General features: G+C 43.0%; 2 protein-coding genes and 1 long non-coding RNA gene across 5 annotated transcripts; 1 reads left to right on the plus strand and 2 right to left on the minus strand.

Annotated features, from left to right (window-relative positions):
* Positions 1–804: 804 nt before the first annotated feature.
* LOC129853302 (uncharacterized) lies at positions 805–3,946 on the minus strand. The gene is made up of 3 exons (XR_008759110.1): positions 3,383–3,946; positions 1,778–1,949; positions 805–1,486 (listed from the first exon to the last, which is right to left on the minus strand). It is a non-coding gene; the product is annotated as an uncharacterized LOC129853302 (long non-coding RNA).
* Positions 3,947–16,672: 12,726 nt separating this feature from the next.
* LOC129853305 (mitochondrial-processing peptidase subunit alpha-like) lies at positions 16,673–31,435 on the plus strand. 2 transcript variants are annotated; one of them, XM_055919197.1, is made up of 13 exons: positions 16,673–16,853; positions 19,402–19,604; positions 19,726–19,805; positions 19,970–20,052; positions 28,005–28,099; positions 28,261–28,361; positions 28,660–28,827; positions 28,922–29,014; positions 29,120–29,238; positions 29,330–29,420; positions 29,635–29,697; positions 29,802–29,946; positions 30,098–31,435. In XM_055919197.1, the coding sequence occupies exons 1-13, from the start codon at positions 16,807–16,809 to the stop codon at positions 30,265–30,267; spliced, it is 1,458 nt and encodes a 485-aa protein (XP_055775172.1). In that variant the 5' UTR covers positions 16,673–16,806; the 3' UTR covers positions 30,268–31,435. The 2 variants fall into 2 exon arrangements, with proteins under 2 accessions (XP_055775172.1, XP_055775171.1); XM_055919196.1 differs by having other exon boundaries at positions 16,677–16,853; positions 28,564–28,827.
* A 4,943-nt stretch (positions 31,436–36,378) lies between these two features.
* On the minus strand, positions 36,379–42,801 carry LOC129853304 (phosphatidylinositol polyphosphate 5-phosphatase type IV-like). Of its 2 annotated transcripts, none has more exons than XM_055919194.1 (11): positions 42,591–42,801; positions 41,072–41,977; positions 40,001–40,124; positions 39,765–39,862; positions 39,555–39,679; positions 39,226–39,345; positions 38,778–38,885; positions 38,457–38,618; positions 38,177–38,292; positions 37,916–38,052; positions 36,379–37,730 (listed from the first exon to the last, which is right to left on the minus strand). In XM_055919194.1, the coding sequence occupies exons 2-11, from the start codon at positions 41,920–41,922 to the stop codon at positions 37,598–37,600; spliced, it is 1,974 nt and encodes a 657-aa protein (XP_055775169.1). In that variant the 5' UTR covers positions 41,923–41,977; positions 42,591–42,801; the 3' UTR covers positions 36,379–37,597. The 2 variants fall into 2 exon arrangements, with proteins under 2 accessions (XP_055775169.1, XP_055775170.1); XM_055919195.1 differs by having other exon boundaries at positions 41,072–41,991.
* Between the last annotated feature and the right edge of the window lie 10,384 nt (positions 42,802–53,185).

Raw genomic sequence — 53,185 nt, forward strand, 5'->3', positions numbered from 1 at the left:
CCATCTTGTACACAACAATCTACTGAAAACACAAACTAAACAAGTCATCCAAACTCACAACCTACCATCACACCTCAATCACTAACCAAAGAGAGCTCAGTGCAGCAGGGTCCGGTGGGTTTAATGGAATCCCGGATGAGCCCCCATTATGTTACGCACGCCTCTGAGAAGAGGGAACGCAACTCCCTGCTACAACTCAACTCTCTGAAGTGCAAGAGGTATGGACTGTAGGTGCGAGTAAGGATGACACAAAAGCAGAATTACCGTTTACTAGGATTTATTTTCTTACATGGTAATATGGGGAAAAGGGGCTGGACGGAACCAAAGCAAAGAAAGTAAATATCAAAGTTCCCCCTCTCCTATCTAACCTGCCTACCCACTTAATTTACCTAACTTAGCACCGTCTGGTGCCCTAACCAAAATACAGGGGGTGGTCCGCCCAGGTCTTACCTAGTGTGCCTAGACAGTAAATATACTACGGGTATATGTATGCCCGCAGGCCTCTTGCCTAAGCACTCCCAAAGTGCCTTCTCCTTCCCCCCTGGGAACAAATGAAACAGAGTAATTATTAATGATTTCACAAACACTCACAAACACAGGACATAGAAAAACTGCTACCAAGAACAACAGTACATACCACACTTTCTGATACACAACCCACACTATATCACAATCTAATTTTTCTCTCAATCTCCAAATCTCTACTCCTTATCTCAAATCTCTACTCCTTATCTCAAATCTCTACTCCTTATCTCAAATCTCTACTCCTTATCTCAAATCTCTACTCCTTATCTCAAATCTCTACTCCTTATCTCAAATCTCTACTCCTTATCTCAAATCTCTACTCCTTATCTCAAATCTCTACTCCTTATCTCAAATCTCTACTCCTTATCTCAAATCTCTCTCCTCTACCGATCTCTAGGGGCAGAACACTGGCTTTTATCTTCGGGTGGCAATGGTGATTAGAGTCAGCTGCTTCTTGACGAGGGGGCGGGGTCAGCTCCAATCACCAATTAGCCTGGGGTTGACCAATCAGCTGGTTGGGGAGTACTTCAGGAAGCCATCTCCTGAAACACACACACTAAAATACAAAACAGAACACAGAAACTGGGGAACGTAACAAACACCAATAATCACAAAACATTGATGGCTTGATCACAGGATAACACTGTTGAAGGTATTATATTTCTTAAACATTGTTTAATATGCCGATAATACGGGATCCTACACTAACTCATGCGTGACACACTGACCATAGGAGTTGGCGGATTTGGCAAGAAAACACAAACAGATCTGGGACCAAGCTAACAATAGTGATTTCTGTATTCTCAAGTTCACAGAAGTCAGAAAAGTAGATGGCTCAACCAGACAATGATTGGAGTAAGGAGGAAGAAGGCAGGTACGATGAAAATAGGACTGGCAGCTCCTTGGAGATCAGGCCAGCAGAAAGCCTGTTCCAGCAGGTGAAGTTTCTCAGGACCGATACCTGGAAAACCAGGAAGATTGAGGAGATTGGTACAGATGTAGTATTGCCAGCGGTTAATTGCATCATAGAAACGTGATACTTTTTGTATCCTGTAAATATAATACTACCATGTTGTGTCCATTCATTCAAGGCATGCAGTGAGTTGTCATGCTGTCCTCCAGTGTCTGTGTGGAATGGAATTGGAATTTAGGCTTATATTATGACAGATATGTAAGCACTAAATGTGGGCACACACCTACTGTACAATTATATGAATATAAACTAAACAAACTTGAATCCATAAGTGCTCACCTCTTGAGTGATCCAAGAGCAGATGCTTCAGTTTGCGGAGAGCGCGGGTGAGATTCTCCAGACGGAGGTGAAGGTGGACATTCTCGTCTTTCAAAGCATGAATGGTATCCTGGAGCTCATAACTAGAGCCAATGCGTGGCAACATAGAGATAGTCCAGAACATCACAGCCACCTGCACAGTGAGCAGCAATGTTACCCTCAAGACCATAATAGCAAAAGATAATAGCAATTATGTCTGGCAAAATCAGCTTAATGTTTCATTGCTTTGTCAACAATGTCTGAATACCCCTACTGCAGCAACTGTTCTGAAAAACTGCTCAGCTGTTCCAAAACAAGCTAAAAGCATGTGGAAATAGCAGCATTCAGGTCCTTGCCTATTTCTAGGGCAAACCATTATTTGGGGTCCAATAGTGGTGGGCAGCCATGGGCAACTCTCAGAGATCAATTGTACTATTCTGCATCACTAATCTAGGCTAGGGAGACTGCCTGACAAAAAGGTGCTTCTGTGTTCCCTAATGACACTGGCTTGTGTCCAAATATCATACTCACGTGCTACATACTTAAACTGCATACTATGTACACATCGTTGCATACTATTTTATCACATACGTTTAGTAAAAAGAAGTATTGGCTCCTGACTGGCTGAATAGGTGGGGGGGGGGGGGGGTCTAGTGCGGGTGGATTTTTCCCACACTCGAGAACCAGCCTGATAATAGCTAATTTCCAATTTGATTAAAGTCTGAATAGAATAGGATTTAAGTTAAAGGCCAACTCAGGCTGGTTATAGGCAGACTATCACATTCGACCTATACCATAGCCCATATCGCCCATCTATCCTATTTAAAAAGGACTGAAGACAAAAATAGACCATTTGGTTCCATTTCAACATATTAAGGCCCTATTAATGAAACTAAAATGCTTTAACATACAAAAGTTTGGATACACCTACTCATTCAAGGGTTTTCCTTCACTTTAACTATTTTCTACATTGTAGAATAATAGTGAAGACTATGAAGTAACACATATGTAATCATGTGTCGTGTCTTTGACTATGCCAGATTGATTGCTATGACATGCTATTCTATAAAATTATTTCTCCGTAATTAATATTACCTGATTGAACTAATCATGTAAATATTAATTAACTAGAGAGGGACACCACGAAAGAATATTTATAGAACTGTTATCTTTCGAATAAACTCTTAAAGATTTTGTAATATTTTACTAAATAGCCGTCACATTAATCGTCATTATATTCAGTCTCATCTGAAAGTTGTAAGTCCTTGATTATCTGCAAGAATCCTGGCTAACAAGTTGAATCAGCAATACAAAATTGGGTTTAATTATTTATTTACTAAATACCTAACTAATCACACAGAATCACACATACAATTAGATCATAACTTGATCACAAATTACGTCATACAGAAAACGTCCCTAGCGGGCGGAATAGATATGACAGCTTGTTACACAAAGGGAATGGGCTGAGTCTTAGTGAAAGAGCGGGAGATTCGGAACAGGGCAAAAGCTGTGCTCTCGTAAATCAGTATCTGATGCATTCTAAATTACCGCCCATTTGAGAAAGAAAATGCAATACATATTTACTCTGAGCTGCGCTTCAGTAGGTTGGTGGTAGATGGAAGAACGTATCGCCAACCCGAGTCCTCTGTCTTTTGGAGAATGTCTCTGGTTGTCACGGGATACTTTGTAGTAACGTTGTGTGTGGAAGACGGGATACTCGGACTGTCCTTCCTAACCTGCGTTTGTAGCAGCTGTTGCCAACTCAACGGCTAGGAGATATCACTTCTGTAGTGAACACGAGTTCAAAGTTCATACCATTCACAATCAAAGTCCATGCTGATGTTGGCTTCATCTATAGTGATTATCTGAACCATTCTGACCCTGGATCGTCATCCTAGAGTACCCGGAACAGGAAGTTATTTTCTGGGAAAATGGCTTTTATAGTGGAGGGAGAGGGGTGTGTCTGAAAGGTTTATAACCCATTCCTCTTCACAGGGGCGGACCACTGTGAGCAGAGAAACTTATGAAAGCACAGATCTCTCATTTGGAAGCTAAAATTACATTTCATCTCTTCACAAATAATGTCATATTCAAACATTTGAATTAAACAACAATTCCATGTGAATCCGATACCTCTGACGTTTAGACTTTTCACAGTATGTCATTCTATCATTGATGAGAATGTGTCAGAGGGCAACCGACCTGACATAATATACCTTAAGTACCACCGCATATGTACAGTTGGTTGGATTACCAGAATATAGTTCATTTCCCCCAACTTCTGATGTTACCCAGAATCTCTATGTTAACCCATGGGTTTCCTTATGTCACATCAGTTATAGTAGGGAGAGAGAAAAAGGGGGAAAGAGGTATTTATGACTGTCATAAACCTACCCCCAACCCAACGTCATGACACATGTAGTAACCAAAAAAGTGTTAAACAAATGAAAATATATTTTATATTTGAGATTATTCAAAGTAGCCAACCAGGCACCCCCCTCATTAGGACAAAGGAGTAGTCGAGCAGACATCCATTCAGAGAGGAGTGTTACCAGCTCCAGATATAGTGCCCACTCATCGGTGAGTTGCATCCCAGACCTATCCGACCTCCAAAAAGTTATGTTAGAGGAAAGAATGAAGCTCATGGAATTTTATAACCCACAACGTCAGCTAGAGCAAGATCACAACGTCAACAGAGTGTCAACGCATAGCAGCGAAGCCAGAGAAGCTCAGCGACAACAGGAAGAAGCGCAGCGTTAACAGGAGAAAGCTCACCAGGACCGAGAAGCAATAGCTACACAACTGAACAGGCAGTAGCATTTACAGAAGGTAGCTAATGAGCTAGAGCTAGCCAAGCTTGTGACATCCTTTCATAAAAGGATAGTGTTGATGCAGCCAGAACCCAGATAATTCAGTGCTGGTGAGGGGCTCCTCTGCTCTTACTATCTGATGAATCATGTGGCAGCTTGGTCCCACTGACACCACCACAACACGCCAACCTAGGAGAAAGAGGCAGAGACAATGAAGACTCACATCGTCTTCTCCCTGCCTACCCAAGGCACTTAAAAAAAAAAAGATATAGCCCTTCTTACATCAGCTGATCTCAAAGTGCTGTACAGAAACCCAGCCTAAAACCCCAAACAGCAAGCAATGCAGGTGTAGAATCACGGTGGCTAGGAAAAACTCCCTCGAAAGGCCAAAACCTAGGAAGAAACCTAGAGAGGAACCAGTCTATGAGGGCTGGCCAGTCCTCTTCTGGCTGTGCCGGGGGGAGATTATAAGAGAACATGGCCAAGATGTTCAAATCTTCATAAATGACCAGCATGGTCAAATAATAATAATCACAGTAGTTGTCGAAGGGTGCAACAAGTCAGCACCTCAGGAGTAAATGTCAGTTGGCTTTTCATAGCCGATCATTGAGAGTATCTCTACCGCTCCTGCTGTCTCTAGAGAGTTGAAAACAACAACACGCCAAGGTAGGAGAACCAGCTCCCGTGGTTCCGCACCCTGCTCCAGCTCTTGTGGTTCCGCACCCTGCTCCAGCTCTTGTGGTTCCGCACCCTGCTCCAGCTCTCGTGGTTCCGCACCCTGCTCCAGCTCTCGTGGTTCCGCACCCTGCTCCAGCTCCCGTGGTTCCGCACCCTGCTCCAGCTCTTGTGGTTCCGCACCCTGCTCCAGCTCTCGTGGTTCCTCACCCAGCTCCAGCACCTGCGGCTCCATACCCCGAACCAGCACATGCGGCTTCATACCCCATACCAGCACATGAGGCTCCATACCTGGACCAGCACCTGCAGCGCCATACCCTGGACCAAATCAAATCAAATCAAGTTTATTTTATATAGCCCTTCGTACATCAGCTAATATCTCGAAGTGCTGTACAGAAACCCAGCCTAAAACCCCAAACAGCAAGCAATGCAGGTGTAGAAGCACAGTGGCTAGGAAAAACTCCCTAGAAAGGCCAAAACTTAGGAAGAAACCTAGAGAGGAACCAGGCTATGAGGGGTGGCCAGTCCTCTTCTGGCTGTGCCGGGTGGAGATTACAAGAGAACATGGCCAAGATGTTCAAATGTTCATAAATGACCAGCATGGTCAAATAATAATAATCACAGTAGTTATCGAGGGTGTAGCAAGTCAGCACCTCAGGAGTAAATGTCAGTTGGCTTTTCATAGCCGATCATTAAGAGTATCTCTACCGCTCCTGTGGTCTCTAGAGAGTTGAAAACAGCAGGTCTGGGACAGGTAGCACGTCCGGTGGAGAGGTCAGGGTTCCATAGCCGCAGGCATCTGCAGTGCCACAACCTGCACCAGGATTTACACCATACTCTATTCCAGGTAAACCCTACTTACCTGCAGGACAAAGCATCCCTTATTCAGCTCCAGCAGCACTAGGTTTCCATCCAGGCGTAGGCATGCCCTATCCCAATCCAGCAGCAGCATATCCTTCCCCGGGGCAGATGGCACCCTACCAGGAGCCTGCTCCACCACCTGGCATGGATCAGCTGATTGCCTAATTATACTGCATTCCAAAGCCGTTGTTGCCCTACTTTGAGAGCGGTAGAAAGTATTACTTTGCCCTCAAGATGGCCCTAAACGACCTGATGGGCAGTCACAGACACCTAAATGAGCAGTATAAGTATCAAGTGCTCGTGGCCCATGTGAAACTACAGTGCAGTCAAGCTCGCTAAGGCCTACGTGCACGACCCAAGACCTTAACACTGCTGCCTTACAAGCCATGCAGGACAAGTATGTTCAGCTCCTCCAACTCATCCAGTGTGAGCTAGCTACCATCCTAAACTCCCCAGCCGTCAGGTTCTGAGAAGCCTTCTACACCTTGCCCTGTCTATCCACTCACTGGTAGGCATGCTCAGGACACTTGAGGGGCAGAACGGCTATGAGCTCAGATGTGGTTCCCACGTCGACCGGCTCTTGAGCAAGATGCCACAAAGCTACCGGGATGAATTCATTGAGTACTGCTCCGATCGCAGCATCCTCTGGACTGGCACAGACCAGACGTACACCCTACATGACTTGGCAGCCTGGTTGCAGAAGAAGTCCTGGGCTAAACGCATATCAAGCAGAGCCGCAGCCCTCTATCAAGGTGATATGCCTGAGCCATTCAAGAAAGACCACCGTGCCTTCATGGAAAAGCTTGTGTCCCTACGACCAAGGTGTACCTGGACAGACCCAACCAATTGGAAAAAGTAATGCTTAAGGTCGTGAAAGTCTTACTTTACAAGAGACCGAGCCCTGGAGACATACACCGTGCTTGACGATGGCTCGTAGCATCATCCTTCCACAGGCTTTTCAACAACTAAACCTCACTTCTGAGCCTGAGACCCTCACCCTCAGGACAGTTCGACAAGACATTGTGCAACAGCAAGGTGCCTCAGTTATCGTTGATGTGTCCCCCCCTGCTCAAACCTTTCAAGAAGTATGGGATAGGTCAAGCATTCAACACAGACAACCTAGGCCTTTCCAAACACTCCTGCCCAGTAGCAGCTCACCAAAGATGATACAACCACCTCATTAAGCTGCCTTTGCCATGGGTAGCCCAAGCTCAACCTCTGCTGCTGATTGGTTCAGATATGCCCGACCCCCTGATACCCATACAGCCAGTGTGTACAGGCCCGCCTGGTGTACCCATTGCTGTCCACACCGAACCCTACTAGCTTTGCCCAGACAGCACCAGCTGAATCATAATGCCTGTTCACAAGTGGACAGGTGCTGTAGGCTCTAGGTGCTGTAGGCTATTACATTGAACTTTCCATCTAATGATTGAAAGACTTCATTTCCGAAAGCAGTTAAGGTTTTTATTTCAGATTGACATAATCACCAACATTAGCTAATGTTAGCTAGATTAGCTAAGGGCCGGCAACCTAGTAAACTAGCCTAGTTAAATTGGTAGCAAATGTGATGCTAGCCATGTGCTATTTTTGGAGGGGTAACTCAAGATGTTATGAAAAGAAATGACCCCGCCCTCCCCAACGTTAAACATATTTTCATATGACCCTCCCCTTCTACTGTTAAATAAATTGGACACCCTCCCTAAGGTATAGGCCTGGGCATACTAGTTAGCTACCTGGCTTTGTTTTGTGGTTGTGTCCGTTGTGTAGCTCTCACTAACTAATTTGCGTTGTGTCCACTTAATCGAGAGGCTTTGTGCATGTACTGTTCCCGCAAACTTTACATTATGTCCAGCCAGGCATCCAGCCTAGGATTCTCATCCATTGTCAATTCATTCATTCACCCAAAAACACACAAACACTCAACGTGTACATTGTTGCACACCTGAATTCAACCCTGTTGATGCTGTCCACTATTGATTTGAACATGTTCTTTATTGGAGCTAGGTTATGCTCATTAGAGTACACACTATAAACAACTTGCAACGAAATATACAAAAACAAGCATTTGATATTGCACAAGTTCAGATAGTATTCTACCTCCCCATTTCATTGCAGTTTCTTTCGTGTTGTGCCTTATGAACATTACTTTATTGACATCTTCTCTGTCCATCTCTGTAGTGGTCTGTTGTATTGACAGACTACTAGTGGCCTGGCTGTGTTGGGCTGGGCTGTGAGGTGGTGGTTGTGGGCTCTAGGTGCTGTACTATGCAGAGAGGCAGAGGCAGGAGGAGTCTGCAGTGGAGGAGTGGCTGTGGGTGTTGAGATGATGCCGGTGGCAGGCGATGACCGAGTTAGATAGCAGCTGAGCCGCTCTGCTCTGCCCTCCCTACAGACACTGGTAGGAGGCAGCCTCAGCAACGGACCAAAGAACAGGTGAGGAATGGATGACTGGGGACGACACACAGATATAGACACACACACACGGACAGGGTACAGAACTGTACTACAACAAGCATGCTTAACATCCCCTCCCCAAACACACACACATGCACACACACGTTGCTTATTTACACAAGTCTTATTCCATTTGATCCAACCCCCTTTTGAGAAGAAATTAGACGGTCATATCTTCTTTCTTCCTGTCATTTTAATCCTCTCTCTCATTTTCTCTTTAACATAATAGCAGTTAGGTTAGTCAAATAAATCAGTGATGTAACTGACGGGGAGTAAAGGTATAGACAGATATAGACATACTTTACATACTTTACCTTGTCTGAAATATTTCCAGAGGGGCAAGAAGGTGTGGCACAGAGGAGGAGAGATTTCTTCCACTATTCTGTTCTTGCCACAACATGCTCTTTTGCACACTCTCTCTCTCACACACACACACACTTTAACACACATTCCTCGTGGCCCAGCCCATCTCGCCCCTCATTTCATCACACCACACACATACACACCCTCACACACCTTAACCCCATTACACTGGAACCCATTGGACGGCAGCCTGCAGCCTGCCCATTGGACGGCAGCCCGTTTCTGCTCTTCCTCTACCTGCTGGTGGTACTGTTCATTCAGTACGTCAACATGTAAAGGACCATGTGGTGGTACCCTTACAGTCATCCTGCCACCTCCACGTCTCTGGGTGGGTTGTAGTACAGACAGACACCCACAGTACATTAATATCAACAGGACCCTGTGGTGGTAACCATATAGTCATCCAGCGGCCTCAACATCTTGATGACTCCGATGGACCAGCAGTTCACTGCCTTGCTGTAGGGTTTCTGAGCCAGTACTTCAGGGGCTGCCAGAGACATCACCCTCATGTTTTCATTACTTCATTCAGTGTCATCATTACACTTCTGCTCTGACATCATAACAAACTAGATCACTGGTGGAGTGTGTTTTCCCTCAAAATAAACTGAATCATAGAAAATGGGCATGGACACACACACGCATGCACGTGTGCACTAACACAAACATGTGCATGCCATTAGGCATCCTTCAGTTTATAAATCCATAGCAACAATACATTTTAATGCTGAATATTTTTTTTTTTTACTAAAGGGAATTAAATGTTGAGAACAAATAGGTGGTGTCATTTGTGTCCTGGTCGTACCATGCCCCTTGCTGCTGTCTCCCACATACACCACCATGTTCATGGGGCGGCAGGTAGCCTGGCGGGTAGGAACGTTGGGCCAGTAACCCGAAAGGTTGCTGGATCAAATCCCTGAGCTGACAAGGTAAACATCTGTCGTTCTGCCACTGAGTTAACCTGTTTCCCGGGCGCTGATGATGTGGATGTCGATTAAGGCTGCCCCCCCCGCACCTCTCTGATGCAGAGGGGTTGGGTTAAATACGGAAGACACATTTCAGTTGAATGCATTCAGTTGTACAACTGACTAGGGCCCGGACGTGAATCTCCCCCTGCCAGGAGGGGAGGGTGGACAGGGGTACTACCAGTGGGAACAACAGGTTGAGGAATGAGATGGGTCTGGATGGTCTTTGCAAGGTCTTTCTCATTAGCAACAACACAACTAGTCCCCCTGGGAACAAGAGATGGGGTAGAGAGAGAGGAATGTGATGGAAGAATACTGCCAGTTAAAAAGTTGTCAGGACATACTTAAACCAGGAGTGGACAATGTTAGCCCCATTAATGACTAGTCCAAAATGTATTATCTGGCAATAATTTAATAGCTTTTTTGTAGTGATAGAGAGAGATAGAAAGTGTAGTACCTCTGACACTATGGTCAACACCAGTTTCCTGACCAGCATCACAGTGATGAAGATAGCTATGTTGTAGTCCATCAGAGCTGTTGCCAGAGAATGTAATGTTAATTTCTCAACCGCCTCGAGTCGTTTTAGAGAATTTGGCAGTATGTCCAATTGAAACCGCACAACACGTGTTAACACGCAAGCCTAGGACCTCCACATACGGCTTCTTCACATGTGGGATCAGCCACCCAGACAGCTGATGAAACGGTGGGTTTGCACAAACAATTAATTTCTGCACAAACTGTCAGAAACCGTCTCAGGGAAACTCATCTGCGCGCTCGTCTTCCTCACCAGGGTGAAAAAGAGTGCCCCATAGTGTCGGTGGGGTTATGGTATGAGCAGGCATAAGCTACCGAAAACAAACACAATTGCATTTTATCGATGGCAATTTGAATGCAAGGAGACACCGTGATGAGATCCTGAGGTCCATTGTCGTGCCATTTATTCCCCTCCATCCCCTCATGTTTCAGCATGATATGCACAATCCCATGTCACAAGGATTTGTACACAATTCCTGGAAGCTGAAAATGTCCCAGTTCTTCCATGGCCTGCATACTCAGCAGACATGTCAACCATTGAGCATGTTTAGGATGCTCTGGATTGGCATATACGACATAGTGTTCCAGTATCGGCCAATGTGCAGCAACTTCGCACAGCCATTGAAGAGTAGTGGGACAACATTGCACAGGCCACAATCAACAGCCTGATCAACTCTATGCAAGGGTTGCTTCCAGAGAGACATCAGGGTTTGCAACATACTCGGGTTTCTCGGGTGTATGTTTCATGATTAATGACTCATGGTGTAATTGTAACAATATACAGGAACTCAAGTCCTTTTCTTCACCAGACCTAGAATTCCTCAGTCAAATGCCGACTGTATTATCTCCCAAGAGAATTTTCTTTGGTTATTGTCACAGCCGTGTATCCCCCCCCCCCCAAGCCGATACCACAACGGCCCACAAGGAACTTTACAGGACTTTATGCAGACTGGAAACCATATTTCTGCATTTATTGTAGCTGGAGATTTTAACAAAGCACATTTGAGAAAAAGACTACCTAAATTCTATCAGCATATCGACTGTAGCACTCGCGCTGGAAAAACACGGGACCATTGCTACTCTAACTTCCGCGATGCTTACAAGGCCCTCCCCCGCCCTCCTTTCGGCAAATCTGACCACGACTCCATTTTGCTCTTTCCTTCTTATAGGCAGAAACTCAAACAGGAAGTACCTGTGTTAAGGACTATTCAACGCCTCAAGATTGTTTTGATCACACGGGCTGGGATAGGTTCTGGGTAGCCTCAGAGAATAATATCGACGTATACTCTGATTCGGTGAGTGAGTTTATAAAGAAGTGTATAGGAGATGTTGTAGCCACTGTGACTATTAAAACCTTCCCTGACCAGAAACCATGGATAGATGGCAGCATTTGCGCAAAACTGAATGCGAGTACCCCCGCATTTAACCATGGCAAGGCGACTGGGAATATGACAGAATACAAACAGAGTACTCAATCCCCCCGCAAGGCAATCAAACAAGCAAAATATCAGTATAGATTCAATGGCTCAGACATGAGACATATGTGGCAGGGTCTACAGACAATCACGGACTACAAAAGGAAAACCAGCCACGTCGCGGACACCAACGTCTTGCTTCGAGACAAACTTAACACCTTTGCCAGCTTCGAGGCTAATACAGAGCCACTGATGCGGCCCGCTACCAAAGACTGTAGGCTTTCATTCTCCGTGGCCGACGTGAGTAAGACATTTAAACGTGTTAACCCTAGCAAAGCTGCCGGCCCAGACGGCATCCATAGCCGCGTCCTCAGAGCATGCGTAGACCAGCTGGCTGGTGTGTTTACAGACATATTCAATCTCTCCGTATCCCAGTCTGCTGTCCCCACATGCTTCAAGATGGCCACCATTGTTCCTGTACCCAAGAATGCAAAGGTAACTGAACTAAATTACTCTTGTCCCATAGCACTCACTTCTGTCATCATGAAGTGCTTTGAGAGACTAGACAAAGATCCTATCACCTCCACCTTACCTGTCACCCTAGACCCACAATTTGCTTACCGCCCCAATAGGTCCACAGACGATGCAATCGCCATCACACTGCACACTGCCCTATCCCATCTGGACAAGAGGAATACCTATGTAAGAATGCTGTTCATTGAATATAGCTCAGCATTCAACACCATAGTACCCTCCAAGCTCATCATTAAGCTTGAGACCCTGGGACTCAACCCCGCCATGTGCAATTGGGTCCTAAAGGTAAGAAACCACATCTCCACTTCGCTGATCCTCAACACTGGGGCCCCACAAGGGTGCGTGCTCAGCCCTCTCCTGTACTGCCTGTTCACCCGTTACTGTGTGGCCATGCACGCCTCCAACTCAATCATCATGTTTGCAGACAACAAAAGAGTAGTAGGCTTGATTACCAACAACAACGAGACAGCTTACAGGGTGCAGGTGATGGCTCTCGGAGTATGGTGTCAGGAAAATAACCTCAACGTCAACAAAACAAAGGAGTTGATCTTGGAATTCAGGAAACAGCAGAGGGAGCACCCTCCATCCACATCGACGGGACAGCAGTGGAGAAGGTGGAAAGTTAAGTTCCTTGGCGTACATATCACTGACAAACTGAAATGATCCACCCACACAGACAGTGTGGTGAAGAAGGCGCATAAGCGCCTCTTCAAACTCAGGAGGCTGAAGAAATTTGGCTTGTCACCTAAAACCCTCACAAACTTTTACAGATGCACAACTGAGAGGTTCCTGTTGGCTCTATCGCCACCTGGTACGGCAACTACACCGCCCACAACCGCAGGGCTCTCCAGAGGGTAGTGCAGTCTGCACAACACATCACCGGGGGAAAACTACCTGCCCTCAAGGACACCTACAGCACCCGATGTCACAGGAGGGCCAAAAAGATCATCAAGGACAATACCCACCCGAGCCACTGCCTGTTCACCCCACTACCATCCAGAAGGCGAGGTCATTACAGGTGCATCAAAGCTGGGATAGAAAGACTGAAAAACTGCTTATATCTTAAGGCCATCAGACTGTTAAACAGCCATCACTAGCACAGAGGCTGCTGCCTGCATACAGACTTGAATCATTGGCCACTTTAATAAATGGAACACCAGTCACTTTAATGCCACTTTAGTAATGTTTACATATTTTGCATTAGCCATCTCATATGTATATACTGTATTCTATAATATCTATTGCACTATATTCTCTTATATTGTACTGTATCTTAGCCTATGCCACTCTGACATTTGCTCATCCATATATTTATATATTCTTATTTCATTCCTTACTTAGATTTGTGTGTATTAGGTATTTGTTGTGGAATTGTTAGATTTTACTTGTTAGATATTGCTGCACTGTTGGAACTAGAAGTACAAGCATTTTGTTACACTCGCAATAACATCTGCTAACCATCTATATGTGACCAATATACACTGCTCAAAAAAATAAAGGGAACACTTAAACAACACAATGTAACTCCAAGTCAATCACACTTCTGTGAAATCAAACTGTCCACTTAGGAAGCAACACTGATTGACAATAAATTTCACATGCTGTTGTGCAAATGGAATAGACAAAAGGTGGAAATTATAGGCAATTAGCAAGACACCCCCAAAAAAGGAGTGATTCTGCAGGTGGTGACCACAGACCACTTCTCAGTTCCTATGCTTCCTGGCTGATGTTTTGGTCACTTTTGAATGCTGGCGGTGCTCTCACTCTAGTGGTAGCATGAGACGGAGTCTACAACCCACACAAGTGGCTCAGGTAGTGCAGTTCATCCAGGATGGCACATCAATGCGAGCTGTGGCAAAAAGGTTTGCTGTGTCTGTCAGCGTAGTGTCCAGAGCATGGAGGCGCTACCAGGAGACAGGCCAGTACATCAGGAGACGTGGAGGAGGCCGTAGGAGGGGGACCCTCAATGCTGCAGACATTTTTTGGTACCCTTCCCCAGATCTGTGCCTCAACAAAATCCTGTCTTGGAGCTCTACGGACAATTCCTTTGACCTCATGGCTTGGTTTTTGCTCTAACATGCACGGTCAATTATGTGACCTTATATAGACAGGTCTGTGCCTTTCCAAATAATGTCCAATCAATTGAATTTACCACAGGTGGACTCCAGTCAAGTTGTAGAAACATCTCAAGGATGGTCAATGGCAACAGGATGCACCTGAGCTCAATTTCGAGTCTCATAGCAAAGGGTCTGAAAACGTATGTAAATAAGGTGTCTGTTTTAAAAACCTGTTTTCACTTTGTCATTATGGGATATGAGGCTATATTGTAATAAATTGTGGGAAAAGTCAAGGGGTCTGAATGGGTGGTTGATATTGTCTCCCTAGACATTTGGGGACGTTTTACAATTTGTGGGCTTGTTTCATAAATCATGAGCGTGTTTTATATCAATTCATGCACATGTTTTAGTAATTTGTGAGCATGTTTTATAATTCATGAGCTCGTTTTATAAATCATGAGCACGTTTTATAATTTGTGAGCTTGTTCATAAAAAAAAAAATCTCAGTTATTAATGTCACATCCAGGGCTCAATACATTTGCGTTTTGGGGGGTTGCATTTCAAAGCAATGACTGAGGTCACAGATTATCCATTGTATTGACCAGATAACCATGTGGTTGCTCTAACAATTAAAATACATTTATTTAAAAATGGAAGGCAGTCGAGGAGAAATGATCAGGACCATTCTAGCCAATGAGAGGGCAGATATGAAAGTAAACGACAGCACAACTCCGAATGGGGTTTCTCAAAGTTGCCGGAATGTCACGTGTCCTACTTAACCTAAACATTACGAAACTTCTATTTGATCAAATACGCCACTGGTAACAAATAAGTCATCAAAAAATGTTGGGAATCAAGGACAACTTGCATAGTAAAATAAATAAAACTTCGGGCTTGGTGAGCGGGGAAAAAAACGAAAAACGACACCTGCTGGAGAAGACAGATTTTGGGTCCAGTTATCCCTCTCGCTTCACCTCTTCCTCTGCTGACGTTCACAATTAGCTGACAAAAGTTGGTTGTCACTAGTTACAAAGTATGTGGCTATATAGTGAAAAAAAATAATGCTTTTTTTACACAAGATTAGCAGTGGGATTAAGGTTAGGGTTAAATTTAGAGTTGGGTTTAAAATCTGAATTTAAGAAGAGAAATTGTAGAAATAGGCGGGGTTTATGACTTTGTGTGTGTGGTAACTAGTGACGACGACAAAGGTTGGACCAGAGATATTAGATAAAGGAGATGGGAATCCGATTGACAAAAAGGAGGACTGTATAGACTAGACCCCTTTCTGTGGTTACAAGCATTGCCGCATGTGTGTGATGCTCGCAAGTTGGTGGCAGAACAAAGGGGAGTTCTTATAGTACGCCATCAAAAAAATCCTCTATTTACATTTAGCATATGAGTGAATTTCACATTACTTTTAGATTATGAATGTCCTGTTTAATATAATGCGTGTGTCATCATCACAAGTGAACTGCATTATACTTAAAAAAAACATTAAACTTCAACCAGTAAAATGGCTCTTTGGTTAGCTTTTGCTACAGCCTATGTCAATGAGCGTTAGCATTCTAGTTAACAACGGCTGCATCCAAAGTTGTTATTTTGCAAAGATCACAACCAAATATAGTGACTGTTCAAGCAAGATTCAAAACATTGTAAGCATATGAGAAACCCCCCAAAAATGTGATTTTGTTTAGAAGTAATAAAAAAGTAAATGTAGACTATGTTGAATGGGCAGAGATGGAGATGATTTATTACTGCCGCCAAGAGTCTCGCGCATCTTTGCATTACGTCAGTGTGTCGTTTACTGGAAAAGGGTCTATAACGCCACACCCAACAGACTGTTGACCAGTCGCGGTCATGCTGCCAGTTGTTTTGAACGCTCGGAAGTCGGAGATTTCCGAGTTCCCAGTTGTTTTGAACGTGGCACATTAGTCGACAAACGTGCGTATTTTCCTCGAAAGTACGTAATGTCACAATTCCAAAGCTATACAATATTACAGAGAGCAAGTTAATGATCTCACATATTGGAAAATATTTGTAATGTTGTACTTGTTGACGAAATTGATGCTAATGTTGGGGTTTAGAACTAGCGCCAAATTGACTCCCATTCCCTCCTTGAAGGAGAGCTCTCCTTGTGCCAGAATTGCCCAGAATGAACCGCGCGACCCATTGACGTTGCATGGGCAACGTACACAATGGTACTTAATACGATTCAAATGGAGTTTCCCATCTCCTCAAAAGTTTATATGGTTGGAAATTGGTTTGACGTTGCTAGGCAATAGTCGAAAGAGGAAGTGTTTTGCAGCATCATCCGGGTGAATTAGTGGTCTCAGATAATTCAATATGGCAACGCACATGTCGAGGTGCAGAACTTGGGGCCGTGTTCAGAGGTAATGTTCACGTCCATCTTAAAACAGTTGCATCTGTGATTGCACTGACTTTACTGAAATATGTATGTACCCTTTCGTGGTAAGCTAGCTGGCCAAGTATAGCCTAGCTAGCTAGCATGCAAACAAGCTAGTAACGTTGCTCGTCGTGGAGCTAAGGACAATCAAAGTCAAACAAAACAATGTTGTGGAAAACTAGATATTTTTGTATCTATAGTCGTCTCAAACCGAATAGCATTATTGACAGTAACGTAGTCTGGGTAGCCATTTAATTAGATGTTCATTAGTCTCATGGCTTGGGCGGGGTAGAAGCTGTTTAGAAGCCAATCAAAACACATTTTGGGCTCATTCAGTAGTTTTTTCGCGATTAGTAGAATCCTATAGAAAAATAATGTTAATTATAATATATATTCCTAAAGCACAAGTTGAAAATGATTTAGATTTGATTTTGTATTTGTTGACATTTTACTGCATTGTTAGACGCTAGCTAGTAATATAAGCATTTCGCTGCAGCCGCTATAACGTCCGCAAAACTGTGTACAAGACCAATTAACTTGCTGGTTCAAATCTCGAGCCGACTGGGTGAGAAATCTGTCGAAGCCCTTGACCAAGGCAGTTAACCTTAATTGCTCCTGTAAGTCGTTCTGAATAACAGCGTATGCAAAATAAAAAAGTTCAGTAGACATTTATCATTTCATCTCCTTGTGCCACAATGCATACAGTAGATGGCCAATACGAAAAAGTTAAAGCAACATTTTTTTTGACAGTATAATTTAAACAAATCATCACCTCACTGGTGGTTCTACATAGTGACGGGTTAGCTTTCAGTTGATCAAATCAAATGTTATTCGTCAAATGCTTCGTAAACAACAACTAACAGTGAAATGCTTACTTACGGGCAATTCCCAACAATGCAGAGAAAGAAATTGAGAAACATTAGAAAAGGTATAACACATAATTGCACAATGAGTAATGATAACCTGGCTATACAGGTACCAGTACCGAGTCCATGTGCAGGGGTACGAGGTATTTAAGGTAGATACAGTGCCTTCAGAAAGTATTCACATTTTACAAAGTACTCTTAATGTCAAAGTGGAATAAAAATTCAAACATTTGCAAAGAATTTATGAAAAATAAAACATATATATTGATTAGATAAGTATTCAACCCCCTGAGTCAATACATGTTAGAATCACCTTTGTCAGTGATTACAGCTGTGAGTCTTTCTGTGTAAGTTTCTCTTAGAGCTTTTCACACCTGGATTATTCTTAAAACAATTCTTCAAGTTCTGTCAAATTGGTTGTTGACCTGGCACAACACTGCCAGGTCTCTCACCTCCTCCCTATAGGCTGTCTCATCGTGTTCGGTGATCAGGCTTACCACTGTTGTGTGGTCAGCAAACTTAATAAGGGTGTTGGAGTCATACTCAGCCACGCAGTCGTGGGTGAACAGGGAGTACAGGAGGGGACTAAGCACGCACCCCTGAGTGGCCCCTGCATTGAGGGTCAGCATGGTAGATGTGTTGAAGTCCAGGATCCAGTTACGGCGGGAGTGATGGCATGACTGTCAAATCCGTGAATGTCTTTGTGGCCAGCGACTTTTATTTTGTTTCACCTTTATTTAACCAGGTAGGCCAGTTGAGAACAAGTTCTTATTTACAACTGCGACCTGGCCAAGATAAAGCAAAGCAGTGCGACACAAACAACAACACAGAGTTACATATGGAATAAACAAACGTACAGCCAATAACACAATAGAAAAAATCTATATACAGTGTGTGCAAATGAGGTAAGATTAGGGAGGTAAGGCAATAAATAGGCCATAATGGCGAAGTAATTACAATTTAGCAATTAACACTGGAGTGATAGATGTGCAGAAGATGAGTGTGCAAGTCGAGATACTGGGGTGCAAGGGAGCAAAAAAAATAACTATGGGGATGAGGTAGTTGGATGGGCTATGTACAGGTGCAATGATCTTTGAGCTGCTCTGACAGCTGATGCTTAAAGTTAGTGAGGGAGATATGAGTCTCCATCTTCAGTGATTCTTGCAATTCGTTCCTGTCATTGGCAGCAGAGAACTGGAAGGAAAGGCGGCCAAAGGAGGAATTGGCTTTGGGGGTGACCAGTGAAATATACCTGCTGGAGCGCGTGCTACGGGTGGGTGCTGCTATTATAAATAGAGCACCTTGATTTTTTTTCCTTGCCATTGAGTGTGAAAATGATCAACTGCGTTCTAAATCCTGCGATGGACAGGCGCGTATGATTAAATCAACAGTACCAAACCAAAGATATTGGGAAACCCTGCTCTAGACTAAAGCCTCCATAGTCTGAGCAGTAGCCTGAATGTTCAACATCCCAAACGTTAGCGTACACTGACACTGGCAACTTGGATTTCTGGACAAGCACACTGGCATCATCAGTGGTTAGCATCTGGTGCTAGCTGTATCATGTGGGTAGGTGAATCTGGTACTCATTTGTGAGAATTCAGTTCACCTGTTAAGACTTGTTGTTTGCAGCAATCCATAAACTAACCTACATTTTTGCATTTACAGGTTTGGAATTGCAGCGTATAGAAAGTGCAGCAGTGGCAGTGGATATCCCAATATCTCACTCTCTGCACCGTTACCAGGGATCCCCAAACCAGTGTTTGCGGCAGTGGACAGCCATGAACAATGCGAGACTAAAATCACTACTTTGGAAAATGGCCTTAAAGTAGCATCTCAAAACAAGTTTGGTCAGTTCTGCACAGTTGGAAGTAAGTTGCTACAGATTTTGAATAGAGCTGATCTTTCTTTATCATTCTATTTCAGACCGTCTCTTGCCGCATAATCAATAAAGTATGACTGAATATTAATTTGGTTTCTCTCTCCTTCCAGTTTTAGTAAATTCAGGCTCTAGACATGAGACAAAATACCCCAGTGGAATTGCACACTTTTTGGAGAAACTTGCCTTTTCTGTAAGTCTCAGCTGTTTTGAGACATCTTGCTAGTCAACAAACACCTTGTACAAAATATGTTCCACCGTTTTTCCATTCATTATGTTGTCATTTTGTAGCATAAGCAAATTGATTGCTATGTTTTTGTTCATGGCAAACGATGACAACACCTTCTGCATCTTCAGTCCACAGCCCAGTATGGCAGTAAAGATGAAATTCTTCTCACACTCGAAAAACATGGAGGGATCTGTGACTGCCAAACATCCAGGTATGAATAATTAATTTGGCTTTAAATGTCCAGGCACAGTATGTTTTCTCTCTGACTGATAGAAAGGAGTAGAGTTGCTAAGTAGAGGTCGACCAATTAATCGGAATGGACGATTAATTAGGGCCGATTTCACCTTTTCATAACAATCGGAAATCGGTAATTTTGGATGACGATTTTGCCTTTTTTTCTTCTTCTTTTTTTTTTTACACCTTTATTTAACTAGGCAAGTCAGTTAAGAACACATTCTTAAGTTCAATGACGGCCTAGGAACGGTGGGTTAACTGCCTTGTTCAGTGGCAGAACGACAGATTTTTACCTTGTCAGCTCAGGGATTCAATCTTGCAACCTTACGGTTAACTAGTCCAACGCTCTAACCACCTGCCTCACGAGGAGCCTGCCTGTTAAGCGAATGCAGTAGGAAGCCAAGGTAAGTTGCTAGCTAGCATTAAACTTATCTTATAAAAAACAATCAATCAATCATAATCACTAGTTAACTACACATGGTTGATGATATTACTAGTTTATCTAGCGTGTCCTGCGTTGCATATAATCGATGCGGTGCGCATTCGCGAAAAAGGACTGTCGTTGCTCCAACGTGAACCTAACCATAAACATCAATGCCTTTCTTAAAATCAATACACAGAAGTATATTTTTAAACCTGCATATTTACCTAAAAGAAATCTAGGTTAGCAGGCAATATTAACCAGGTGAAATTGTGTCACTTCTCTTACGTTCATTGCATGCAGAGTCAGGGTATATGCAACAGTTTGGGCCGCCTGGCTCATTGCGAACTAATTTGCCAGAATGTTACGTAATTATGACATAACATTGAAGGTTGTGCAATGTAACAGGAATATTTAGACTTATGGATGCCACCCGTTAGATAAAATACGGAACGGTTCCGTATTTCACTGAAAGAATAAACGTTTTTTTTCTAGTTAATAGTTCCCGGATTCGACCATATTAATGACCTAAGGCTCGTATTTCTGTGTGTTATTATGTTATAATTAAGTCTATGATTTGATAGAGCAGTCTGACTGAGCGATGGTAGGCAGCAGCAGGCTCGTAAGCATTCATTCAAACAGCACTTTGTGCGTTTTGCCAGCAGCTCTTCGCAATGCTTCAAGCATTGAGCTGTTTATGACTTCAAGCCTATCAACTCCCGAGATTTAGGCTGGTGTAACCGATGTGAAATGGCTAGCTAGTTAGCGGGGTGCGCGCTAATAGCGTTTCAAACGTCACTCGCTCTGAGACTTGGAGTAGTTGTTCCCCTTGCTCTGCATGGTTAACGCTGCTTCGAGGGTGGCTGTTGTCGATGTGTTCCTGGTTCGAGCCCAGGTAGAGGCGAGGAGAGAGATGGAAGCTATACTGTTACACTGGCAATACTAAAGTGCCTATAAGAACATCCAATAGTCAAAGGTATATGAAATACAAATCGTATAGAGAGAAATAGTCCTATAACTCCAATAATAACTACAACCTAAAACTTCTTACCTGGGAATATTGAAGACTCATGTTAAAAGGAACCACCAGCTTTCATACACTGCTCAAAAAAATAAAGGGAACACTTAAACAACACAATGTAACTCCAAGTCAATCACACTTCTGTGAAATCAAACTGTCCACTTAGGAAGGAACACTGATTGACAATAAATTTCACATGTTGTTGTGCAAATGGAATAGACAAAAGGTGGAAATTATAGGCAATTAGCAAGACACCCCCCAAAACAGGAGTGATTCTGCAGGTGGTGACCACAGACCACTTCTCAGTTCCTATGCTTCCTGGCTGATGTTTTGGTCACTTTTGAATGCTGGCGGTGCTCTCACACTAGTGGTAGCATGAGCCGGACTCTACAACCCACACAAGTGGCTTAGGTAGTGCAGTTCATCCAGGATGGCACATCAATGCGAACTGTGGCAAAAAGGTTTGCTGTGTCTGTCAGCGTAGGGTCCAGAGCATGCAGGCGCTACCAGGAGACAGGCCAGTACATCAGGAGACGTGGAGGAGGCCGTAGGAGGGCAACAACCCAGCAGCAGGACCGGTACCTAGCAGCAGGACCGGTACCTCCGCCTTAGTGCAAGGAGGTGCACTGCCAGAGCCCTGCAAAATGACCTCCAGCAGGCCACAAATGTGCATGTGTCTGCTCAAACGGTCAGAAACAGACTCCATGAGGGTGGTATGAGGGCCCGACGTCCACAGGTGGGGGTTGTGCTTACAGCCCAACACCGTGCAGGACGTTTGGCATTTGCCAGAGAACACCAAGATTGGCAAATTCGCCACTGGTGCCCTGTGCTCTTCACAGATGAAAGCAGGTTCACACTGAGCACATGAGCACATGTGACAGACGTGACAGAGTCTGGAGACGCCGTGGAGAACGTTCTGCTGCCTGCAACATCCTCCAACATGACCGGTTTGGCGATGGGTCAGTCATGGTGTGGGGTGGCATTTCTTTGTGGGGCCTCCATGTGCTCGCCAGAGGTAGCCTGACTGCCATTAGGTACCGAGATGAGATCCTCAGACCCCTTGTGAGACCATATGCTGACACATGCACATTTGTGGCCTGCTGGAGGTCATTTTGCAGGGCTCTGGCAGTGCACCTCCTTGCACTAAGGCGGAGGTACCGGTCCTGCTGCTGGGTTGTTGCCCTCCTACGGCCTCCTCCACGTCTCCTGGTGTACTGGCCTGTCTCCTGGTAGCGCCTGCATGCTCTGGACACTACGCTGACAGACACAGCAAACCTTTTTGCCACAGTTCGCATTGATGTGCCATCCTGGATGAACTGCACTACCTGAGCCACTTGTGTGGGTTGTAGACTCCGTCTCATGCTACCACTAGAGTGAGAGCACCGCCAGCATTCAAAAGTGACCAAAACATCAGCCAGGAAGCATAGGAACTGAGAAGTGGTCTGTGGTCACCACCTGCAGAATCACTCCTGTTTTGGGGGGTGTCTTGCTAATTGCCTATAATTTCCACCTTTTGTCTATTCCATTTGCACAACAGCATGTGAAATTTATTGTCAATCAGTGTTGCTTCCTAAGTGGACAGTTTGATTTCACAGAAGTGTGATTGACTTGGAGTTACATTGTGTTGTTTAAGTGTTCCCTTTATTTTTTTGAGCAGTGTATGTTCTCATGTTCTGAGAAAGGAACTTAAACTTTAGCTTTCTTACATGGCACATATTGCACTTTTACTTTCTTCTCCAACACTTTGTTTTTGCATTATTTAAACCAAATTTAACATGTTTCATTATTTATTTGAGGCTAAATTTATTTTATTGATGATTCATTCGCTATTGTTGTAATTGTCATTATTACAAATTTAAAATGAAAAAAAATCGTCCGATTAATCGGTATCGGCTTTTTTTGGTCCTCTGATAATTGGTATCGGTATCGGCGTTGAAAAATCATAATCGGTCGACCTCTATTGCTAAGGGTCAGAAACTTTCCGGTAAATTTTCCATGGGAAGTTAAGCCTGGGAATTTGGGGAATTTTGTTTAAAATCATCAAAAAGTTTGCTTATAACAGTGAACTTTTTTTTGTGGGATACACATAAGGCAATTCTAGGTCTTGTGGCATATTTTGGTTAAACTCCCCAATTCAATGGATTTGCAACCCTCTGCATGCACAGTGCATTCTTCTATCACATGTACAGCTGATTCTCAAGATCTTGCACACTAATGAGATCCTATTGAGCGCACACTACTACACTGTTTGAGCCAAGGACTACATGCTTTCTGGTAAGTTTTGATTACAATACTGGGTGAATATATGACATACCTGATTTCTTTTGTTAACAAGTAAATAGTAGCCTACAGCAAAGTGTGTTTAAATCATTTCTAACTTGTTAAACATTTCTGCTAGTTAGTTTTTGCTACCATGTGGGTTTTTAGCTCGCTTGAGCCTGCTAACTGAGTGTTAATTCACCTGTTTCCATACATGTTTCATTTTAAAACATTTATCTTACAAAGCAGTTATTTAATCTAACTGCTTAACTAATTATCTGTACATGGAATATTATTATATATATTTTTTCCCTAATTTTTTCTAATCTTTACAGGAAAATGCCCATCTGATGTGTGGAGACATTTCACTGCAGCTCATGTAGAAGGAAACGCTGTGTAAATGAGCCAAATCATATGTGAAGAATGCAACAAAGATGCAGAATCATCTGGCCAAGTGCATAAAGTTCCCTCAGCGCTCACAACAAGCAACCTCTGACAAAAGTCCCTCTACTTCTATTCAATGTGAAAATGATGAATCAGACACCTTATCGATAGCAACAGCTCATGGTCATCCTGAAATCTGAAGTTTTTTTTGACTCAATGGAGGAACGTAGTCTGAGAAATGTTGATGAATGTCTTGCTCGAGCTGTGTATGCAACTGGTTCACCTCTGATGCTCACATGCAATGTGTATTGGAAGAGATTTCTGAATGTTCTTCGCCCAGCATACACCCTTAACCAGACATGCTTTATCTACTAATTTGCTGGATGCAGAGTTCAAGTGAAGGTCAAGCAAATCATAGAGAAAGCAGAATGTATTGCAATCATCTCTGATGTGTGGTCGAATGTTCGTAGGCAAGGAATAATTTACTACATCATCTCCACCCCTCAACCAGTATTCTACAAGAACACAGACACAAGGACAACAGACACACCGGTCTCTACATTGTTGATGAGCTGAAGACAGTCATCAATGACCTTGGACCACAGAAGGTATTTGCACTGGTGACAGACAATGCTGCGTACATGAAGGCTGCTTGGTCTAAAGTGGAGTCCTACCCTCACATCACACCTATTGGCTATGCTGCTCATGCATTGAATCTGCTCCTCAAGGACATCATGGCACTGAAAACAATGGATACACCCTACAAGAGAGCCAAGGAAATGGTTAGGTATGTGAAGGGTCATCAAGTTATAGCAGCAATCTACCTCACCAAGCAAAGTGAGAAGAATAAGAGCACCACATTAAAGCTGCCCAGCAACACCCGTTGGGGTGGTGTTGTCATCATGTTTGACAGTCTCCTGGAGGGGAAGGAGTCTCCAAGAAATGGCCATATCACAGTCTGCCGATATGGACAGCCCCATCAAGAGGATCCTGCTGGATGATGTATTTTGGGAGAGAGTGGTAAGCAGCCTGAAACTCCTGAAACCTTTAGCACTAGCCATTGCACGTATTGATGGAGACAATGCCATCCTGTCTGTGTTCAGGCTCTGCTTGCAGATGTAAGAGAAGAAATCTATACTGCCCTGCCCACTTCACTGTTGCTTCACGCAGAGGAAACTGCAGTTCTGAAATACATAAAAAAGCGTGAAGACTTCTGCCTGAAGCAAATATACGCCGCAGCGTACATGTTGGACCCCAAGTATGCTGGCAAGAGCATCCTGTCTGGTGCAGAGATCAACAAGGCCTATGGTGTCATCACTACCCTGTCTCGCCACCTTGGCCTGGATGAGGGCAAGGTTCTTGGCAGTCTGGCGAAGTACACTTCCAAGCAAGGGCTTTGGGATGGAGCTGCCATATGGCAGTCGTGCCAACATATCTCAACAGCCACCTGATGGAAGGGACTTTGGATCTGTGGTTCTTTCCCCTGTTGCCTCCATCATCCTCCAAATCCCACCAACATCAGCTGCCTCAGAGCGCAACTGGTCCTTGTTTGGGAACACACACACCAAAGCACACAACAGGCTGACCAATACAAGGGTTGAAAAATTGGTGGCATCCAGGCAAATTTGAGGCTTTTTTAGTCTGACAAAGAGCCATCCTCAAGAAGGTTGGAAAGTGACAGTGAAGATGAGGCCTCAGAGTCTGATGTTCAAGGAGGTGGACATTGAGGATGTCCAGGGAGAAGACATAGAGACTGAGGAAGACAACCAAAGCTTTAGTTTCTAGACTATCATTTTGCAGATTTTTGGGGGATGCGATGGATCATTCAATATTCCCTTTTGTTGTTCATTGAAGTCATCCCATGTGAAGAGTCAACTCATTTAATTAATGTTCAATTCGTAACTAAATCGTTTTATTTATATTGGAAGGATTTAATCATTTGCAATTGTCTACTTATGATAAGGTAAAATGTTTGTTTCTATCTCCATATGATATGGTAAATATATCCAATGCAAAAAACATCTACATTTAAATTGTATTAATATTAATTTACATATTCCCGTTAATTCCCACGGAAAGTTTCCGCCTCTGAATATTCCCCAAAATGTGCAACCCTAGTGTAGAGTCATGGTACTCTTTATCCCTTTTGATGTTGTAGATACAGTACGTAGTTGGCATGTACAGTGCATTCGGAAAGTATTTAGACCCCTTTACTTTCTCCACATTTTGTTACCTTACAGCCTTATTCAAAAATGTATAAACAAAAAAATCCCTCAATCTACACACAATACCCATCATGACAAAGCAAAACGTTTTTTTATAGCAAAAGTATTAAAAATATAAAACTGATATCACATTGACATAAATATTCAGACCTGTTACTCAGTACTTTGAGGCACCTTTGGCAGCGATTACAGCCTCAGGTCTTCTTGGGTATGATGCTACGAGCTTGGCACACCTGTATTTGGGGAGTTTCTCCCATTCCTCTCATCAGATTCTCTCAATCTCTGTCAGGTTGGATGAGGAGCGTTGCTGCGCAGCTATTTTCAGGTCTCTCCAGAGATGTTCGATCGGGTTCAAGTCCGGTCTCTGGCTGGGCCACTCAAAGATATTCAGAGACTTGTCCTGAAGCCACACCTGCGTTGTCTTGTCTGTGTGCTTAGGGTCGTTGTCCTGTTGGAAGGTGAACCTTCGTGCCAGTCTGAGGTCCTGAGCTCTCTGAAGCAGGTTTTCATCAAGGATCTCTGTACTTTGCTCCGTTCGTCTTTGCCTCCATCCTGACTATTCTCCCAGTCCCTGTCGCTGAAAAACATCCCCAAAGCATGATGCTGTCACCACCGTGCTTCACCGTAGGGATGGTGCCAGGTTTCCTCCAGTGACGCCTGACATTCAGGCCAAAGAGTTCAATCTTGGTTTCATCAGACCAGAGAATCTTGTTTCTCATGGTCTAAGAGTCCTTTAGGTGCCTTTTGGCAAACTCCAAGTGGGCTGTCGTGTGCCTTTTTACTAAGGAGTGCCTGGCCACTCTACCATAAAGGCCTGATTTGTGGAGTGCTGCAGAGATGGTTGTCCTTCTGGGAGGTTCTCCCATCTCCACAGATGAACTCTGAAGCTCTGTCAGAGTGACCATCGGGTTCTTGGTCACCTCCCTGACCAAGGCCCTTCTCCCCCGATTGCTCAGTTTGGCTGGGCGGCCAGCTCTTGGAACAGTCTTGGTGGTTCCAAACTTCTTCCATTTAGGAATGAGGCAACTGTGTTCTTGGGGACCTTCAATGCCGCAGAATTGTTTTGGTATCTTTCCCCAGATCTGTGCCTTGGCACAATCCTTTCTCAGAGCTCTACGGACAATTCCTTCGACCTCATAGCTTGGTTTTTGCTCTGACATGCACTGTCAACTGTGGGACCTTATATAGACAGGTGTATGCCTTTCCAAATCATGTCCAATCAATTGAATTTACCACAGGTGGACTCCACTCAAGTTTTAGAAGCATCTCAAGGATGGTCAATGGAAACAGGATGCACCTGAGCTCAATTTTGAGTCTCATAGCAAAGGGTCTGAATACTTATTTAAATAAGGTATTTCTGTTTTTTATTTGTAATAAATTTGCAAAGATGTCTAGACCTGTTTTCACTTTGTCATTCTGGGGTATTGTGTGTACATTGTTGATAAAGAAATTCATATTTAATACATTTTAAAATAAGGGCGTAGCGTATCAAAATTTGGGAAAAGTCAAGGGGTCTGAATACTTTCTGAAGGTACTGTATAAACTATCTCAGTTCTGCTTTGTGGAAGGGGATGAAGATATTCAATCAGTTTGTGTGACACCAAAGGTTCTATTCACAGAGACACAACCATGTATGCAGTCTCTGCCGAGGTGAAGGGACTGGACACGGTAGTCAGCCTGCTCTCTGACGCTGTATTGCAGCCACGCCTACTAGGTGAGTCAACACTGAGTGACAGATCTGTCATGTTTAATGATGCTTCCCTTAATGACTAGAGAAAATGTTGACTTAATTGAATTGTCTACAAAGTAACAGACTGGTAAATGTTTTTGTGGGAGTATATTTTCATCAAGGATTGCTCTGCTTTGGGTTACTAGATGAGGAGATTGAGATGACTAGGATGGCAGTGCGCTTTGAGCTGGAGGATCTGAGCATGAGGCCTGACCCTGAACCTTTACTGACAGAGATGATCCATGCAGTGAGTCATGTGACTGGTTGATCCATTCTTTAAGTGACAGAAAATTACAACTCTTGAGCTGCATGAAATCTATTGTTGCACTGTTTCTAATTGACTTTGGCCCCCCACCTCTGCAGTGTGCATAGATAATCAAATTGCGCCATTTGTTGACACATTTCTATGGCGATACATAATGTTTCACAACACTTACTCTGTGAACAAGGCAGCATATCGGGGGAACACCGTTGGGTTGCCTCGCTTCTGCCCAGTAGAGAGCGTGGAGAAGATTGACAAGAAACTGCTACACATGTACCTGCAGAGCTACTACTGCCCAGAGCGTATGGTGCTAGCTGGAGTGGGCATCGAACATGAACAACTGGTGGCCTGTGCCAGGAAATATCTGCTAAATGTAAAGCCAGTATGGGGTGCCTGTACTCCTACCAATGTCGACTTGTCTGTGGCACAGTATACTGGTGGAATCGTAAGGGTAAGTATTTTTCCCTTTGCTTGCTTTTTCCTTTCTTTTAAAAATATTTTCTTTACTAAATCAGAATGTAAACCTTTGTTTTTGATCCTCTCAGATGGATAAGGACATGTCAGATGTGAGCCTTGGCCCCACCCCCATCCCTGAGCTCACACATATCATGATTGGCCTGGAGAGCTGCTCCTTCCTGGTGGGTGCCCACTTTGATTGGTTGGTGTGGAGGATCTGTTGCAGGCTCTATGCTATCCTGTAGCTGGATGTTCTATGTATAATATATGCATGTTTTGTGTTACAGGAGGATGACTTTATCCCCTTTGCCGTCCTCAATATGATGATGGGTGGAGGTGGGTCCTTCTCAGCCGGGGGTCCTGGGAAAGGCATGTTCACTAGACTTTACCTGAATGTGCTCAACAGGTAAGCATGATGCAACATTCACAATTCTAATTAAAGTACTTAAGATTGCATTTTGTGGATTCTGTTTATTGATTTTCTTTCTTTTCTACAGGCATCATTGGATGTACAATGCCACCTCATACCATCACAGTTATGAGGACACTGGCCTGCTGTGTATCCATGCCAGCGCAGACCCTAGACAGGTAGGGAGAGGGGATTTGGGAGAGCCATGCAAAGGCAGGACTTTATACTGTAGATGAAGGGCTAATACAAAGCTGACATATGCTTAGAGAATAACATCAGGTGAACTGTTCAAAATAAAAAATAATATTTTACTTTGTATGCGTGTTCTCTGAAGTTGTGAAAGTCCTGCTGCCATTCCAAAGTTGTTGATTACAACATCTTGCGTTTATCAAGGTTCGGGAAATGGTGGAGATTTTAACCAGAGAGTTCATTCAGATGGCTGGGACAGCAGGAGAGGTAAGGCTGCGAGGGGAAATTATGTCACAAAAGCGAGAAAGCTTTCTGAACTTTAAACTCTCTTTCTTGGGACTTCAAAACTTTGCATCTCTTTCCATACTCAGATGGAGTTGGAGAGAGCGAAAACGCAGCTCAAGTCCATGCTGATGATGAACCTGGAGTCACGGCCGGTTATCTTTGAGGATGTCGGCCGACAGGTTCTAGCCACAGGGAAGAGGAAGCTGCCACACGAGCTGTGTGACCTCATCAGTGAGTACTAGTGCCCTCGATCATAATAGCGGATATTGATATCAGCGAGCCCAGAATGAAACATTTGTACAAAAAATCTTCAGGGAGTAGGCTAAACATAACTGTGGTGACAAATCAGTACTTCTGTATGCTGACTTTTCACTCTTTCCAGGTAACGTTACAGCGAGTGACATCAAGCGGGTCACAACAAAGATGCTGTGCAGCAAGCCAGCAGTAGCAGCGCTAGGAGACCTGACAGAGATGCCCTCCTATGAGCACATCCAAGCTGCCCTGTCCAGCAAGGACGGACACCTGCCTCGCATGTACCGCCTCTTCCGATAGACCCCCTCGTGTTTGTTTACCCAGGCATCACTGTATATACCGGACACTGGCCTACACTAGTGGTCTGGCAATGGAGCTGTGCTAAGCTCTGGGAGAGGACTAATGTTTGGACCTCAACTGCAAAAGAAAAGTACTGAGAGAGTGGTGGTTTTAACTACATTTTATTCAGTCAGGAAATACCCCTCCCTGCGTATTTGGAGAGTTACATTTTATTGCCAGAGGAAGTTTCATTTCCTGTTGTTCAGTGTCTTACCAGACCCACGTTGGCTGGGACGGTTGGCATGCTTTTGGGTTTAATTCCAAGTATGTTTGAATGAGTGTGGGTGAATATGGCTCGAGTGCTGCATTGCTTGATCTGCAGGGTGACCTACAAATGACCTTAATCTAATAAGGGTCGTGATTCTGTTCTCTAGCATTTAGGATAGCAAACAGGCCTTGAAATGTCCTACTACGCTGTTTTCACAGTTGATACAGGTACTTCCTTCAATGTTACATACACTTTTATCAGATTTCACAGGCTGAAGTCTCACCTAAGGCCTTGTCATCTTCAGCAGAGGGTGACTTAAATCTATAAGAGACTCTTCCGACTAACTGCTAGCACTTCTGTCAATGTCCCTTCTCACACACATAGTTGAGTTGGTCACCTCTACCGCACAGGAGATAATGCGATGATAAAATCACATTGGGCAATGCTTGGATTGGTGTCACCAATCATGCGACTGTTGTTTCTTGTAGATAGATACACATTGATTTCCACTTAACCAGACTGAAATAAGATAGTGTTGTGTAGTTAGTTTTAGTATTCTCAGTGTTCTGCTTGCGCTCCATTTTTTCATTCAACCCATTCCAACACAGTTTTGACCGCTGTATGTAAGTAGTACTGTATGTGTGTGCTGATATCCTCTCAGGTGCCAGAAAATCTTAACATTTGTTTCTCCTCCGTTGCAAAACTATATTGCTAAATTGTAATAATGTATCCACAGCTTTTTCACTATTCATGTTTCATCAAGACACTTCATATCAGGATACTGCCACTATTTTATTTCAAACCAAGATTTCTCTGGGTCCTGGAGAGAAAGTGAACCTATTGAATGTGAAGACACATATGTGTATCTATATTCAGCCCAATTTGTTTCCGGTAAATAAATGTTAATATTACCATAAAATATTTAAGTCTTATGTTTGGACTGCCAATGATTTAAGGTCTGAAGTTGATACTCTGTCTTTGAGGGATATTCAATGTCCACTTCAAATCAAATGTTATTGGTCACATACACGTGTTTAGCAGATGTTATTGCGGGTGGTGTAAAATGCTTGTGCTTCTAGCTCTGACAGTGAAGTAATATCTACCAGTTTCACAACATATACATGTAATTCTAAGTAAGGAATGGATTAAGAACATATATATGCATATGTCCGAGCGGCATTGGACTAAGATACAGTGGCATAGTATAGAGTACACTATAGAGGTCGACCGATTAATCGGAATGGCCGATTTCAAGTTTTCATAACAATCGGTAATCGGCATTTTTGGACACCCATTGTGGCCGATTACATTGCACTCCAGGAGGAGACTGCGTGGCAGGCTGACTACCTGTTATGAGAGTGCAGCAAGGAGTATCTTATAAAAAAACAATCAATCTTAACATAATCACTAATCAACTACACATGGTTGATGATATTACTAGTTTATCTAGCTTGTCCTGATTTCATATAATCGATGCGGTGCCTGTTAATTTATCATTGAATCATAGCCTACTTCGCCAAACGGGTGATTTAACAAGCGCATTCGCGAAAAAAGCACTGTCGTTGCACCAATGTGTACCTAAACATCAACGCCTTTATTAAAATCAATACACAAGTATATATTTTTAAACCTACATATTTAGTTAATATTGCCTGCTAACATGAAATTATTTTAACTAGGGAAATTGTGTCACTTCTCTTGCGTTCTGTGCAACAGAGTCGGGGTATATGCAGCAGTTTGGGCCGCCTAGCTCGTTGCAACTTCGCCAAACGGGGGATGATTTAACAAAAGCGCATTTGCGAAAAAAGCACAATCGTTGCACGAATGTACCTAACCATAAACATCAATGCCTTTGTTAAAATCAATACACAGAAGTATATATTTTTTAAACCTGCATATTTAGTTCAAAGAAATCCAGGTTAGCAGGAAATATTAAACTAGGGAAATTGTGTCACTCCTCTTGCGTTCATTGCATGCAGAGTCAGGGTATATGCAACAGTTTGGGCCGCCTGGCTCATTGCGAACTAATTTGCCAGAATGTTACGTAATTATGACAACATGGAAGGTTGTGCAATGTAACAGGAATATTTAGACTTATGGATGCCACCCGTTAGATAAAATACGGAACGGTTCCGTATTTCACTGAAAGAATAAACGCTTTATTTTCGAAATGATCGTTTCTGGATTTGACCATATTAATGACCTAAGGCTCGTATTTCTGTGTGTTATGTTATAATTAAGTCTATGATTTGATAGAGCAGTCTGACTGAGCGGTGGTAGGGCAGCAGCAGGCTCGTAAGCATTCATTCAAACAGCACTATGTGCGTTTGCCAGCAGCTCTTCGCAATGCTTCAAGCATTGAGCTGTTTATGACTTCAAGCCTATCAACTCCCTAGATTAGGCTGGTGTAACCGATGTGAAATGGCTAGCTAGTTAGCGGGGTGCGCGCTAATAGCGTTTCAAACGTCACTCGCTCTGAGACTTGGAGTAGTTGTTCCCCTTGCTCTGCATGGTTAACGCTGCTTCGAGGGTGGCTGTTGTCGATGTGTTCCTGGTTCGAGCCCAGGTAGAGGAGAGAGATGGAAGCTATACTGTTACACTGGCAATACTAAAGTGCCTATAAGAACATCCAATAGTCAAAGGTATATGAAATACAAATCGTATAGAGAGAAATAGTCCTATAACTCCAATAATAACTACAACCTAAAACTTCTTACCTGGGAATATTGAAGACTCATGTTAAAAGGAACCACCAGCTTTCATATGTTCTCATGTTCTGAGAAAGGAACTTAAACGTTAGCTTTCTTACATGGCACATATTGCACTTTTACTTTCTTCTCCAACAGTATATTTTTGCATTATTTAAACCAAATTGAACATGTTTCATTATTTATTTGAGACTAAATAGATTTTATTGATGTATTATATTAAGTTAAAATAAGTGTTCATTCAGTATTGTTGTAAATGTCATAATTACAAATGAATAAATAAAAAAAAAATATATTTTTTTTAAAGTCCGATTAATCGGTATCGGCTTTTTTTGGTCCTCCAATAATCGGTATCGGCGTTGAAAAATCATAATCGGTCGACCTCTAGTACAGTATATACAGTTGAAGTCGGAAGTTTACATACACCTTAGCCAAATACATTGAAACTCAGTTTCACAATTCCTGACATTTAATCCTAGTAAAAATTCCCTGTTTTAGGTCAGTTAGGATCACCACTTTATTTTAAGAATGTGAAATGTAAGAATAATAGTAGAGAATTTATTTAAACTTTTATTTATTTCATCACATTCCCAGTGGGTCAGAAGTTTACATACACTCAATTAGTATTTGGTAGCATTGCCTTTAAATTGTTTAACTTGGTTCAAACATATATGGATAGCCTTCCACAAGCTTCCTACAATAAGTTGGGTGAATTTTGGCCCATTCCTCCTGACAGAGCTGCTGTAATTGAGTCAGGTTTGTAGGCCTCCTTGCTCACACACACTTTTTCAGTTCTGCCCACAAATTTTCTATGGGATTGAGGTCAGGGCTTTCTGATGGCCACTACAATACCTTGACTTTGTTGTCCATAAGCCATTTTGCCACAACTTTGGAAGTATGCTTGGGGTCATTGTCCATTTGGAAGAACCATTTGCGACCAAGCTTTAACTTCCTGACTGATGTCTTGAGATGTTGCTTCAATATAACCACACAATTTTCCTCCCTCATGATGCCATCTCTTTTGTGAAGTGCAGCTGTCCCTCCTGCAGCAAAGCACCCCCACAACATGATGCTGCCACCCCGTGCTTAACGTTTGGGATGGTGTTCTTCGGCTTGCAAGCCTCCCCCTTTTTCCTCCAAACATAACAATGGTCATTATGGCCAAACAGTTCTCTTTTTGTTTCATCAGATCAGAGGACATTTCTCCAAAAAGTGCGGTCTTTGTCCCCATGTGCAGTTGCAAACCGTAGTCTGGCTTTTTTATGGCGATTTTGGATCAGTGGCTTCTTCCTTGCTGAGTGGCCTTTCGGGTTATGTCGATATAGGACTCGTTTTACTGTGGATATAGATACTTTTGTACCTGTTTCCTCCAGCATCTTCACAAGGTCATTTGCAGTTGTTCTGGGATTGATTTGCACTTTTCGCACTAAAGTACATTCAGCTCTAGGAGACAGAACGAGTCTCCTTCCTGAGCGGTATGACGGCTGCGTGGTCCCATAGTGTTTAGACTTGCGTACTATTGTTTGTACAGATGAACGTGGTACTTTCAGGCGTTTGGAAATTGCTCTCAAGTAATAATGTTTTTTCTGAGGTCTTGGCTGATTTCTTTTGATTTTCCCATGATGTCAAGCAAAGAGGCACTGAGTTTGAAGGTACACCTCCAATTGACTCAAATTATGTCAATTAGCCTATCAGAAGCTTCTAAAGCCATGACATCATTTTCTGGAATTTTCCAAGCTGTTTAAAGACAAAGTCAACTTAGTGTATGTAAACTTCTGACCTACTGGAATTGTGCTACAGTGAATTTTAAGTGAAATAATATGTAAACAATTGTTGGAAAAATTACTTGTGTCATGCACAAAGTAGATGTCCTAACCAACATGCCAAAACTATAGTTCGTTAACAAGAAATTTGTGGAGTGGTTGAAAAACAAGTTTTAATGACTACAACTTAAGTGTATCTAAACTTCCGACTTCAACTGTACATATGAGATGGGTGATGCAATATTTACAAACAATTAGTGACTAAGATACCGTAAAATAGTATAGAGTACAGTTTACACATATGAGATGAGTAATGCAAGATACGGAGACATTATTAAAGTGGCTAGTGTTTAATTTCCTTAAAGTGGCCAGTGATTTCTAATCTATGTCTATAGGCAGGCGCCCCTGATGTGCTGGAGATGGCTGTTTAACATGCAGTGGTGTAGTATGGAATGCAATACAGTATATACATGTGAAATAGGTGATGCAATATGTAAACACAATTTAAAAGGGACTATGATACCGTAGAATAGTGTGGAGTGCAGTTTATACATTTGAGATGAGTAATGTTGGATACGGAACATTATTAAAGTGGCTAGTGATCCATTTCTAAAAGTGGCCAGTGATTCCTAATCTATGTCTATAGGCAGCCACCTCTGATGTGCTAGTGGTGGCTGTTTAACAGTCTGATGGCCTCGAGATAGCTGTTTTTCAGTCTCTCGGTCCCAGCTTTGATGCACCTGTACTGACCTTGCATTCTGGATGATAGCGGGGTGAACAGGCAGTGGCTCGGGTGGTTGATGTCCCTGATGATCTTTTTGGCCTTCCTATGGCATCGGGTGCTGTAGGTGTCCAGGAGGGCAGGAAGTTTGCCCCCGGTAATGTGTTGGGCAGACCGCACCACCCTCTGGAAAGCTTTGCCGTTGTTGGCAGTGCTTCACCACACTGTCTATGTGGGTGGACCATTTCAGTTTGTCAGTGATGTGTACGCCGAGAAACTTGAAGCTTTCCACCTTCTCCACTGCGGTTCCATCGATCTGGATAGGGGGGTGCTCCCTCTGCTGTTTCCTGAAGTCCACAATCATCTCCTTTGTTTTGGTGACGTTGAGTGAGAGGCTATTTTCCAGGCACCACACTCCCATAGCCCTCACATCCTCCCTGTAGGCTGTCTCATCATTGTTGGTAATCAAGCCTACTACTGTTGTGTCGTCTGCAAACTTGATGATTGAGTTAGAGGCATGCTTGGCCACGCAGTCATGGGTCAACAGGGAGTACAGGAGGGGGCTGAGAATGCACCCTTGTGGGGCCCCAGTGTTGAGGATCAGCGAAGAGGAGGTGTTGTTTCAGATGACAAAGGCTACATTTTTGAAATAAAACAAACCAATAACAAATATACCAAACATTTTTTTATGTGATGTTACATCACAAAGCATGTGTTATAAAAGATGCACAGATATGGAGTCCTGAGGAAATCACAAATAAGATCACAGGCACTTGCTATGAGCGCGTAATGACAACTCATGATTCACCATTACACCAGAACCATTGATCTTCATGCAAGAACAAAATGAATTATCTTCCCTTCGTTAGCACAATAAAGTATGGAAAGTAATTTTTGAATAAGTTACATGACAGTGTATTTCATTTAGTCAAGACAGATGACATTAAGGCAATGAACCAGAGTACAGTCAAACAAACCCCTCCAACATGATCAACATCACCATTGCAAAATATGATTCTGTATCTATTATGCGAGATATTATACAATATGTAAATAAGTTAAATATTTGAAAGATATTATTCATACATCTGGTATTATACAATGCCAGAAAAGACCATGTATTAAGTTATTTCAATAAGTACCGTACTTGCAGGGAATGCATTTGCATCAAAGCAACACCAAAAGCACTGACATTTCCTATAAAGTTGATACGAATAACAAGTCCATTTCTGTGAAATCACATTGGTTCGTTTTTTCTTTGAGTAAATCCACGAAAAACACAAAAGTTTTGGAGTGAATTGAGCTTTGGTATATCAACCGAAAGTGATGTATACTATTAAACATCTGTAAGAACTGTTTGATGAAAATGCATTTACAAGGCCTTTGAATACTGTTACACCAAGTAAAAAAAAGGTGACATTACATAGCCCATATCAACCTGGCTTGTTAAATAAAACAATTAGAAAAAAAAATTTAAAGTACAGTTTACATAAAGCATTCGCTTCAGCCAGCCAGCGCACAGATGGAGATGTGACTGACTAACTAAAAGGTCATCTTCAATGGCACGTTCCTCAGCTCAGTCTTGTTTGTGGAAGGGCTGTATAAATAGACCAGTTAACTGCTGAGTCTGCAGGCTGGTATCTGTCATTAATTCAAGGTCCCTGCCCTCAAGAACAGCCCCACAGCTACAACCTCAGCCCCCCATAAACCATGAGGGACAGTTCCAACAGCTCTCAGTAGGGGGTGCTCACAGATCAGTTTCTGTGACTTCCATGACCCACACACAGACTGGGCTGGAAGTGGCAACAAAAGACTGGTTCCCGTTTGTCCCTCACAACTGTGTCAGAGTGATTCTGGAGGGAGGACCGGTCCAGTCAAGTCCGGTCCAGGTTCAGGAGATTGAGCAGATGGTGCTGCTGCCCTGGTTCTTCATGGCTTCTCTCTTCTTCAGCTCTCTGGTGATCCTCCTCCTGATGCCCTCCAGGTACAGACTCCTGTCAAACTGGCCTGCTCCCAGAGGAATACTGGGAAACACACCAGACAGAGAACAACAAATAAAAGTCAGGATTAACAAACTGTTCTAGATAAACTCAGATTTTCATTGACTGCACTTTTGGACACCTATTACTACTACTAATTGTACTACAGTGTACATGAGGTGTAAAAAAGCTTGCTGCTGGAACAGCTGAGAGGAAGGGGTGGGACTTACTTGTCTCTCCCGGGACGCAGTTTGACCTGGAACATGGCGATGACAGGCCGGTGGTCTGACGTCTTTATCGTTGAACAGCTGGTGTACTTTATCACTTTGATGTCATCCACCTGCCTGTTCCTGAACAGTATTCTGTCCTATAGCACACAGAGGAACAGTAAAATATAAATGTTAGTTTGTGTGTTTAAAACAAACCATCATAAAAAAAAAAGAGGCTTGCTTGAACGAATGGCACAGGATATGACTGATGCTGACACATACTGTGTATGAGGGAGTTCTCTGCTTGGAGGTGGTGTCGTACATGTCACAGCCGACATCATATTTGTAGGTAGGGAAGAACTGAATTGGTGCTTCCTGGAAGCCTTTAAAGATGGAACCTAGAACAGAGCATAATACATTTGTATTATATTTTGAAATATCTGTCACAGTGAGCGTGGTAACAATACATTTTGAGATATCATTCACAATCTAATACATGTAATATTTGCCTAAACCTGTCTGGTTATTCGTGTTAATATTGTTTTGTTCCATGTAGACATACCATCCTTCATTTCCTTGGAGAGTTGGTCATGGTGGAGCAGAGGGCCCATGTCCACACCCGGGTTCTGGTTTAGAATGGCCTCTACCCCCACACGATCTTTACTCAGACGGAAGTTAAAGTCCCCAAACCAGAAAACCTCATCAAACCGTGTTGTCACATCCGCTGAAAGATATGAAACAGAAATGATAAGTACATTTACACTGGTGTTTTTATTCACTTACATGAAGGAAATACCATCATTTCTCATCACACAATAAGCATGCTCTTCTAGATGTAACAGCAATACTGCAATGAACAACCATTGTCTTGAGGAGTACTTACAGGATGTGGAGCGGTAAGGGTTGGTGTCTGGAAGACCATTAGGAAGAGCAAGTGCTTCAATGATTTTGTTGTAGTCCAGAATCCTCTCGTACACTTTGGAATCTCCAGCTAGAAAACAAGGACATTAAATGACCTAGGGTGTATTCATTACGTCTTGCAATGGAAACCGTTTATATTTTAAAAACCAAACAGAAGTAAACAGAGCAAACAGAATGAAACTGGGAGGGACCTACCAGAATTTGTCCAATAAAAACTTGTTTTAGTTGCAAAACATTTTCCATTTGGAGTAAACGGGTTCTGTTGCAAAACGTTTAGCAACAGACTAAACATTGGCATAATGAATACACCCCTAGTTAGGAGCGAGACTGTATCCAAAGGCTTTCCACTTCCTGTTTACATTCACGTCATGTATTGACATCACTTCCTGAACAACAGACGTGTCACTCACAGGTAAAATGGGAGGTGATGAAGAGGAAGGAAGTGCCAAAGAAGGTGAAGCCGATCCCCACAGCTCCTTTGGTTTTGATCTGAGACATGATGCGTGTTGTGACCGTGGCATGCTCCACTTCTGTTAGGAGATCCGATAATTACAGGGTACAGAGAGGGACCAAATCACATAATGTACTGTACACAAAATATTCAGTAGGTAGCCAGAGATCACCTTATAACATTGCCTCTCTTACAACATTTCAATAAGGGACAACATTCTGAGATTTGTTGATGGTAAAGGACTGATTTATTTTCCTCTGAAAATGTCGTGAGCCATTTGGGACAGACCTGAGCAGAACCAAATGAGGTCCCTCCTGACAAACACAGTGAGGTAGAGAACCCCGTGGGAGGCTGCGTAGAGCATGACGTAGTACGGCCCCAGAGTCTCCTGAAGACGGATCTCCCATTCCCTCCTGTGACACAGACACACATCAGCATAGAGTACTGAAGACTTCATTGATATAATTTTTTTTGCACTCATACAGAGTCATCTCATACCGGTCTGGACATCCCTCCTGGACTCCGATGATGTAAAAGTCTTGAGCAAATTCAGAGTCCGTCGGGAGCAACAGATCGTCTAGGTTGTTTGGAAGTCCCTGAAAAGCATATGGAAGCGGTCATTTTCCTTCATAACAGAATACCAGGACACACGTTATCAAAGAGTGAGTGTAGAATGTGTAGAAACATACGTTCATGCTCTAGGCCTAATGGCTAAACAGTAGGAGCGGCCCCACCTTTTCTCCCTGCATGTTCCATGTGGCTATGTAGATGCCAACTCTCCTCTCTGGGAAGTAGCGGTCCAGCTCCTCAGCCCCCAGCAGGGCACCACTACCCAGCACACTGCCCTCCAGAAAACTCCTGGAACACAATGATGAAATGAACACTTAGGCTAATAACGGGAGGTATAGATACAGTTTTTTCCTGATTGGAAATATTATTGGCTACTTTGAACCAAACCCATTTAAAATGTCTGGTAAACTGCATTATAAAATGTCAGTACCATGCACACACACACAATTTAAAGAAGGCTGCATATTATTGGCGCTGAATCACATTTCAAAACATAGGCTAGGCTTCTTCCATAGCTGATATCGCACTGAAACATTTCAGATAAATCCCCCGATTCCTTTAACAGCTCCTTGCTGAGGCATGATGTGTGTAGCGTACTGAGACCCATCTTTGCTCCCTGAATGGTGGCAAAAGCTATGCTGATTCACTTGACACTTTCCTCTATCTGAATGAGCACTTACATAGCATAAGCCTCTGAGGCCTTCATTAAAGTATAGCTGACACCAGTGTTGCGAGATCACACATCAATGCTAATGCTCTAACTGCAGATGTGCCATGGTAATAATTAGCCTTAGCCTGCAGCATAGTCTTCTTGGTTACGATTCAAAGCTGATGGTGACTGTGAGACTGTTCACAGTAGGTTACAATAGCTCAAATGCCGGTCTGTATTTCATGCAGAATACAGGCATATTTAACTCAAGGCCCACATCAATTCTTATCATGGGATGTCATGTGCCACATCACAGGAAGTGCATTACGTTATCAATGCAATGGAATATCACCGAAGCCTGGCTATCTTCATTTTAGAGGTGCATCAAACATTCAAAGGATACTATATACACTGTATTTAGATACAGAATGTTAATCTAATCTAGCATCAAAGCCATGAAGACTTCTAATAGCACTCTGATACCAGTATGAGTCAATGATCCAATACAGGTAGAGAAGGCTCCTGCAGTAGGTATCTGGTCAGTAATCTGGAGAGGATATCCTGAATGAGAGTATTGTGGAAATACCTGTTCCTGACATCCCTGGGTCTGATGGGGTTCAACACGCTGAAGGTGGACTTCATGGAGTTGACAGAGATGTTGTCCGACACCATGTTATCCAGAAGCCGGCTGTCGCTCAGGTTCCTGTGCAGTTGCAGCTTCTCCGGCCCAGCTCTCCCCGGCACAATGCCATAATCCACGCAATCCCTGTCAATCCGATTAGCCGTCCTTAAGGATGCGGAAGCCAAGCTCTGATCCAGAGCAGGAAATGGACCCGAGGGCTGTAAGGGAGAGAGGCGTACCTTGGAGGACCTCACCCGCTGCTCTGCAGGGTCACTGTGGTGGTCGTGGGGCCCCCGCTCGTACTCTGAAAGGCTCTTGCCCCTGGCTCTGAAGACGGGGGACCCTGATGGAGCCGATTGAGGTCCAACGACAGAGCCCTGTCCGTTCCTCAAGGTGGCAGCACCGCTCAAGGTGAACACACCTGTAACTGTTGAGTCCTCCTTAAGAGATTCTGTGGAGGAACCGGTCTCAGCTGGGTCGGTCAGACTCTCCTGGCTGTTCTTCAGTCTCATGCTTCTCACCTTCTCCTCCACCGAATCACTGTTCCCTCCCTTTGACAGTGCAGGGGGCTTTGGCAGCAGGGGTGGTCGGGGCTGGTAGGGACTGGTCTTGCTGCTTTGGTCTTGTACATCCTGAGGGAATTTCATGGTGTTGTTGAGGAGCTTTGTGGTTTTGTTGTCCTCTGTAGTGGGGTTCACCGGCCTATTGTCACCACTTACTCCTCCTGGATCCTTCCCACCAGGAACTCCACCAGGTAACACTCCACCAACGGGCTGAGAGGGGCTGCTGTCCTCCCCATTCTCAGTCATCCTCATAGCAGGCTGCACCTTCTAGGTGCATGGGGACTCCATTTGCTTAGAAGGAGATAATCTAGAAAACAATTACTTTAGCTACTATTATTGAGAATTGATTGATAATATGTATAATTATCTTTGATTGCTCAATTCTATTCCTTAACTCATACTTCACATTAGCTCCATATGTTGCCCTGTTACTGATCTCACACAAGGTATAACGTTAAGATAGGTATTACATCATTAGGCACGATTAATTTGATTAACTAACTAGTTAGCTAACGTTAGCTAGTAAACTGCACATATGGTTGACTCATTATCGGTAGGTAGCTAGCTAGCTAAATTACTGCCTGAAAGTGGCAGCTCTGTTGGCAGCTAGCTAACGTTAACTGGGTGCTACATTTACTAGCTAGCTAAGCTAACGTTAGCTGATCACTTTTAAGGCTAGCTAACTAGATAGCTACGTCATCGTTAACATGTTATGCTCCTAGTTATGGGTTCTGCTAGCAGAGATAGCTAGCTAATGCTTACTATGCGTCCAATCTAGCTTGAGAAACGTAACTAATGTTAGCTGTGTGCTAGCTAATCTATGACAGCAGAACGCTAGTTAGCTAGGAACCTGGCAGTCTGGGAAAGACAAATGCATTAGACATGACGCTTCATTTTATCAAATGATTATCGTTAGATACCTGGGGGAAAGCAAAATCAAGTTTCGTCCATTGCAGGGTTGTGAGAATACATCGTTATTGAGGTAGCTAGCTAGCTATCTTTAGCTTAGCTGGTTAGCTCCGAACGCTAAGCAAACTTTCCACTTCCTTAGTAACGCTTGACAGCAGTTTTGTTATCGAGAAAACACATGCTGCTTGCATTGTACTTGTAGCGCCCCCTACTACAAATGCAGTAGTGGTAGTTATGGTAATAATAAGGCTATTAACATAGGCAAACCCTTTAGTTTAGTGAGCTATTTTGGAGTGGTTTCAAGGTGTGGAGCTACTATAGTGGGTTAGAGTGAGTATAAGCCTTGGATTTTGAGAGCTTGTGATAAGCTCAACATGTTTTAGTTTGAACATTCTGAATGCAGGAGTGATTTTTGTTTAGAATCCCGAGGCCTTTATTCCACCATAAAAAAACATTGTAATTTGTTTGAGTGTAATATACTGAAACTGTTCTGACTCACAGCCACATACAAAACAGTACTTGTCTGTCTGTTTGTCACACACACACACACACACACACACACACACACACACACACACACACACACACACACACACACACACACACACACACTTTTAACCAGAAGGTGTCATTATAGGGCTATGTAAGTGCATCAAGTGTGCCTGTTTGATTCACAATAAAATATGAAATACATCTGATTCAACTCAATTATTGGCTTTTACATCTACAATGTGATGCCTCACCATAGGTCAACGAGGAGTTTGATAACTGTTATGTTCCTGTGTTCACTCATGTTTAAGATGTTTACTGGCTCTCATTCAATAATGCTGCAGCACAGAAGTGTTCTCCAGTGAATTACAGTGCTTTATCTGTGGGTGGGCAAACTCTCTGACAGTGAGTCACACCCTGGCAAAGAGCAGATGGAAGTTTCATGCAACTCTGCTCCTATTTGGTATCGTTGCATTTCATGGTTCCCTCTCACAGCAGAAAGCGAGATGGCTAAGTTAGAGAGATTCTGAGAATCTTGACAATAGTGGGTTCCATAATCTAGGACATCTGTGCACAGTAAACACTGTTCTTTCCATATAAATCTTATTAAATTATTCTATTGTTCTTTCATCGCTTTAAGATTAAAAATGCTGTTCTTTGACTACAGCTTAGCATTCAACACCATAGTACCCTCTAATCTCATCATTGAGCTTGAGACCCTAGGTCTCGACCCCGCCCTGTGCAACTGGGTCCTGGACTTCCTGACGGGCCGCCAACAGGTGGCGAAGGTAGGAAACAACATCTCCTCTTCGCTGATCCTCAACACTTGGGCCCCACAAGGGTGCGTTCTCAGCCCTCTCCTGTACTCCCTGTTCACCCATGACTGCGTGGCCAAGCATGCCTCCAACTCAATCATCAAGTTTGCAGACGACACTACAGTGGTAGGCTTGATTACCAACAACAACGAGACAGCCTACAGGGAGGAGGTGAAGGCCCTCGGAGTGTGGTGTCAGGAAAATAACCTCTCACTCAATGTCAGCAAAACTAAAGAGATGATAATGGACTTCAGGAAACAGCAAAGGGAGCACCCCCCTATCCATATCGACGGGACAGCAGTGAAGGTGGAAAGTTTTAAGTTCCTCTGTGTACATATCACTGACAAAGTTAAATGGTCCACGCACACAGACAGTGTGGTGAAGAAGGCACAACAGCACCTCTTCAACCTCAGGAGGCTGAAAAAATGTTGCTTGTCACCTAAAACCCTCACTATCTTTTACAGGCAACTGCACCGCCCACAACCGCAGGGCTCTCCAGAGGGTGGTGCGGTCTGCACAACACATCACCGGGGGCAAACTACCTGCCCTCTAGGACACCTACAACACCCGATGTCACAGGAAGGCCAAAAAGATCATCAAGGACAATAACCACCCGAGCCACTACCTGTTCACCCCGCTTCCATCCAGAAGGCGAGGTCAGTACAGGTGCATCAGAGCTGGAACAGAGAGACTGAAAAACAGATTCTATCTCAAGGCCATCAGACTGTTTAACAGCCACCACTAGAACAGAGAGGCGGCTGCCTACCTACAGACTTGATATCATTGGCCACTTTAATAAATGGAACACTAGTCACTTTAATCATGCCACTTTAATAATGTTTACATATCTCGCATTACTCATCTCATATGTATATACTGTATCCTTCACTATCTATTCTTTACTACCTATTGCATCTTAGTCACTCTGTCACTGCTCATCCATATGTTGTATACTTATATATTCTCATCCCATTCCTTTACTAGATTGTGTGTATTAGGTTTTGTTGTGGAGTTGTTAGATATTACCTGTTAGGTGCTGTTGCACTGTCAGATCTAGAAGCATAAGCATTTCGCTACACTCGCAACAACATCTGCTAACCATGTGTATGTGACCAATACAATTTGATTTGATTTGAAAAAGCTTCCCTATGATGTCACTAAATGATTATAAACTCTGAAGCGTCTATACCAGAGCTAGTTATGTACAGTAGACACTAATGATCTGGGGGACCAGGCTTCCTCATCTCTGCTATTGAGAATGATCCTTTGGTAAATCCATTTGAATTCAATAACTTTTTGAAAGCATCCCATTTGTTTAAAACAAAACTTTCCATACATGTTTGCCCATGGAAGAAGTGGTCAGAAAGTCACTTTTTGGACCTGAATGGCAAAACATTCAGGAGATAATGGTGCTCAAAGTTGATCCATTTTGTATACCCTTAACCATACCATGAGACATCCATGTCTTCATCACTGGAAAAGATGAACGTTTGAGTTTGATATAATTTAATAGCCTACAAACAGTGTTTTCAAACTAAATCTTTAACGTCAATTACCTAAAAATGGGTAGATTTTTTCATATTCGTAAATGTTGTAGCTTCGACCCTATTTCATATCATCTCAGGTTTTGTGTTGTGCCGCCATCATTTGAGAGAGAACATGGTCTTGAATACAGGGTGGGTGTCATTTCAATCATAAGTCCATTCTAAGAATTATATTTATATCACTTCAGACCACTACAATTTAGCTGGTGCACCATTGAAATGGAAATTTTATTGAAATGTTCAATTGTAATAACTAACACAAAGTTGACCGTCAGTCCACCCATCATCGAATTTCAACTTAAATGGTCATTTATATTATCTATATTTCTATGATTTCAATATGTTTCCTATGGAGGATTGACAGTATAACTTGAAACAACAGATATTCCCATTCAAGTCAATATTCTCTGATGTGTGGACCTCTAACCATCTTTGTCGTACCATTTGAAAGTTGACATCTCTTGTCACGTTCCTGACCTGTTTTCCCTTGTTTTGTATTTATTTAGTTGGTCAGGACGTGAGTTGGGTGGGTTGTCTATGTGTGATTTTCTATGTTGGGATTTTGTGTTCGACCTGGTATGATTCTCAATCAGAGGCAGCTGTCAATCGTTGTCCCTGATTGAGAATCATACTTAGGCAGCCTGGGTTTCACGTGTGTTTTGTGGGTGTTTGTTGCCGTGTTAGTGTTTTCACCACACGGTAGTGTTTCGGTTTTCTGCACTTTGTTTATTGTTTTGTATTTCAGTGTTCAGTTTCGGTTTTAATAAATCATCATGAGCACGAACCACTCTGCATATTGGTCCGATCCTTCTCGCCTCTCCTCGTCCGATGAGGAGGACGAAATAGACAATCGTTACATCTCTATTTTATTCCACCCTGTATTCAAGAGAATGTTGTCTCAACTGAGGGTGGGCATAACACAAAAACCTTTGATGATGTAAGTAGGGTCTAAGCTGCAACATATGTGAAAATGAAAAAATCGGAGTTTACACATTTCTTGATTATTGACGTTAAAGGTAAAAAAAAATATGTACAAATAAATAAATACATATATATATATGGTACCTGATAATCCATCCACCTGACAAGGTGCCTCCAACGTTGTTTTAGCAGTTCGTCCAACCGGCCTCACAGCTGCCGACCATGTGTAACCATGCCAGCCCAGGACCTCCACATCCGGCTAATTCATCTGCCTGAGTCATCCGGACAGCTGATGAAACTGTGGGTTTGCACAACTGAAGAACTTCTGCACAAACTGTCAGACAACATCTCAGGGAATGAGATGAACAGAGTGCCCCATGGTGGCGGTGGGGTTAGGGTATGGGCAGGCATAAGCTACGGACAACAAACACAATTGCATTTTATCGATGGCAATTTGAATGCACAGAGATACCGTTGTGTCGTGCCATTCATCCGCTGCCATCACCTAATGTTTCAGCATGATAATGCACAGCCTCATGTCGCAATGATCTGTACACAATTCCTGGAAGCTGAAAATGTCCCTGTTCTTCCATGGCCTGCACACTCACCAGACATGTCGCCCATTGAGCAAGTTTGGGATGCTCTGGATCGACGTGTACGACAGCGTTTTCCAGTTCCCGCCAATATCCAGCAACTTCACACAGCCATTGAAGAGTAATGGGACAACATTCCACAGGCCACAATCAACAGCCTGATCAACTCTATGTGAAGTAGATGTGTCACACTACATGAGGAAAGTAGTGGTCACACCAGATACTGACTGGTTTTCTGATCCACGCCCCTACTTTTTTTTTTAAAGCTATCTGTGACCAACAGACACATATCTGTATTCCCAGTTATGTGAAATCCATAGATTAGGGCCTAATGATTGTATTTCAATTGACTGATTTCCTTATATGAACTGTAACTCAGTAAAATCTTTGAAATTGTTGCATTTTATATTTTTGTTCAGTGTATATATGTTTTCTCCCAGAAATTATAGAATAGTTTGACAACCCTGTTTGAAAACGATTAAATTATATCAATCTCAACCGTTGATCTTTTCCAGTGATGAAGACATGGATATCTCATGTTATGGTGGGGTATGTAAAATAGGACAACTTTGAGCACCTTTTATCTCTTGAACATTTTGGCATACAGGTCCAAATATTACATTCTGAGCACTTCTACAGTGGGCAAATATGTATGGAAGGATTTGTTCTAATCAAAAGAGGTGCTGTCAAAAAGGGATTGAATTCAAATGGATTTACCCCTTTGCAAAGTTCAGCCATGTCTGAGAATACCACCTACACATAGCCTGTTGCTGTGGACCCAAACATCTCCACTCTGAATCCCAAACAGGACTATGTTCAGACCTGCCTCTCTCTCCCATTGCTCCAGACACATTTTATAGAGCTGCCACATAGAGAGAGAGCCTTTGTGAAACTGGCAGCTGCATGTTGCAACAGGAGTACAGGGTGGTCAGGCGTGGGAATGAAAAGGATCTGAAAGCTCAAGGGATACCTATCAAGTTTAACAATGGAAAAGTTATCAGGGCCTGCTCACGGAATGGCTTTTCCATTGTCTTAATCTTCTGTTCTAGTATACCTGCAGATGCAGATCTCCTCTCACCAAGAGACAGCTGATCCACCTTCCCTCATATAACATTGGAACTGTGGATCCATTCTTTGAATCATAGTGTAGATTTTTCATAGATTTTGGAGTCATATTTTTGTCAGGAACCATGGTTCAGAGAAAGTTGTAAAATTACTGATTGTAATTTTAAACATTGTGTATGTAGTGTCATGTTGTAAACATGTGCTGACTTCTATAAATATTGGAATATATTATTTGGCAACTTTGAATAGGAGTCAACCAAATGCTGTTGATGCTAACATCAGCAATATTTGATTGACTCCTATTCAAAGTTGCCATGCAGTCTAAATATTGACTTCGGTCACTTGATGTCTTCTTCTATCTTTTCCAGACTGTACATTTCCTTTTTGCCCATTTCTCATTATGAAAACAATAACAGAGCAGCGCAGTAATGCATCAGTGGTCTCACACACACAAACACACACACACACAAACACACTCACACTAGCTGCCACACACTACATTCCACAAGAAAAGGACAAAGTTTTTCATTTAACTTCTATATTGTACATGCTGTACAGCAGTGCAGTAGCGAGAGAGAGAGGGAGAGAGTGTAGAGCGAGCGAGCGGGAATCAATGTGCTGATATGAGATTGTCTAATGAGGATCAGAAACATCTTAATAAAGGCCCATAATACCACCTTAATCCCTCATTACAGGCCAATCTGCATTCAGTGTTCCTACCTCTGCAGCCACGGCACATTCCCCTTGCATTGTTCTCCCCATCATGCACAGAGGGCCACGCTCTCTTTGTCTTCTCTGAGTGTCAGTTATATTTGATCCCTTCATTAGACTTTTAGAATAGAAGTGAAAATAGTGCTTTTGTGTGCACTTCTTATAGTATCAGTGAACTGAAATGGAAAATGAGACATATGCTTAATAACTCCGGACCAGTGTGGGACTGGGACCCAGACGTATTGTTTTATGAGAGATAAGAAATGAAATGTTATAATGGAGTTGGAGTGTTGAGACGCTGTGCTTTGGTCAGAAGTAAAGAGACACTCTTCTGAGTCATGTAATACTTACTGTATGACCTTGGACAGTGTGATATTAGTAGTCAGACATATAGGCTTTTCCAAAAGAAACCCAATATGACACCTGTAATGTGACATTATGTAGACTACACATATTGACAGAACCACTGAAATCAATCAAACCTCTGAAATCGAACCTGTCTAACCACATAGCTTTGGAATTACCTTTGCAAGGTATACCCTTGTGAATCGAGCATCTTACGATGTCCAGAGGGGATGTTGTTGATTGATATTTACCTTGTGACCAGTTCAAGTTTCAGGGAAAAGAGGTGTCAGTTGTCCTAATGTAACGGATGTGAAATGGCTAGCTAGTTAGCGGGTGCGCGCTAGTAGCATTTCAATCAGTTACGTCACTTGCTCTGAGACTTAAGTAGTGTTGCCCCTTGCTTTGCAAGGGCCGGGGCTTTTGTGGAGCGATGGGTAACGATGCTTCGTGGGCGACCGTTGTTGATGTGTGCAGAGGGTCCCTGGTTCGCGCCCGTGTCGGGGCGAGGGGACGACGTAAAGTTATACTGTTACACTAACGGAAGTGTGTGTATTGATGATCTTTACTACCTACATTATTCCCTCCCTGACCGGAAAAAGTCAGCTCAGGTCACATGGTCAGACAAAAACTATTGTACTACAACATTAGAACAATATTGTTAAGCCCAGTGGATGAAAACAGCAGCCAAACCCTGTGTGAAAACCGGATTATCGACATCAAGGGCATTCATTCCTGCCAACCAACACACACACTCCAATTTACACTAATGAAGGAGGTTAATGTTGAATTATGCGCTCAAAGAGAGAGAAATTAATCTCTTTCTTTCTTTAGGTGGTGCAGTGCAATGATTCATGTGTGGGGAGAGGATAATTAGCTTGGTGTAGGAGTGCAGAAGGTTTGATGTAGCTAAAGCCCAGCCATCATAAATAACTCTCCCTCTTACTCAGTGTGTTGTACAGCTGAGTAGGAGGAGGGGGGACAAAACATAACACATAAACCTCATTAAGGTCCAGAGTTGCTAAAACCCCATAGCACAACAGTAATGCAGCACAGACGTGATTAGGTTGGGTCAGAGGGAGACATTGATATTTTCTGTGTGTGTATGAATGGAGATCAAAGGCATTTGTCGTTCATTGTCCTTTGACCTGAGGGGGAATATCAGCATCAAGAGCCCTTCTTTCCTTATTTTTTGGCAGAGTCTACATTTCCTCTCCTTCTAATAATCTATTCCTAGAGACCTGAAAATCACTGCACATAAGTTGAAAAAACTGTCTTTAAAAGACTGAAAAGGTGTAATTCATAATTATCTTGACAATGGACCAGCACTGGCAATATTTTTGTAGTCAACTATGAATTGTAAAATATTTTTGTAAAATATATGAGCACTGTATGAGCACTGTTTGAATGGAAATGTATTTACGTTTTGATAAACCCAAAGGGACAGTTGCCATACAGGTAGCGATGTCGCAACAAATATGTGCCAGTAGTTTTGAAATACCCAGTGTCCCCTTCGCATAGATATGAGTGTCAGTTACTGGAGATGTCTCTTCATCACTTCTAAGGTATTCATTTTCAAAACAGTGAGAACTCTGCATGCCTCATTTATATCTCTGCGTCAGCAAACACTGCCTTACCAAACAGGACAAAAAAAAGACAACCGTTATTCAAAGTACAGCCCAGCCTGTTCATTTTGTTTGTATCCATATCCAGAAACCATCGTATTTTCATTAAGCAATAGTTTTGCTGATTGTGCTTTTTTACGAGTGTTGAGCCATGTCTGTGCATACATATCGAGTGTGCAAGGAAGTTTGTCATTTATATCACCAAACAGAGGGTCAAAACATGGGGAAAAACAACATCATTGCTTATTGGAAGTTTATTGGAGAAAGAAATGTCATGCAATGTGTACTATGTGTTGTCGTCTTTAGGGAAGTGAATGTTCTTGTGGAAGAACGGGTTAGAGATCCCTACACTCAATCACTGTGGCATATCTCCCTAGAGAGGAGGTTTTTGCTCAAACATGCTGTGTGTAATCCACTCGGATCCCCTGTTTGCTTCATATCTATGCTCCCATTCTCAATTTGAGTTAGGAATGTTCCAGGTCTACAGGTCCCCAGGGCATAAACATTGCTCAACACCTAAACTCATCAACACCCAAACTTACCAACACCCAAACTCACCAACACCCAAACACCTACACTCACCAACACCAACACCAACACCTACACTCACCAACACCCAAACTCATCAACACCTAAACCCACCAACACCCAAACCTACCAACATCCAAACTCAACAACACCCAAGCTCACCAACACCCAAACTCACCAACACCTAAACTTACCAACACCCAAAGATACTAACACCCAAACCTACCAACACCCCAACTCATCAACACCCAAACATCTAAGCACACCAACACCCAAGCACACCAACACCCAAAGATACTAACACCCAAACCTACCAACACCCCAACTCACCAACACCAACACCCAAGCACACCAACACCCAAAGATACTACTAACACCCAAACCTACCAACACCCCAACTCACCAACACCAACACCCAAGCACACCAACACCCAAGCACACTAACACCCCAACTCACTAGCACCCAAAGATACTAACATCCCAACTCATCAACACCCAAACATCTAAACACCCAAACTCACCAACACCCAAGCACACCAACACCCAAAGATACTAACACCCACACTCACCAACACCAACACCAACACCAAAACAAACCAACACCCCAACACCTAAACCCACCAACACCCACACTCACCAATACCTAAACTTTGCTTGGTAAATACTCCAACCTCAAATCCTACCTATTTAGCATTTAGTACTAAGATAATGGAATCAGAGGGAACCTCAACTTGAACATGCCTTTATTAATGCTTCATCCCATTCTCCATCCTCCCATTCCCCTCCTCCCTCTAGCTTTACCCCTGCTCTGTTTACACTGGGAAAAAAGAGGAGCAGGTGCAGGCCTCTCTCCTTAGGGGTATATTGTGTGTGTGTGTGTGTGTGTGTATGTTTGTGTGTGTAACTGTGTAACTGTGGTAGCAGCTTAACTGCAATCCGAGAGAGCATGTGCCAGTAAACACCCTGTACACTAATCACACATGATAGCATCTCCAGCAGATTAGAGTCTAGGACACTAGGCCCACCGAACTGCCACAAGCAGCCGTGACGACAGCACGCATGCACACACACAAACACTGCTGCTGCCTTTCAGGTGCCTGTGCCTGCACTGTCTGTTATTAGAAAGAGAGGGGAAAGAGAAAGAGAGAGATGTTACAGTTCAGATCTACAGATTACACAGTGCATGTGCGAGGCTTTCTTTTGACATAAGCAAAACAAACAGATGTGTGTTCATACAAGAATATAGTTAATATTTTTATTATATACATTTGGATTTTTCCTTTATAGCACTGTTATATTGAATAGCTTTAATAGCATGACTTTGAGAGTATTCTAGAAACACCAACACCAACACCAATAACCATACCTTCCTCTACTGCTCTCGCCCTTCTGTCCATTGCATCTCCCCACTGTCCTCAGCCCCAGTAGTGGGAATGACCTTGCTATTGGAACGTGTGCTCTAGTCTGTTGCAGAATATTTCCCTTTGTGTTTGTCCTCTCTCTCCTACCTCCCTTTGTTTGTTGCAGTTGGAAGTCTTGGGAAAGAAACAAACGGTGGAATTCTGTGAGGGATGCAAGCCCTGATTCCCAGGCAGGAAGTGGTAAATGGAGAGGGGATGTGGTAGTAGTGTGATACCGCTGGGTCTATTGTGTCCTCCCACTGGTCCAATCACAGGGCTCAGTTTTTTACCCCAGACTTATGGCCTGACCAAGCGGTCCTTATGCAATCATCATCAGCTAGGATATATTGGATTTGCAAAGCTTGAATAAATTATAGCAATCAAATTAACATGCTTTAATTCAAACTGAAGGTGAGTTCATGATCAGCTGTAATGGTTATTAATTTCATGCACACAGGCAAACACACAAATAATTTTACTCCCTAAGGTGAAGTATGTTTAGAGTGGAGGTAAGAGAAGTAGGGAAGTATAGGGAGTTAAAGTGGACCCTTTTGGCACCTTAGATTAAGAAGC

The sequence above is a fragment of the Salvelinus fontinalis genome, chromosome 4, assembly GCF_029448725.1.
Source record: "Salvelinus fontinalis isolate EN_2023a chromosome 4, ASM2944872v1, whole genome shotgun sequence".
Taxonomy (NCBI): domain Eukaryota; kingdom Metazoa; phylum Chordata; class Actinopteri; order Salmoniformes; family Salmonidae; genus Salvelinus; species Salvelinus fontinalis.

Bases quoted from the DNA above. Each gene is read 5' to 3' on its own strand.
- LOC129853305 (XM_055919196.1), top strand. From the start codon at position 16,807: ATGGCAACGCACATGTCGAGGTGCAGAACTTGGGGCCGTGTTCAGAG. The intron at 28,828-28,921 runs GTAAGTATTTTT...TGATCCTCTCAG, and splicing joins ATACTGGTGGAATCGTAAGG to ATGGATAAGGACATGTCAGA. The intron at 29,239-29,329 runs GTAAGCATGATG...TCTTTTCTACAG, and splicing joins TACCTGAATGTGCTCAACAG to GCATCATTGGATGTACAATG.
- LOC129853304 (XM_055919194.1), bottom strand. From the start codon at position 41,922: ATGAGGATGACTGAGAATGGGGAGGACAGCAGCCCCTCTCAGCCCGTT. The intron at 40,125-41,071 runs GTATTTCCACAA...ATTGTGTTCCAG, and splicing joins CCCAGGGATGTCAGGAACAG to GAGTTTTCTGGAGGGCAGTG. The intron at 38,293-38,456 runs GTATGTCTACAT...GCTCTGTTCTAG, and splicing joins CTCCAAGGAAATGAAGGATG to GTTCCATCTTTAAAGGCTTC.